The 70,401-nt window shown below is 46.2% G+C and overlaps 2 protein-coding genes across 12 annotated transcripts; both read left to right on the top strand.

The window, feature by feature from the left end:
* The first annotated feature begins 24,774 nt into the window (after positions 1–24,774).
* On the top strand, positions 24,775–53,803 carry RBSN (rabenosyn, RAB effector). Of its 11 annotated transcripts, none has more exons than XM_004033672.4 (14): positions 24,775–24,941; positions 25,685–25,840; positions 27,238–27,413; positions 27,660–27,975; positions 33,389–33,529; positions 37,945–38,045; positions 38,861–38,906; positions 39,010–39,171; positions 41,291–41,532; positions 43,096–43,166; positions 45,708–45,794; positions 46,706–46,808; positions 48,160–48,264; positions 48,940–53,803. In XM_004033672.4, exons 4-14 carry the CDS (start codon positions 27,828–27,830, stop codon positions 50,086–50,088), a joined length of 2,355 nt encoding a protein of 784 aa, XP_004033720.1. In that variant the 5' UTR covers positions 24,775–24,941; positions 25,685–25,840; positions 27,238–27,413; positions 27,660–27,827; the 3' UTR covers positions 50,089–53,803. The 11 variants fall into 11 exon arrangements, with proteins under 11 accessions (XP_004033720.1, XP_018878974.1, XP_018878975.1 ...); XM_019023429.3 differs by having other exon boundaries at positions 24,791–24,950; XM_019023431.3 differs by having other exon boundaries at positions 24,816–24,941; positions 27,238–27,396.
* Positions 53,804–58,534: 4,731 nt separating this feature from the next.
* On the top strand, positions 58,535–69,793 carry MRPS25 (mitochondrial ribosomal protein S25). Its single transcript, XM_004033671.5, has 4 exons — positions 58,535–58,813; positions 62,536–62,642; positions 68,536–68,623; positions 69,368–69,793. Exons 1-4 carry the CDS (start codon positions 58,680–58,682, stop codon positions 69,558–69,560), a joined length of 522 nt encoding a protein of 173 aa, XP_004033719.1. The 5' UTR covers positions 58,535–58,679; the 3' UTR covers positions 69,561–69,793.
* Positions 69,794–70,401: the final 608 nt, after the last annotated feature.

The raw sequence follows: 70,401 nt of genomic DNA, 5'->3' as shown, positions 1-70,401 counted from the left end.
AGGTACCCTGCTCCTCTCTGTCGTAGCTAACAGGAATGTGCTCCATGTCTTCTTCCTGCTCAAAGGACCGTCCACCAACCTGCGCAGGCAGCACTTTCGGCTGCGGGGGATGGGAGAACTTCCCACCATTTCCCACTTACGCACTGCATTCTTCAGAAGCCTGCCTCACAAATTACAAGAGTGCCACGGCAGACACACCACGTTCCAGCGGGTGGCCATGTCTTCATGTCAGCTTGAAAGATCATCGCCAGGGAAATACCTATATCTCAGCAGAGACAGCTTCAGCCTGTGTAGTCCAGCTGTGCTCAAATGGAAATCCAGAAACCTCAATGCTGGTCAAAACACCCTGTCTTGGAGAGCCGGCTCTGCAGGTCCCCAGCGTGGGAGTGAACTGGGTGGGCCACCTGCCCTGCCTGCCCACATCCCTGCCTCCTGGAATCCTGGACCCTGAGAACCAGGGGGATGTGGTGGGGAACAGGCAAGTCTTGTGCAGAAAGTCAAGATGCCACCCAAATCCACTCTGCAGTCTAGGTGGGTGATATTCTGGTCTGCACCATACCAGCACATGAGGGGATGGAGGACGGAGTCTAGACAAGCCAAATGTAAAAAGATATTGCCCAAGTATTTTGTGCTTTGTCTGTGTTACAATGCTATGCCCAGCCCAGCGTGGTGGCTCACACCTGTGATCTCAGCACCTTGGGAGGCCGAGGCAGGCGGATCACCTTAGGTCAGGAGTTTGAGACCAGCCTGGCCAATGTGGTGAAACCCCATCTTTACTAAAAATACAAAAATTAGCCGGGTGTGGTGGTGGGCACCTGTAATCCCAGCTACTCGGGAGGCTGAGGCAGGAGAATCACTTGAGCCCAGGAGGTGGAGGTTGCAGTGAGCAGAGATCATGCCACTGCACTCCAGCCTGGGCAACAGAGTAAGACTCCGTCTTAAAAATATATAAAATAAATAAATTCTATGGCCAGCATTTTCCATGTACTGTCTTATTATCTCAGTAAATCCCATATAACCTTCCTATGAAAGTATATCTCATTTATCTCCATTTTATAGATGAGAAAACTGAGGCCCCTGAAGTAGTATCAATTTTCCAAGACTGCATTGCTCATAAAGGGTACAGCAGGGACCCAAGCTCGACACTCTCACCCTCAAACATTTCCACAAGTGTAGACCAATGGCTCTCAACTGGGGTGGTTTTGCTCACGTACCACTCCCTTGCTCCATGATATTTGAAACCGTCTGGAGACATCTGGGGTAGTCATAGCTGGGAGGGTAGAATGGCACCTAGAGGATGGAGACCAGAGATGCTGCTAACCATCCTACAATACACAGGACGGCCCCTCCCCCACCACCACCACCATGAATGGTCTGAGGCCCACACTTAAAGGCTGTGTGACCTTGTCAAGTTTCTTAACCTCTCTGGGCACTGGTTTCTTGGTGGTAGAATGAGAATAATAGGGTTGCAGTATATGGCAGCCATAAAAATCCATCTTTCAAATTTCCAAGGATGGGAGTGTAATTGATTGGTTCAACTGCTTTGCTCTGAAGGAAGTACATTTGCATTGAGAACAGGTTCCCACGGGCTCCTCCCAGCCAGTGACTGAGTGTCAAGGATTCTAATGCAGGCCTCTCCCTGTAAGACAGGACTTGCCATGGGCCTTGCTGACACTTAGAACTGCGTTGCAATTTGAGATTTTTCCTATCTGTATGAGTTTCCTTTTGCTGTATAACAAACTAGCACAAAGTTAGTGGCTTAAAACAATGCACATTTATTATCTTGCAGTTCTGGACACCAGATGGTGGAAATCAGTTTCACTGGGCTAAAGCCATGGTGTTAGCAGGGTTGGTTCCTCTGGAGGCTTTTGGGGCAAATTCGTTTGCTGGCCTTTTTCAGCTTCTGGAGGCTGCCCGCATTCCTTGGTGGTCATTGTGGCCCCTGCTTGAGTCACTTTTGCTGTCATCGCTACATATTTCACCTCCTTCTTTGACCTTCTTGCTTCCCTCTTTTATAAGGATGCTTGTGATTACATTTAGGGCTACCTGGATAATCCAAGATAATCTCCTCAAGATTTTTAGCTTAATTATATCTTCGAAGTCCCTTTGGTCATGTAAGGTCACATTCCTTGGTTCAGGGGATTGGGACATGGGCATATTTGGGGGCCATTATCAGCCCACTACCCTCCCCACCTTCCTTCTTTTTCTCTCCTTCCCACAGAGGTCAGACCTGCTTCATGGTCTGATGACTCTCCCAGTTGCCTCCAGACAAAATATAGAATGCTCAGTCAAATTAGAATGCCAGATTATCGATGAATACTTTTAAATATGAGTATGCATGGGACATATGGCATGGGACGTAGTTATAGTAAAATGTATTCATTGTTTATCTGACATTCAAATTTAACTGGATGTCCTGTATTTTTGTTTGCTAAACCTGGCCACCTTCAAGTAGTTCCTTTCCCATTTTCCTTCACAAGTATTTTCCCCAATAAATCTCTTGCACGTCTGATCCCACATTGGTGTCTGTTTTGCAAAGGCCCCCAACTAGCACACGATGAGAATTGAATGAGAGGACACACAGCAAGATCACAGAGCAGTGCCTGTCCCCAGGAAGTAATCGTTTGCTCTTAGCCAGCAGGCACAGCCAAATATTACCAACTGGTGTGTGAACCTAGGCTGGCTGACTCCCTAGTCTGGGCTCCCTCACCCCTCACCCCTATACTTAGCAGGTGCTCAAAACACATTTCATGAGAGAGGTATGTATTTGTTTGCATGTTTACAGATGAATTCTGGGAGGATGCCAAGCATTGGTGGTTGCCCTGGAGAGGGCCTGGTGGCCTGGAGGAGAAGTATGAAAGTGAGACTCACTTTTGGCTAAATGACCTCACCTACCCACCTTTTGAATTGAAACCATACGATTGTTATTACCTATCACAAAACTTAAAATTTAAACTTATTTTGAATTGAACTAAATTCATTGCAGTTTTTATATCCTGGAGGCTCAAGGAGTGCAGGAGACCCAACTAAGAGCCATTGAACTGATGGAGGCTCCACATTTGCTCTGAGAGGCACTGGTTGGAGGTAGCAAGTGTTCCCACAAGTTCCTAAAGTTGCTTTTTTTTCCACCCAGCTGCTCCCGAAAGTACTTTTGAAAGACGAAGTTCTTGCACCAAACAACACTTTGATGTCAGACGACCCTGAGGATCTCCCTAATCATCACACGGCAGTGCCCCCAATCCATCTAGGGTCTTCTTTGGGAGGCAAGGAGCTGGCGTGGAGGCAAAGGGCATCTTTCACCTTCCCTCACATTTTGCCCACCAGCAAACGAGGAGGAGGAAGGGCTTGTGTCAGGGAATTGGATCACAAAAGCTCAGCACTCAGAGAGGCCTAAAGGTCAGTGCAGGTAGGAAAATTCTCCCTAACCTCCCTCACCCAACATTTCCTCAGTCCATGCTTGCCTGCCTCCAGGGATGGGGACCTCATTCCCTCAGACACAGCACAGCTGTTTTAACCAGCACAGCTCTGCCGGGAAGAAAGTGTTTTTCTCTCTGAGCTGAGACCTGGCACCCTCTGACTGCCCCCTGACATCCCTGTGGATCCTTGCTCTGCCTTCTGGGCTCCCAGGCCCTGTGAGCTCACTGCAGAGGAGCCTGCAGGCTGCCTTCTCCAACTCTACAGAGACTGGGCCCTTCCTCGCCTCCTGCTTGCCCTGGGCAGGCTCAGCCTGGTTCTCTTGCAGGACGAGGCACCTAGGAATGGGATGACAGCCAACGAGTCTTCAGAAAGCCCCTGGCAGGGCTGGAACTCCGAGAAAGGGGCATGATAGTTCGCAGGAACTCCCCTGGATGAGCCCTGTGAAAGCCTAAGTATCCCATGCAGAGGTCAGATGGTCTTAGGTAACCAGAACCCCAGGTGCCCCACCCCCAATTCTGCACCTCTCCAGTCTGCACAGGGCTGGGTACTCTTAGCCAAAGTCAGAGCTGTGGCACTGGTGTCTCCACTTGAATACCTCCTTCTGTTAACTTATTCTTGTTTCTTTTCTTTTTTTTTAAAGACTTACTTATTTTTATATTTTAATTTAATTTAATTTTCTCTAATCCCATGACAAATTTTAGAAATGACTTATTTTGGCTTGGTGTAGTGGCTCAGCCTGTAATCCTAGTGCTTTAGGAAGCTGAGGTTGGGAGGATCACTTGAAGGCAGGAGTTGGAGACCAACCTGAGCAACATAGTGAGTGAGACCCTACCTCGACAAAAAATTAAAAAATTACCCGAGTGTGGTGGCAAATGCCCATAGTCCCAGCTACTCGAGGGGCAGGGGTGGGCAGATTGCTTGAACCCAGAAAGTTTGAGGCTGCAGTGAGCTATAATCACACCACTGCACTACAGCCTAGGCAACAGAGTGAGGTCCTGTCTGTTAAAAAAGAGACAGATAAAGAGAGACATTTTTTAAAGTAAAAAAATCCAGAAGATCCAGAGGTAGCTACTTTGACGAGTTTCTCGAGTTTTCTGCTAGAGCTTCTCTAAGCATTTATAGCAGATCCGGGCCGTTCTTGACCTGGGAGAGATCCCCCACCTCCCTTTATGCGCAACCCTGGATGGCAGCTTTTATTCCCCGACTGCACGGTCCTTTGCTGGGTGGCCCCCTCTGCCACAGCTGTGGTAGGTTGGCCCCTGGTTCTGCACAGAGTGATTCTGAGCGGTCCATAGGTTTAAGCTTTAACGATGCAGTGTTTATTTAAAAGCCTATTAAAGAAAACAGACTAGTGCCTCCAACCCATCATTTCACACCTGCCTCGAATGGGGTTAATTTTTTTTTTTTTTTTTGAGACGGAGTCTCGCTCTGTTGCCCAGGCTGGAGTGCAGCGGCGCGATCTCGGCTCACTGCAAGCTCCGCTTCCCGGGTTCACGCCATTCTCTCGCCTCAGCCTTCCGAGTAGCTGGGACTACAGGCGCCCGTCACCGCGCCCGGCTAATTTTTTGTATTTTCAGTAGAGACGGGGTTTCACCGTGTTAGCCGGGATGGTCTCGATTTCCCGACCTCGTGATCCGCCCGCCTCGGCCTCCCAAAGTGCTGGGACTACAGGCGTGAACCACCGCGCCCGGCCCAGAATTCTTTCAAGTTCCACCCGGAGCGCCCCGGGCCTCTCGTGGGGGAAGGCAAGTGTCGGGCGCCCCCTGCTGGCGGGAGGAGCCGCGCGCTCGCGCTCAGGTGGGATTTGCTCCCGGACTCAGGGTCTCAACGTGCCGGAAAGGTTGGTTGCTCCAGGCTGAGTAAGAACAGTTAACAGGAAGAGGCTATTTAAAGCAGGCGGCTGGGAGCATAGACTCAGGACGCAGGCAGAAGACGATGCCCCAAATTCTGATCCTCAAAGTGCCACCCAGGCCCAAACAAAAATAGGAGCGGAAGACAGCGGCCAGACACCACGGGGGCGCGGAGAAGGCTCTTATTAAAATGTCTAATGCACTTGGTGATATTCCTGTTTTATCCCTGATTGAAGTCTTACGGTCCCCACACATGGTCTTCTGCTCATGAAGGTGAAGGTCATTCATAGCACAGTAATTAATTCATTCAGCAAATAATTCCTGGGCCCAACCCTGTGCAGGGCACTGAGGGACACTAATAACAAAAAGCATAATAGCTCACATTTATAAGGTCCTATGCAGCGCACTAGAAAGTAATGAAGAAAATAATAGGCTGGGTGCGGTAGCTCATGCCTATAATCCCAGCACTTTGGTAGGCTGATGGGTGGATTGCCTAGGCCCAGGAGTTGGTGATCAGCCTGGGCAACATAAGGATACACCGTCTCTACAAAAAATAAAATTAGAAAAAAATTTAGCTGGGCATGATGGTGCACCCCTGTGGTCCCAACTACTCTAAGGCTGAGGTGGGATCGCTTGAGCCCAGGAGGTCGAGGCTGCAGTGAGCCATGATTGCACCACTGCTACAGCCTGGGTGACAGAGACTTTGTCTCAAAAAATAAACCAAAAAAAAAAAAAAAAAAGAACAGAAAATACTAATAGCTCACACATTTATTGAGTGCCAAGTGCTGTTCTATGTGCTTTGCACCTATTAACTCTTTTAATCCTCATGCAATAAGAGGAAGGTTCTTATTATTACCATTTTGTAGGTGAGGAAACTGATACACAGAGAAGGCAAATAACTTACTCAAGTTCTCACAGCTGGGATGTGGTTGATGCATGGATGACTAAAACAGGGCTCTGTCCTTGGAGAAGCCCACAGTCTAATTGGGGTGACAGACCTGGGACATATATATATGTAATTGAGGACTCACAAGGAATGAAGTGTCATCTCTGTCTGGGAGGGTTAGAGCAGAGCAGACCCTTTGAAATGGGAATTTGTCAGGCTCAGAGGAGATAGGAGAAGAGGGAAGGGCACACTAGGCAGAGGAATGGCAGGTGCATAGGTAGGGTGGCAGAAAAGTGGCACAGCTTCTGCCGTAAATAGAACACAGTCTGATTAGAATGTGGGAAAGACACCATCAGTGCTAGAAACCTGTGTCTGGAACTGACCATGAATGGCACTCTGCCCAAGGCTCTGTGAAGTGCGCCTAGGGTCTCGAACTCAAGGGTCACACTTCTGAGAAGTGACAGGATGCTTTCAGGGAAAGGGAAGGAGAACTGGGTGTTCTCTGTGTCTGCTTTGCCATGAGGCAGGGTCCAGTGGGGAAGAGGACCCTGGAGGCACCACGTGGCTGGCTCCTGCCCTGTTCCTCCTATCAGCTTGTGCCAGAGGAACAACTGGCTTTCCAGATGACCCACGTCCAGCCTAGGGCCTGCCCCTGCTACACACCAGAGTGGGGAAAAGAGAATGTGAAAGCCTGTCAGGCAGGAGGACCAAGGCTTCCATCCTGGCCCCACAAGTCCGTTACACTCTCCAAACATCAGCTTCCTGATGTGTAAATTGGTGACTAGCAGCCACCTTGCAGGGTTATCATTTTAGTTAGAATAGAGCTAGGTATTGGTGGTATACTGAGCACAAAAATGGCCCAGTCTCTATCATGGGCTGAGTCGTGCCCCACCTCCCATTCCTATGGTGAAGCCATAACCCTCAGTACCTCAGAATGTGATTGTATTTGGAGACAGGGTCTTTAAACAGGTGATTAAGTTAAAACAAAGTCATTAGGGAGGGCCCTAATCCTTATAGGAAGAGGGAATTAGGACACACACACACAGAGGGAAAAACATGTAAAGACACAAGGCAAAGACTGCCAAGGAGAGAGGCCTTGGAAGAAACCTACCCTGCTAACAAGTTGATCTTGGACTTCCAGCCTCCAGAAGTGTGAGGAAATAAATGTCTGCTGTTTAAGCCACCCAGTCTGTGGTACATTGTCATGGCAGCCTAGCAAACCCTCTGCCTCTTTTAGTTCCTTCCAGAAAGAGGTGGGTCTATTTCTCCTTGAATCTAGGCTGGACTTGGGAGTTGCCAGTAAAAGGCTGGAATGCAGCAGAAGTGATAATGTGACAGTATGAGCTTAGGCCTCAAGTGACCTCTTGTGCTTCTGCTTGTTATCTTTTTGTGAATAAGCCTGGGCCAGCCTGCTGGCAGTTGACAGAGCACATGGAGGAGAACTCATTTATCCTGGTTCAGACCATTCTAGACCAGTCAGCCCCAGAATAGGTGAGAGAGCTTTGCTAAGACCCGCAGGGCTGCCCCTGCCCTCAGTCCACAGCCAATCTCAGATGCACGAGAAAGCCCAGCCAAGGCCAGAAGAACTGCCCAGCTGATCTGTGAACTAAGAAAAGTAAATGCTTATTGTTGAAAGTCAGTAAGTTTAGGGATGTTTGTTATACAGCAATAGCCAACTCTGCAGCTCTGTAACAAGTGACTCCCCTCCTGAAACCAGCCTCCTAACTCTCAGCCCATGTGGGCCAGTGCCTAGCACAGGAGGCCTCTCTCTCTTCCCAGAAGATACCCTGTGCACAGTGATTTTGAGGAGCTTATCAGAGATGGGCACAGGAGCTTTAGAGAAGAAAGAAGGCTCTGCAGAGATGAGAGGCCAGTGGGGGTGTAGGAGGCTGCACAAAGACAGGGCCTAGCTGGGTTTTAAATCTGGATTTGATGGCAAATGTTGTAGCATTTGGATTAAGAAAATTATCTGAGGCTGGGCACAGTGGCTCACACCTGTAATCCCAGCACTATGGGAGGCTGAGGCGGGTGGATCACCTGAGGTCGGGAGTTCGAGACCAGCCTGATCAACATGGAGAATCTCCATTTCTACTAAAAAAATACAAAATTAGCCAGGCATAGTGGTGCATGCCTGTAATCCCAGCTACTTGGGAGGCTGAGCAGGAGAATCGCTTGAACCCGGGAGGCGGAGGTTGCAGTGAGCCGAGATCGTGCCACTGCACTCTAGCCTGGGCAACAAGAGCGAAACTCCATCTCGGAAAAAAAAGAAAACAAAAGAAAAGAAAAAAAGAAAATTACCTGAAATAGACTGAGACCAGGGAGGGTGGGTCCCCTAGGACATGGAGATGTTATGTAGAAAGAGAATTGTATGCCACTGAGAAAAAAGCAATAGCTGTCCACTACAACACCAAGAATGTTGGGGATGTGAGAAGGAGCACCCAGTGAGGAGTAGGTGGGATTTGGCTACCCGCAAAGGCAGTGGGAAAGGAGCCCTAATGTGTAGGGAAAACCCTGGCCTCTCCCAGATGCTTTTCCACGTCTTTCATCATTTTTAGCGTCTTATGATCCTTGCAAGTTCGCTGTGTTTAGCCACACTGGGTTGATCTATTGGGCAGGAAAGTACTAGGCAGAAACCTAACCCTAAAGATAGGCTAGGACAGCTTGTGTTCTCATGACTGAGAGAAAGAGAAAGGTGTGGAGGGAGCAGAGAAAGAGAGCGAGCGCGCGAGAGAGAGAGAGAGAGAGAGAGGAAGAGAGAGAGAGGAAGGGAGGAGCTGAGGCCATGAGATTTTCTTTTTTAATCCAGGGGGATCTTCTCCCTGGGCTGGTGACACTAGGTATCAACTGGGTTACACACTGTGGGTATTTGGATGGAGCCTCTCACACCAGCTTGCTAAACTTGGTAACCTGACAGCCTGACAAAGGCTCAGCCAGAGGTTTTCACAGAGTTTGGAACTCACTTTGTAATAGGATCATTTGCCTGACATGCAGCAAGTCAGTATACCAAGACCAGGGATTGCAGCAGAGAAAGAGCTTAATAATTGTGGGTAACCAAAGAAGGAGACAGGAGGAAACCTCAAATCTGCCTCCCCAAAGAATTTAGGACTAGGGATTTTAAGGGGTTTGGAGTGGGCCAAAGTGGGGAGGTCGTTGATTGGTCGAAGAGTGCAGGGTGCAGTCTTGGGACAGGGAGATGAAGAAACTGCATTCTCATGCTGATCCCGTTCCTCTGTGGGGGTCTTCATGCTGGCTGTCCTCCGCCACTCTGCTGGAATTTGGGCACTGAAGAACATCTTAAGCAATCCTTAAATAAAAGCCTTATGATTCTAACCTCAGTGGTCCTACTTATAGGAACAATGGGTTTGCAAATGGTCAGTGTCTAGTGTTAACATGACTTTTGGTTCCAAAGAAGTGGGCCAAAGCGCAGCCTGATTAACACTTAATTATAAACTATATTTCTGCCCAGAACCCAGCATGTGATGCTTGTTATCCCTGTAAGGATGGTTTCAACCTGAGAAAGAATTTCAGGCAGGGATGGCCAGCTGTCCACCAGATATGTATGCTTCTCTTCCTGGTGTAGGCTGTTAAAGGGATGTGGCTGCCAAGCCAGGGGCTGCACTTCCCAGCCCTCCCTGCATCTGGGAGGGACTGTGTGACTGGTTCTTACCAATGAAGGTGAGAGAGAGTGATGAGTTGCTTCCGCTCAAATGGATGAGAAGTGGAGGTACTTTCTCCATTCTCTCTTCTTCCATCTATTGGCTGGACACCAACTCCCACGTGACCTTGGAAGCTCCATATTGAAAATGACAGTGGCTTTACTGTGAATGAATGACTTCATGGAGAGAGGTCTCCTCTGCCTTCCCCCTGGAACCCCCCTCCCTGCCAGGGACACCAGCATTGGCCATTACTCTGTGAGGTGTGGGCTGTTATCATCCCCATTTTACAGAACTGGAAATGGATGCTGAGAGATTAATCAACTTGCCTGAGATTGCACATTCACTCATTGAGCCTTCAATAAATGTTTGTTGGGGCCCATTATGTGCCAGCACAGATTTAGGCAATGGGTGGCCGGGTGCTATTGCTGTGCTAGTCCTTGTGTATATAGCCCCCATTGTTACTGCGTATATTTGCAGGTAGGAGTGGCTTAATGGTCTGATAAAATCCATCTGTGAGCAGATGTTAAAGGTGTCAGGTTTCACATTCCTCAGTTAGCTATAGCCTTTTACATTCGATGTCGTGCCATCCTTTGATTTCCATCTGATGGCCACCTATACAGTGAGTGTGTGCCTAAATGTCCTTTTTCTTTATGTAATTATAGGACTGTTGGTGGAGTGTAAGCTGCTTCCAGTATCCGTTTAATTTTAAAGCCATCTCCCGGTTTTAGTAGCTATTGAGGGTCCCTTGGTATCTCCCACTCCTGTCTGATTTCCTCCTGAGTTGTAGAGGTGGTAATGAATGTCTCCACGAGCTTTCTGGATTTCTGTGTTGCTTTAACTTGGGTATGTTTTGTGTGTCACTGGTTATGTTTCCTGTTAATGCCTCTACTTGATCCCTAAATTTTGTGGCCACTGAATTATCTTTTTGGTGTACTGATACATTAATACCTTAATTTTGTTTTATGATTTATATAGTTCTTCCCAGTAAGGTTTGGACCGCATGTTCTTACCATTAATTTAAAAGTTATTTTGTGTTGGGCACGGTGGCTCACGCCTGTAATCCCAGCACTTTGAGAGGCCGAGGTGGGTGGATTACCGGAGGTCAGGAGTTTGAGACCAGCCTGGCCAACATGGTGAAACCCGGTCTCTACTAAAAATATAAAAATTAGCCGGGCGTGGTGGTGGGCGCCTGCAATCCCAGCTACTTTGGAAGCTGAGGCAGGAGAATCGCTTGAACCCAGGAGGTGGAGGTTGCAGTGAGCTGAGATCGCACCATTGCTCTTCAGCCTGAGCAACAAGAGGGAGACTCCAACTCAAAAAAAAAAAATTTATTTTGTTTCCATTTGTGTGACCATAGGGCTATGCCATATGGAACTGTCCATGAGTTTGTAAAAATGTATATTTTTTTTATTTTCTGACACTGTCTTACTACTAGGACAAAAGCGATCAAGTCTCCATGCTGTACAGAGGGTGATATACCTGCCTCCTTTGGGATCCTTTGGTCCTGGGATCTGAGTGCTCTGCTGGCCTTGAATCACAAAGGCTGATCCTTCTGTAAACCAGGTGCTGGGCAAGACATTAGACCAGACTGGGCCCCATTTACCTATATTGGCAGGGATTGTCCCTGTCCTCAAAATAAACTCCAGCAAGTCTGTTTCAGTCTTGTGAATGTCCTCAGTGAGGAGGTCTGGTTTACCCTTAAAGCCGGTGTCTTGACCCTAGATGTACCATTTCCATGTGAGCAGCTTTGGATCAATTTGGATACCTGTCAGTTCCTCAGGGCTCAGTTTTATCCTGTAAAGGAGAAGCATATGGCATGCAATTGTAACGTTGTTGTTGCCAATCAGAGGCTCAGTGTTTTGAGGGTTTCATATGTAAGCCATATGTATTTTTCAAATGGGCTGTATTTGTTGTTAGAGTATGGGAATTTTGTTGTCCAAATCTGACCAGTAGGAAGGATGTAGAATCTGGTTTCCTTGTCTATAATGACTGTGTTCCATATTCATCACTCATCAGAATTCCTGACTTAAGTAGTGAATCTGGAGTTGGGTGATGCCGTGTTTGGAATGTGGCGATGTAGTCTTTGAGTGTTTCAAGTGCTTGTGTCTGTTCACTTCCCCATGTGAAGTCTCAGGATGTCCTGGTTATCTTATAATTGGTTTCAGGATGATGTTTAAGTAAGGTGTACGCTGCCTCCAGGACCCAAATAAACCTGTTCATCTTGGTGCTTCCTGTGTGTTGTTTGGCACCTTAAGGGATTTTATTTTATTCTTGAGACAGGGCCTGGCTCTGTCGCCCAGGCTAGAGTGCAATGACGTGATCTTGGTTCACCTCAACCTCCGCCTCCTGGTTCAAGCGATTCTCCCACCTCAGCATCCCAAGTAGCTGAGATTACAGACGTGCACCACCACAACCGGCTAATTTTTTTGTATTTTTTGTGGAGATGGGATTTGGCCATGTTGCACAGGCTGGTCTCAAACTCCCAGGCCCAAGCGACCTGCCCACTTTGACCTCCTAAAGTGTTAGGAATACAGGTGTGAGCCATTGCACCCAGCCAAGGACTGTTATTTTATCTATCACTGTGATCAGGATTTTTCTTCTTTCCGGTGACCATTGTACTACTAAAAATTTGCAATCGGTGTCTGGGCCTATGGTTTTATCTGTATGAATGGTCTATCCCAGTGATCTTAAGTGTGTTATTAATTGGGAATTTTTTTGCTTAAGTTTTTCCTGGTCATCGTTTACCATTATAATGTCATCTATGTATGATATTTTTAGTGATACATATTTTAATTGATCTATGTGTGATGATGAAATGAAGTGAGCTATTACTGAATTATTTAATTATCTTTGCAGTCATCTTTTAAATTGGGTATTTTTTGCCTTCCCAAGTAAAGGAGCTATTTTCCTGACTTTTTTTGTTTATTGGTATGGCAAAGAACATGTCTGACCGTCTATGGTTACATAGTATTGCCCACTGGAGTTAGTGATCTTATTAATGACATCTTCTACATCTGGAAATGCCTCAGACATTTTGGGTGAGAATATATTTAAATTTCCATAATAAAGTCTATAGTTCCTGTTTTGTTTTAGGACAGGCCATACTGGCCTATTAAAGTTATTTGAAATGCCAATTGTAATCACATCTTTCTTGCTTCCTTGAGGAATTCTAGAATCTTTGTTTTTTGTTTGTTTGTTTGTTTTTGAGACTGAGTCTCGCTCTGTCACCCAGGCTGGAGAGCAGTGGTGTGATCTCAACTCATTGCAACCTCCACTTCCTCGGTTCAAGTGATTCTCCTGTCTCAGCCTCCTGAGTAGCTGGGAGCACTATGGTGTTTGCTCCATTATCCCACAGATAAAGAGGAGCCAGCTTGCATCTGTGGTCCGTCTTTAGCAAAAGTTTGTTCTTAGTTGTCGTAATTCTGCTTTGATGTATTCTGTGATCTCAGTGATGTCCTGAGGGCTGTCATGTCCATGGTCATAATCTATAACTCTTTTTCTAGTTATTATAGGTCTTGCCACATGCACCCACCTCCCAGGGTCATCATAATCTCCCGGGTCCTCTGGATGGGGGGTTTGGTCCCAGACATTCCTTTTCAAAAGTTACATCTGAAAAGGATTTACTTTTCCTTAAAATTCTATGAACGACCTCTTTGCCTTTCTGGTGATCCCTGTCTGTCTGTAAGATGCTTTGCATTAAAAGTGCAGAGATTTCTTCTTTTGCGGCTCTGCTAATCAAAGGTTTAACATTTGGAGGGGTGAGCCTCGAGTCTGGCTGTACATCCTTAGGGGATAGTACAGGGAGTCATTTCCTGACTTCCAACTCTGTCTGGTATTCAACACTAAGTACTGTATTTGGGTGACAAGCCTTCTGGCATGCCTGCTTAATTTTCTTTCCTAGGGCCCACATTATGCAATATTAATAGCTACTTTATATGGTTTCTTAATAATAAATATTTCCATTTCCCACCTTAACCAATAGTATGAGTGGAGGTTATTGACGTTCCTTTCTTTCTGCCAGATTAAAGTTGTTTTGCCAAGCACTGTCTCGTAAGTTGAAACCCTGTTTGGTACGAGCCCTTCCGGCTCCACCAGCTTCCTTGCTTGGTGTCAGCCCAGACTTCATCGGCCTTTGGATGTGCACGACATGGGTTAGTTCCACCCCATTACCCAAGGTTTTCCTTAGGGAGCCAGACTGTCAACATGAAGTGAGATTATCTCTTTTTAGAGACGGTGGTCATTTGTTTCGCCAAGTGGCTTGATTTTTAATTTAAGTTTTAGTGGAGGATTTGGCTTTAGGAATTTTCCCAATTTGGTTATCACAGTTATATGATTATAAATGGCTGCTTTTAGTTTTGGACATTTGTCTGACTGAAGGACAGCTGCTAACTACGCCAATTGTTGTGAGCAGTGCAAGGTCAGACATAACCAGGTCCACACACATTTGTGCCTTTCCCAAGGTCAGACTTTTATTGATGCTTATTCAATCATAAAAGCCATGAGCTACAAGAAGTTCCCAAGGAGGCAATTCTTAGTATTACCCGCTCACTCAGTAGTCAGAGCCACGGGCACATAGGTCCAAGCCGATCCACAGGTCAGTCAATATTGCAAACCGTCATAGCAGTATTCGTAATTAACATGTAAATATTATAGATTAAAAATTTCACATCAAACAGAGTAACATTTAACACGAAGGGAAAGGGGATAGGAAAAGGGGTTAATGAATCACTCCAAGGAGAGCTGGACTGGTTCATTGATGTGAACATGGAGAGTGTTCTGGGCTGATTCTGACAGTCATCAGTGTCTTGCAAGGAAGAGTCCTTGATTTGGGTGGAGCTTTCAGTGGCAGATGCCGGATGCTGACCATGAGTGACATCAAGACAGTGTCTAGTGAGATGTCTGAGTTGAACTGCTGAAGTCCTGCTTTTTTTTTTTTTTTTAATGGTCCTTGAGTCTTCTGGTGAAAGCTGACAGTAAAGTGTGTGTGGCCATACCATTGCCCGATTGGGTGCAGTTTCTGTTGACGAGGCAGACATCTGGTCCCTGTTGGCATGATGCCTTTTGAAATGTAAGATGGAATCTTTCTAACATGGAGTTACTTATGTCAAGGGCACTGTATATAGGCAGTGAGGTGGTGAGAAGTGTATTCTAGATTCCACATATTCTAGATCCATTCCAAAGTAAAAGCTGACAGAACTTGCTGATGGGTTGGAAGTGGGATGTGAGGCCGGGCACAGTGGCTCACACGTGTAATCCCAGCCCTTTGGGAGGCCGAAGTGGGTGGATTGCTTAAGCTCAGGAGTTTGATACCAGCCTGAGCCAACAAAGTGAGACCCTGTCTCTCTCCAAAAAAATACGAAAATTAGCCGGGCGTGGTGGTGAGTGCCTGTGGTCCCAGCTACTCGGGGGGCTGAGGTGGGAGGATGACTTGAGCCTGGGAGGCAGAGGTTGCGGTGAGCCGAGATCGCGCCACTGCACTCCAGCCTGGGTGACAGAGTCAGACCCTGTCTCAAAAAAAAAAAAAAAAAAAGTGGGATGTGAGAGAAAGAAGTCAAGGATGACTCCACGGTTCTTGGCCAGAGCACATGGATGGAAGAGCTGTGGGAAGAGCAGGTTTAGGGGTGGGGCCCCAGAGATAAAAGAACCCAGGGCTCTGTGGAAGGTTCAAGGCTGGTCCAGAACATGACAGCGTGTTGTGCATCCTGGCTCCCTGTTATCAGCTACTTGGCGAGCCCCTAAAAGAGGAAAGGGGCAGCAGTGCAGAGGCGTGGTAGAGGGACTGAGTCTCCCACCCCAGGCTGCTGGGATGCTCAGCCTCCTCCGGTGGTCAGCAGGAGGGAGTCTTGGAAGGCATTGGAGATAAACCAGCAGAACCACGTTGGCTTCGGACACCCGGGTTCGCTGCAAGGTTCTAAAGTGGCCAGATGCCGCCCCCTGGTGGCTGGCAAGGCTACTTACAACCCTCACTGACCTGCTAGACAGCCCACAAGCTAGAACTGGAGGGGGCCCACCCCCAACTGTGAGCAAAGTGGGGGTTCATTTGAGGCTACGAGTTGGGGCAAACGACTCCCCTGGGCATGAGGCTTTTGAGCCTGTCAAGTGCCTCCCTTATCGCAGAAGAGCAAACAGGTGCATGAAGGGGAAACAACTTTGGAGAAAGGGGTGGCTTGGGGACCCCATCCGCAGTTTTGCTTTCTGCTGATTTTTCAGTCTTCTCCTATTTTCCTTTTCCTTAATTTTTTTGATTTAGATATTTTTAAGAAAAATACATATAGAGGAAAAAAGCCATTCAAATCGTAGGAAAAAAGCCTACGTTGTGGAAAGTCAGTCTCCCCACCATTCCAGTTTCCCTCCCCAGAGGTGCCCGCTGTTACAGTTGGTGTTTCCTTCCAGGGACTCTACGTGCATCCTGTCACCTGAATTTCTGAAGGGTTTACTATGTGCCATGCACACTTGGCATTTCCGACCTCGGTGTCTCTTCCCAACCCAGCAGTCAGAGGTCACATCCTGTCCCTCCCCTACTCAGCCCTTCCCCCAGCTCCCACCTCACTCATAGTAAAGGCCAAAGTCCCTTCAATGGCTATGACCTCCCCTCACCCTTGAGCTCTCACACCTGATTTCCCAAAACTCTCTCCCTCACTTCCTCTGCTCCAGCCACACTGGCCTCATCACTGAGGAGAGCAAAGATACCTGGTGGCCACAAAGCAGACCATCTAGAGGCGACACTCCTCATCTGAGGAATTCAGAAGTAATTCGATTTCCCTATGATCTAAAGCTGGCATCTAGTACCCTGCTTCCTTCCCCAAAATGTATAAGAAACCAGAATTTCTATACATCTCCGAATGCATGCATGTCAAAACTCATTGTGCAACCCTTGCTGACATCAAAGCACCAAAATGTCTACAAGTGTAACTTTTTTTTTTTTTTTTTTTGAGACGGAGTTTTGCTCCTGTCGCCCAGGCTGGAGTGCAATGGCACGATCTCGGCTCACTGCAAACTCCGTCTCCCAGGTTCAAGTGATTCTCCTGCCTTGGCCTCCATTTATTATGACCGATGTGGCTAACATGGTCCAAATTACCCTTAAGCTCCCGCTTTAAGGTCCATAAATGCCCCTAAGGAAAATCCACTGTGGTTCACACAGTCCTCTCTTGCTGAGGCGCCGGCCACACTCTGATGCAGGGTTCTTTCTATCTTATAAAACTTTCCCTTTCAATCCTATACTGTTGTGGGCAAACTCTTCTTAACTACCTGCGAGCCAATCACTAACCATTGCCAGGGCTTTGACATCTCGCCCAGCAATTACTTTGCTTATTGTGGTAAAACATACACAACACAGTATTTATCATTTTAATCATTTGTAAGTGCACAATTCAGTGGCATTAAATACAGTCACAATGTTGTGTAACCAGCTCCACTATCTATACTCAAAATTTGTTCATCATCCCTTATAAAAACTCTGTACCCTTTAAACAATAACTCTCCCTCCCCTCACCCCGGTAGCCTTTATTTTATTGTCTGTCTCTATGAATTTGACTATTCTGGATATCTCACCATAAGTGGACTCATATAGTATTTGTCCTCCTGTGTCTGACTTATTTCACTAAATGTAATGAAAAAGATCCATCCATGTTGTATCAGATATCAAAATTCATTTCCTTTTTATGGTTGAATGATATTTTATTGTAAGCATAGACCATGCTTTGTTTATTCATTCATCTGTTTGAGAAAGAAAACCTTTTTCTGAGAAATGCTAACCACTTTAAATTACCAGGCCCAGAAAGGCATTTAAACTGTAACAGCAGGCCGGGCACGGTGGCACACACCTGTAATCCCAGCACTTTGGGAGGCCGAGGCGGGCGGATCACTTGAGGTCAGGAGCTCAAGACCAGCCTGGCCGGTATGGTGAAACCCCATCTCTACTAAAAATACAAAAATTAGCCGGGCATGGTGATGCACGCCTGTGATCCCAGCTACTCAGGAGGCTGAGGCATGAGAATCACTTGAACCTGGGAGGTGGAGGTTGCAGTGAGTTGAGATCGTGCCACTGCACTCCAGCCTGGGTGACAGAGTGAGATTCCGTCTCAAAAAAAAAAAAATTAAATTAAATTAAATTAAATGGAACAGCAGACTGGGTTCGGTGGCTCACGCCTGTAATCCTAGCACTTTGGGAGGCTGAGGTGGGCAGATTGCTTGAGCTCAGGAGTTCGAGACCAACCGGGCAACATGGTGAAACCCCATCTCTACAAAAAATGGACAAATTAGCCAGGCATGGTGGTAGGCGCCTGTAGTCCCAGCTACTCGGGAGGCTGAGGTGGGAAGATCACCTGAGCCCAGGATGTCGAGGCTTCAGTGAACCATGATCACGCCACTGCACTCCAGCATGGGCAACAGAGTGAGACCCTGTCTCAAATAAATAAATAAAAATTAAAAAATAAAATGTAACAGCAGTCGCATCTCACTCCTCCTTGAGCTAAATAATTACCTCTTGAACCCACTTGGCTGTGCCAGCTCTGACACCAAGTAGCCATCAAATGCCATACACCCTATAGTTCAACAATATATAGCCAATCATTAGCCAATGTTATTTCTGTAAACCAATGAGAATTCCTGATGAACAACTTCTGTAATTGTAAGCTCTCCGGATTTGTCCTTTTTCTCTCTCTCTCTTTTTTGAGACAGGGTTTCAGTCTGTTGCCCAGGTTGGACTGTGATAGCATGATCATAGTTCACTGTAACCTCAAACACCTGGGCTTGGCCGGGCACGGTGGTTCACACCTGTAATCCCAACAGTTTGGGAGGCCAAGACGGGAGGATCACCTGAGGTTGGGAGTTCAAGACCAACCTGACCAACATGGTGAAACCCCGTCTCTACTAAAAGTACTAAAAAATTAGCTGGGTGTGGTGGCACATGCATGTAATCCCAGCTACTTGGGAGGCTGAGGCAGGAGAATTGCTTGAACCTGGGAGGTGGAGGTTGCAGTGAGCCGAGATCATGCCATTGCATTCCAGCCTGGGCAACAAGAGCAAAAACTCTGTCTCAAATAATAATAATAATAATAATAATAATAATAATAAACTCCTGGGCTCAAGTGATCCTCCTGCCTCAGCCTCCCAAGTAGCTGGGACTACAGGTGCACACCTCCATGCCCAGCTAACTTTTTTTTTTTTTTTTTGAGACAGAGTCTCAGCTGTGTTGCCCAGGCTGGAGTGCAGTGGCATGATCTCGACTCACTGCAGCCTCTGCCTCCCAGGTTCAAATGAGTCTCCTGCCTCAGCCTCCCCAGTAGCTGGGATTACAGGCATGAGCCACCACGCCTGGCTAATTTTTGTATCTTAGTAGAGATGGGGTTTTGCCATGTTGGCCAGGCTGGTCTCGAACTCCTGACCTCAGGTGATCCACCCATCTCAGCCTCCCAAAGTCCTGGGATTACAGCTGTGAGCCACCATGCCCAGCCCCAGCTAATTTTCTAACTCAATTTTTTTTTTTTTTTTTTTTTAGAAACGGGGTTTCATTATATTGCCAAGGCTGGTCTCAAACTCCTGGCCTCAAGCAATCCTTCTGCCTCAGCCTCCCAAGTAGTTGGCATTACAGGCATGAGCCACTGTGCCCAACCTCATCCTTTTTCTCATTAAAAACTTGAGCCTCTTGTTTGTTCTCCAGAGCATTTGCCAAGGCACCTTGGAAGTGTGCAGTCCCAGGGTGCAGTCCTCAACCTTTGCATTTGACTAAACTCTCTTTAAGCTACATTCTGAGCTAGTGACATAGCAAGACCTCACCTCTAAAATTTTTTCTTCATTAGCTAGGTGTGGGGGTGCATATCTGTAGTCCCAGCTACTCAGGAGGCTAAGGTGGGATGATTGCACCACTGCACTCCAGCCTGAGTGACAGAGTGAGACCCTGTCTCTAAAAACAAACAAACAAAAACAACAACAACAAAAAGACCACATGCTGACTCTTTTGATTATTCTATGTTGACATGTTGATGGACATTTGAGGTGTCTCTATCGTTTGGCTATTATGAATAATACTGCTATGGACATGGGTGTTGGCCTCATTACTTTTTCTGCAACCTGCCCTGCACACTTCCACCTGAGGACTTTGCAGTGGCTGTTCCCTCTGCCTGGAATGCTCTTCCCCAAGGGATCCACATGGCTCACTTTCTTCAAGTCTTTGCTCAAATGTTGCCTTCTCAGTGAGGCCTACCCTGACCACACTATAAGTTCTGCAACCTGGCACTCCTTGTTCTCTTTACTCTGTTTTTTTTTTTTCTATAGTACTTACCATTTTCTAATGTGCTATATAAGATACTTATTTAGTATATTAATTGTTTAGGATCTGTGTCTCTCCATGCGAATGTCATCTCCCTGAGGGCAAGGATCAATGTCTGTTTTGTTTATCTCAGGCACTCATGTAGGTAGGTGCTTAATACATAGTTTGTTGAATGAACTTAAAATTACAAGCCTAAGTCATTTGCTGAGTTACAGATTTTAAACTGGAGTCACGAGATGAATGTGTTAGATACTCTAACATGCCAAACACTCTTAAATCCCTCAAATACTTAAAATACCATATACACATAGATTGTTTCAAATCTGGGTTAAAATTGAGGTTAACTTCTCAACTGGCTGAAGGTGTGTATCTCTGAAGATGTAAGTCAGGGAATGAGATCTGAAGCTGCAGACAACCAGCGTGACTTTTTCTCGTGACCTGAGGACCATGCTGTGCTCTTGATTCTCCTCCCTGCACTTAGGGCCACCGTGCAGGTTGTGTGCAGCATAGTTGGGAGTAGGGTGGGGGTGGGGGTAAGTGGATGCTGAAATCCAGTATGTGCCCCATTTGCCAAATGCAGGGCTCGAGTGCCAGCACAAGGTTGTGTCCATTGGAGAGAAGGGAGTGGTGCCTCTTTCCCATTTGCCACAGGCCCCAATGGGCTGGGAGTGGTCCTGCTTTGTCAAAGAGAATGCCAGTCCGATACCTGCAAACTGATTGGCTTTGCAGCTCACATCTCCCAAGTCAATTCCATGTTTCCTGCTTTTCAGATTTGCTGAGGCTGTTCCCCCACCCACTATTGGATTTAATGAATCTAGTTGCTATGTGATTCTATTCTGAGTTCTTTTTGTAGACATCCCATCTGGCAAGGCCATGACTCTCAAAGCTATTTCTATGACACCAGATTGGATCCTCACACCCTCATGCTATTGTCTGACTCAGCGCAACACAACAGCCAAGGCATCTGAATTACACTGCTCTTCCTTTTTCTTTATTTAACAAACATTTACATAGTCCTTCCCCTGTGCCAGGTGCTGTTCTAACACTTTCCAAATATTAAGCTATTTAACCCTCCAACCTAAGAGGTGAGTACTATAATTATCTCATTTTACAGATGAGGAAACCGAAGCTCAGAGAATTTAAGTGACCCGCCCAGGGTTCACGTGGCCACAGGTGGCAGGGCTGGGATTCAAACCCAGGTCGACTTTTGCTCCATCTTCGCTTTTTTCTTGTCATTCTTTCCCTCCCTCTTCCTCTTCCTTTCTCCCCTCATTTTCTCTTCCTTCTTTCTTCATTCCCTGCTTCCTTCCTGACAGGGCCACAGCAACTGCCACCTGCTTCCCTCAGACACTGCCCAGCCCAGCACACCCTCCCTCCATCCTCCAGGCAAGGCTCTGCCAGGCTGTCCATCATCACCCTCATTTCCCTGTGCCAGCAGACAGGGTGTGCCAACCTCAACGCCCTCAACCCACTGGCTCAGACCACAGCAGCTGGCAGAGGCCTGGGAGCTGGGGCCAGGCCAGCCTGGAGGGCAGTTGGCCCTTCGGGAAGTTACACGATGTGCCCAGACCTTCCCCAATGACGTTTATGTTACCCATATCATAATTTATTTTCTTGCCCAGGGATTTTAATGTGGTGCCAAGATGTCTTGTGCTGCTTGGGATAAACTTAGACAAATAAGGGCCAAGAGAAAGTGAGAGAGTGAGACAGAGAGAGGGATAGAGAAACAGAAAGATAGAGAACCCTAAGGCAGGGGGCAAGGGTGAAGAGACCCAGCTGTCCAAGATTCTCTCACTAGAAGTGGCTGCCTACAGTTTTGGGAACAAGGAGGAGTGGCTTGATGTCATCCCTCTATGTGTGAATGAACTTTTCTCTGAGTTTCTCAAAGGACTCATGTTCTTCTCCATAACTATGCCTTTGCATATGCTGTTCCCCTGGCCTGGAAGGCCCTTCCCAATCGTTTCTACCCAAGGACCATGCTCACGTGCTGCTCGCTTCTGGGAACCCTTTCGTGAATTCCTGCAGGGGACTCTGCTGGTCTCTCCTCTCACACCAGAGCATCTGTGTGCACGTGCACACTTCCGTTTTGAACTAATTGGCTTACATCCCCTCTCTATGCCCAGTACAGGAGTGGTGCTTGGAGGAAGCAGAGGAGGTACAGGAAGTCTATCAGCACTTCACAGAGGAGGGAAAAGTGGGGATTGTGAAAGCCTCAAGGCAAGGTGACTCTGGGTTCAAGGCTCACCAGCTGGTGACCCTGGGCAAGTCACCTAACCTCTCTGTGCCTCAGCTTCCCTTCTATAAAATGGGAATATTATTACATTTTGTATAGTTTGTACATCATTGGGTTGTGTGAGAATGAAATGAGTTAAGATATGGAAAGCACATAGAAGAGTGTCTGGCATGTGCAAATCCCTCAGTAAATATTAGTCATTTTTATTATTATCAAACTGGAAATAGTCACAGAGTTGCCTAAAGGATTAAAGAAAGTACTTTTGATGAAGTGTGAAGCATATACGAAGGTCTTTGTCATTATCATTAACAGTATCAGCCAGGTGCGGTGGCTCACGCCTGTAATCCCAGCACTTTGGGAGGCCGAGGCAGATGGATCACGAGGTCAAGAGATTGAGACCATCCTGGCTAACACAGTGAAACCCGGTCCCTACTAAAAATACAAAAAATTAGCCGGGCGTGGTGGCGGGTGCCTGTAGTCCCAGCTACTCGGGAGGCTGAGGCAGGAGAATGGCATAAACCTGGGAGGCGGAGCTTGCAGTGAGCTGAGATCACGCCACTGCACTCCAGCCTGGGGGACAGAGTGAGACTCTGCCTCAAAAAAGAAAAAAGAAAAAAAAGAAACAATATCAAGAGCAGTGCTCAATCCATTGTGATTTCCAGAATTAACTTACAAGTTGAGGCCACATTGATATTGCTTTTTTGAGCAAATGAAATGATGAATATGATATTTTTTTGTTTTCTTTTCTTTTTTTTTTTTTTGAGGCGGAGTTTCGCTTTGTTGCCCAGGCTGGAGTGCAGTGGGACAATCTCGGCTCCCTGCAAACTCTGCCTCCTGGGTTCAAGCAATTCTCCTGCCTCAACCTCCTGAGTAGCTGGGATTACAGGCGAGCGACACCACACCCGACTAATGTTTTATATTTTTGGTAGAGACAGAGTTTCACCATGTTGGCCAGGCTGGTCTTGAACTCCTGACCTCAAGTTATCTGCCCGTCTCGGCCTCCCAAAATGCTGGGATTACAGGCGTGAGCCACCACGTCCGACCAAATATGTTTTTTGTAAATGATAAAATGACAAGCAAAAATCATGATGGTTTAATAAACGTTCATTGCCCTACCCAAAACATAGTCCTGCCTGTAAGTGTGGCTCGTTCTGGGACCTCGGTGGCTTCAGACTTTCAAAAGGGTGGTTTTACTCCCAAAGTCCTGGCTTTTGGGACCTAAGGCAGAAGCTAGTGATGGAGACGGGGAGCTTGGCATGTTGCTTTGCTTCTGACAGGTTAGGAAGCCTCTTCCTTGTCTCTATCAGTAAACAAAGGGAAGTTATTATTCGCTCCTGCAGACGTTGTAACGTTAAAAAAAAAATTGGCCATCAGATTGAGAGAAAAGGCTAAGTCACTGGAGCCAATTTCTTTTGTACAGATGAGAGAACTCAGGCGAAGAAAGGGGAAAGGACCTGTTCAAAGCCACAAAGTAAGGTACAGCCAGGGCTAGAACCCAGATCTCTAGACCCCTAGTTCACTGCCCTTTCACTGGTGATTGCTTTCCAAAAACTCAATGCTCTCCAAGTCCGGAGCCCCATGTCCTTAAATGGAAGGTGATGGAGGCTCAGTGCTCCTGTCCAGAGACCAGGTGGGGAAGACTTTTTGGAGGCAGGGAAAGTGAGATGGGCAAAGCCAGTATGCAGGACACCCTCCTACCTACCGTGCAATTACCTCAGTCTTCACAACACTGTGAAGCGGAGAGTATCATTATCATCCCCATTTTACTTCTGTAGAAGGGGGCCAGTAACACTGCAGGGATGTAAACGGAGGCCCAGGATCGTCCCATCGTCCCATCGTTCTCTGCAGCTCTTGCTTCTGGAGCCTGGCCATTGCTAAGGTCCAGAACGTGTGCAGGGCACAAAGCAAATAGGTCTCCGGGACTGGGATGAGGTTTTGCCTCTCTTATACCCTGTGGTACCCAGCACAGCGTAGGCACGGGGTAGGTCCTGGCTGATCAATCGTCCTGCCTTTTGAAAATGCCATCTTTTCCACAGGTTTGGCCATGCTGTACACCCCCGGGATACACCTTCTCATACCAAGTCTCCACTCTCATGTGGTTCTATTCTTGGACTTTCCATCGCCTCCACGTCCCCTGAATATTTTTTCTGTCTCTAGCTCTCAGGAACTTTGACTCCTTGGCTGCCTTATTCTTTGTGCACGTTGGTCAAGAGCCAAAGATCTACTGGTCTCAGCTTTCCCACCTGTACAATGCGGTGCAGAGCCATTGGCTGGCTTTGACGCGCTATTAGCTCGAATTCGGGACGTAAGAACCGCACAAAATTACCGAGCCCCACCTTCTCTCCCCTCCCCTCCATCCCCTCCCTCGTTCGGAAAGCGCCTGCGCAGAAGCCGCCGGCCCGCCCTCCGCTATTCGAATCCGTATCCGCCCTTTTCGCGCCCTCGAAGACTCGGCGCTCGACAGGCGTCTACCAGCTTGTCTTCCGGTTTCGTCGCCGCCGCAGGCGCATCTGCCGAGTTCCGAGCGACCGATGGAGATGGCGGCTGCGGCTGAGTGACGGACGGTGGAGGCCCAGAGCCCGGGCCTGAAGAGGGGGACAAACCTGGGTGCCCGCAGGAGCCCGGCAGGGTACACAGGGTCAGGCCCAGTCTGGGGGGCGGGGACACGACTCCTCCAGAACGGAGACGGGCGGGCCGTGTGTGGTTGTGGTGGGTGTGACGTGAGAGGTGGGAGATGGGGCTTTCAGGCCGTGCGTTTCGCTTGTGTATGCCTGTGATGATTGGGCTCTGTGTGGTTGTGCGGTTACGCGGGGCGTATACACTTGGGTTTGGTTGTGCAGCTGTGGGTGGAGTGGGTGGGTGCTTGTCTCCCGAGCGGTTGTGTTTGATTCTCTGGTTGTGTAAAGCTGAAGCGTTTGTATTCTGAGTTCGTGTGGAGATGTTCGGAGTGTTTTGTGTGGTGTCTGTGCGATGTGTGACGTTGTCATGTCTGCTTCACGGGATTGAGTCCTTCGTGTTGTGTGTGGTCATGCGATGTGTGTATAATCATGTTAGTTATGTGGGTTGTGGTTGCGATCGTGAGGCCGGGTTGAGTGCGGCTGTGGGATGTGTCGTCGATGCGGCATGTGGCGGGGTGACATTCATGCTGGATGTACGGTTGCAGAACATGTAGCTTTTTTTTTTTTTTTTTACTTTTTACGTGATTTAGAGTGCGTGGGGCTTGCTTATGTGTTCAGTTATGGTTGTGGGGTCCAATTCGGTGGTTTGTGTTAGATTTCTTTATGGTGTATGCTTAGTTACATGATTTTGGAGTTCATTCATTTCTTCGTTCATTCATGGAGCTTTATTGTGCTGCTTCATTGTGTGTGCCAGGTACTGTGCTAAACCCTGGGGAGACGGCGAAGTGGAAAACATATAGAGTCTGTGCCCTCCCAGATTTTACAGTCTTACTTGGTCACTTCACGTATGTACCTGCGGTTATAAATTGAGATGAGTGCTGTGAAGGAGAAGTCCATTCTGATGCTCTGAGTAAGAGGCATTTCTTTTGAGGAAGTGAGGTTTGGGTTTGGGCTGAGGCGTGAAGGGTGGTTGTGTGGCATGGATGTGGTGGGCTTTGTGTTATTTGTGGTCGTTAGGGGTGAGTGCATGGGAAGAAAGGGAGCTGTCAGAGTCAGCATCAGATGAACCACTGGCTGGGGAGGGAACAGGCCAGACCTAGAGCTGCTGTATTCCAGTGGAAAATTTATGAAGTCACTGGGTTTCTTAACTAGAGGGAAAAAATAGGGACCTGGTGTCTCATTTGTTTATTTTCTGAGTTGCTGCCACCCTTCAGCTTTGAGGACCAGGCAGTCCCTCCTCGGTGGTCTTCTACAGTCCATCCAAAGCTGAGGGTCACACATCTCCCTCCACTATATACTGTGGCTTGTATCCCCAGGTTCTTGGGGAGAAATTTCTCTGCTTTTGTGGAATGGTTTTGTCTCAATTTCTCTTGTGACTGGGAGTCTTGATGAGGTGACATTGGAAGTGACTTTGCCATGAGCCAGTAAGACAGAGAATGTAACTTATTAAGCCCTGAAATGTTTAGGCACCAAATCAATTTATTTATTTATTTATTTACTTTTTTGAGATGGAGTTTCGCTCTTGTTGCCCAGGCTGGAGTGCAATGGCATGATCTTGGCTCACTGCAACTTCTGCCTCCTGGGTTCAAGCACTTCTCCTGCCTCAGTACCCCCACTAGCTGGGATTACAGGCACCTACCACCACACCCGGCAAATTTTTGTATTTTTAGTAGAGATAGGGTTTCACCATATTGGCCAGGCTGGTCTCGAACTCCTGACCTCAGGTGATCCGCCTGCCTTGGCCTCCCAAAGTGCTGGGATTACAGGCTTGAGCCACCATGCCTGGCCAGCTTTTATTTTTGAAGCAGTGAGAACATCAGGTTTGCTACTTAACTGTCACTTAATGGCTTATAAGATCTATCAGGGTGCAGTGGCTCACATCTGTAATCTCAGCAGTTTGGGAGGCTCAGGCAGGAGGATTGCCTGAGGCCAGGAGTTAGAGACCTGCCTGGGAAACATAGCAAGAACCTGTCTCTATAAATAATTAGAAACTAGCTGGGTGTGATGGCATACTCCTGTAGTCCCAGCTTCTTGGGAGGCTGAGGCAGGAGGATCACTTGAACCGAGAAGGTCGAGGCTGTTGTGAGCAATTATAGCTCACTGGGTGACAGAGCAAGATGCTGTCTCTTAAAAAGGAAAATCTAGTACGCCCATTAGAGATAAGTGCTCTACAAATATAAAATAGATTTTTTCTTTTTGACTAGTAGGTTTCTATTGTTTCTCTTTAACTGATGTTAGGATTTTTGATTTTTTGTATGTTTTTATGGCAGATACTATATCTTTTTCATCTTTGCATTTCTAACACAGGTGTCTTACAAGTATCAAGAACTTACTATATGTGGTTGAATAAACAATCAAGGTAAAGAGCATCAAGTAAAAACTTCTGCTTGTTGATAAGTACTTCAGACATTCCCCCAGTGGCTGAAGTGGCATATGAATTATGAAGTTGGATCATTTGGAATGAATGTAAGAGAATTGCCAAGGTATTGTTTGCTTATTTCAAGAATCTGTGCTTCCCACTTCATTGAGTTTTTGTTCTCCAGTGATGTTTTCACATTTTAGGTTTTGCAGCTTGCTTGGTCTAAGGATTTGAGAAAGAGTTTGTTTTCTCAAACTTGCACTGAACAAACATTAAGTACCCCATTGAACTGTGAAAAGAATGAAGAAAATCCTCAGTTGCTACCAGTTTGCCTGAATTGGCTTTTTTCCCTTCTTCTTTTCTTTCTTAGGGCTCCTCCTACTCCAGAGAGGAAACCTCATCCAGGGCCATGAAACCACTTCCTCACCATCTGTGTGCTGCTTAAGCTAATGCTGCGGGAACCATGGTTTCTTGGGAGGAATCAAGCTGACTCTTGGCATGAGATTCCTGCCTTCCTAGGGTTGAGAGTGGCACTGCCATGGCTTCTCTGGACGACCCAGGGGAAGTGAGGGAGGGCTTCCTCTGCCCTCTGTGCCTGAAGGATCTGCAGTCTTTCTATCAGCTTCACTCACATTACGAGGAAGAACACTCGGGGGAAGACCGTGATGTCAAAGGGCAAATTAAAAGTAAGAGGCGAGGACCTTGCCTATCCCCTGCTGTCGTTGAGAGCTTTAACTCACGGGATAGTTCTCTTCAGCTTTGGTGTTGCCACAGGAATATGATAATAGTAGTAGCAAACAGATGACTAGTGTTTGTCATGTGCCAGGCATTTTCAGAGTCTCCCTGTTTATTAATTTCATTTAATCCTCACAATAACTGTGTGGCTGTAAGCCACATTTTGAACCAGACACAGAGAGATTGGATAACTTGTCTGAAGCCACTCAGAGAAACAGTCTGACTTTGAATCTAGTAAATGTAATTGCTGTGATCTGGCTTGACTGTTCTTTAACCACCAGCCTAACAGGGTTTGGAGAGGAATTTCTTTCCTTTGCTATGATGATGGAGGCACATTATGCACCCATTTTACCTGTCACAAATTTAAGACTTCCCACCATCCTTCCTTCCCCAATTGGTATCTTGCCCTCTATAGCCCAGAAAAAGGAAGGTCATAGTTGAAGAACAAAACAACCTAAAAACCTTGGTTTTTGAGCTTCCAAGAGCTCAGGTTTGAGAGAGTTGTGGAAAGAATTTTTCAAAGGTACTTTTGACTATACCTATGTTTATTGTATTTCCTGGACATCAAATTCTAACCTCCAGATAAGATGCTGCTCCTCTGGGCGGGCACAGTGGCTCATGCCTCTATTCCCAGCACTTTGGGAGGCCAGGGTGGGCAGATCACTTGAGCTCAGGAGTTCAAGACCAGCCTGGGCAACATGGCGAAACCCTGTCTCACAAAAAAAAAAAACTAGCCGGGTGTGATGGTGCACGCCTGTAGTCCCAGCTACTCAGGAGACTGAGGTAGGAGGATCGCTTGAGCCCAGGGAGGTCAAGGCTGTAGTGAGCGATGATCATGCCACTGCACTCGCGCCTGGGCAACAGAGAGAGAGACACACACACACACACAAATACACACACACCAAAGATGCTGCTCCTCTGGAACTTATTTTGTAGTTATTCAGCTAACTTGCTTCTCACAGCTGGCAGCATTTCTGAAGGCCATGAAATTATAAAGAGTTCTGGATGTTGTATTCACAGTCTTTATTGGGAGAGAGAGAAAGGAATGATCATGTATTTCTAAGTGGACTTCAGCTTTCAGACAGGTGAATCATATGCACTTTGTAATCAGATATTTGTCCCTAGAGTCTCACTCTATCTCACTTTTCTGTTCAGTAAAAAAGAGTTTCTAAAAGCATAAACAGTTATAACTTCTATCCAAAAACAACAAAGGCAAACATTTCTGAAATCCTGAGGGCTTTGGTGGATGAGGTGGCTTCTGGCTGTAGAGGCTGTAGAACAGAGCCAAAACTATTAGGAGGGAAAAAAATGCTGTGCTTTATAGTTTTTAGAGTTTCTTTCACAGACATTATTATTTCATCTGACTCTCCTAACAACTCTACAAGAAGGTGATTGGTCTCATTTTACAGATAGTAAGTGAAGTGAGGCTCAAGAGATGTTGAGTTACTTATCCACAGTCACACAGGAATTGGCAGAGCTAGGCCTGGAACGTAGGTCTTCTGTCATCTGTAAATCCGGTGCTGCCCTTTGCACGTGACATCACTGAGGGTGAGAGGCCCCGTGTTCCAATCACAACACGCATTGCAGCTTCCTGGGGGAAATGAAGCAAAAACCAAACTAAAAAACCTGATTATGTAAGTTTCCTTTGGACAACCGAAGAGCTTCCATCATTTTCAACTAGCTTCCAGTCTTGGTGTCAGCTGAACTAAGTCCTATACAATGCCATTGCTCAAACTGGTGATACCAGTGGGTAGAGAGGTTAGAGAATGTTCCCGGATTCCTACAGTGACCCTTTCTTAAGAGGAAAAATGTTTAAGGTTATTTAGAGAATACAGATATGGGAATCTATTTAAGGAATACTAAATAGAATAGAAATTTTGTGCCTTGTGAAAGAAACTTGAAAGGATCCTTGGCTGGGCACAGTGGCTCACATCTGTAATCCCAGCACTTTGGGAGGCCATGGCGGGAGGATCACTTCAGCTTAGGAGTTTGATACCAGCCTGGGCAACATAGATCCTGTCCAAAAATAAAATAAAATTTTTTTTAATTAGCTGGGCATGATGACATGCACTTGTAGTCCTAGCCACTTGGAAGGCTGAGGCAGAAGGATCCCTTGAGCCCGGAAGGTTGAAGCTGCAGTGAGCCATGATTATGCCACTGCACTCCAGCCTGGGCAGCAGAGTGAAACTCTGACTCAAAAACAAAAAAACAAAATAAAGTTACTTTAGCCAGGTGCGGTGGCTCACGCCTGTAATTCTAGTACTTTGGGAGGCCAAGGCAGGAGGATTGCTTGAGCCCAGGAGAACAGACTGGGCAACATAGCGAGACCATTTCTACAAAAAAATCATTTAAAAAAATTAGCCAGTCATAGTGGCACGCACTGGTAGTCCCAATTACCCAGGAGGCTGAGGTGGGAGGATCGCTTCAGCTCAGGAGATCAAGGCTGTTACATTCTAGCCTGAGCAACAGAGTGAAACTGTCTCAAAAAAAAGAAAGAAAAGATCCTCTTGGTTTTTCCCTTTATTTCCCACCCTGCCTTACCCCCGACATCTCTACCTCTAGTACTATTAATGATCATGTCTTTAGTTAGAAAGGAATTCTTGATAATGTTGCAGTTTTCTGCATTTCAGAATCAGGAAAGTAAAGTTTTAAGGATTGACATGAAAGGTTTTTTGAAAAGCCCTTTAGAAAGCAGATTACGTCTCCATTTGGTCTTTTGATTCTTAGAAATGTTATGACATGGTTAGTTTTAGGCAAGTGAAAAGTTAAAGCCAAAAGAGTGAACCTTAGTATTAGATTTTGGGGGCAGTTCAAAAAAGAAAAGATTAGTCATTAGTAAAAAGTTAGTGGGTTTGGGGTCCAGTCCTGGTTCAGCTCCAGTTTAGCCCATTTTCAGTAAGTAGAAGAAAAGATAGCTGAAAATTGACTGTGGCTTCTTGCTTTGTTAGTGTTTTTAAAAGTATATGGGATTATTCTTAATTGGCCTTCTCTGGAAGGGCTATGTCCTTTCTGGGAAGGTTGCCAGGCAGTTTTTCTATCTCCTAAAAGTGGTTAAATGGTATAGATTGCCTGTTTAACCTGATACTTTAGTCTTGTTTGCAAAAATGAATTGTTACTTGCTAACTCACATTCCTGTTTGCTAGACCCTTTGTTCACATCAGGCAGTTTTCTCTCCCCTGTTACTAGAAAAGACTGCTTTAGGCCAGGGACAGTGGCTCATGCCTGCAATCCCAGCACTTTGGGAGGCCGAGGTGGGCGGATCACCTGAGGGCAGGAGTTTGAGACCAGCCTGGCCAATGTGGTGAAACCCCATCTCTACTAAAAAAAATACAAAAATTAGCTGGGTGTGTTGGCACATGCCTGTAATTTCAGCTACTCGGGAGGCTGAGGCAGGAGCATCCCTTGAACCCCTGGAAGGCAGAGGTTGCAGTGAGCTGAGATTGCTGCCATCGCATTCCAGCTTGGGGAACAAGAGTGAAACTCTGTCTCAAAAAAAAACGACTTTAGTGCATTTTAAAGGATGTCCTTTTGTTTTAGTATTTTTCCAGTTTGGACAAAGCTGTCCCACAGTGACCAATAATCAGGAAGTTTGCTTATTGGCTTGACCGTCTTAAAAAAAAAAGAAAAAGACAAGTGTATTCTTATCAATCTCACCCTCAGCCTGTGACCCTGGGCAACATCTCTACAAAAAAATGTTTTATAAAAAAATTTACCTAGTCATGGTGGCGCACATCTATAGTCCCAGCTACTTGAGAGACTGAGGCGAGAGGATCGCTTGAGCCCAAGAGATCAAGGCTGCAGTGAGCTATGATCGGCCACTGCACTCCAGCCTGGGTGACAGAGCAAGACCCTGTCTCTAAAAAATAAATAAATAAAAAGTAAAAGTAATGATACCATTTTATATTCAGTCTGATATTTTCTACTAGATTCTGGTGGAAGAAAGGGATAGCAGTCATCCAAGATTAAAGAACATTCATGAGAGAGCGACTTAGAACGGAGAATTCTTCCCGCCCCGCACCAGCTGATTGTTCAGTTTAACAGGTGGTTCTCTGCACCAGCACAGGTGGCAGAACCCATGTTCTGCAGAGGCATAGTTTGTGAATCAGCACTAGCGGGGGAGAGCTGGAGCTCTCATTTCAGGCACATGAGGTGTCTACTTCTAGCCCTGCTGTTACCTGTAAGCTCTGTGATCTTGGGTGAAGCAAGTTCTTCCCCGTCTTTGATGTCGTTTCCTCATTTGTAAGTAGGGCTATCACCTGCCTTATAACATTGTAAGCATGAACTGGCATAATGTATTTGCAAGCACTTTGCATTGTACCTGGTACATACGAGGGCTAAATACAGGAAATGTTCATTTTCTCTTCTTACCCAATCTGGTTCTGTTTGTGTTATGTTGTAGATGTTATATCTGTTTCTTGAAGCTTTTTGCAAATATTCTCACATGCATTCAATAAGTGCGTGGGCAGTAGTGGGGAAGCAAGAACTCTGTGTCCAGTTAAGCCTATGGGGAACACCAGTCCACAGATGGAGGTTTAGCTGAATCCCATCCTGGAGGTAAATTAGAAGAATTTACTCATGAGTTTCTGGGGTAAATGAATTAGTACTATAGAACTTGCTTTTAAAAAAACATTATTTTAACTGAGGTATAGTTTTTAAGTGTACACTTTAATTTTTTTTTTTTTTTTTTTTTTTTGAGACAGGGTCTCATTCTGGTTGCCCAGGCTGGAGTACAGTGGCACAATCTCAGCTCACTGCAGCCTCAACCTTCTGGGCTCAGGTGATTCTCCCACCTCAGCCTCCCAAGTAGCTGGGACTACAGGTGCATGCCACAACACCCAGCTAGTTTTTTGTATTTTTAGTAGAGATGGGGTTTTGTCATGTTGCCCAGGCTGGCTTGAATTCCTGGACTCAAGCAATTTGCCTCCCTTGTGGGATTACAGGTGTGAGCCACTGCGCCTGGCCCAATTCAAAAAGTTTTGAAAAATGTATATACCCACTTCACCACCACTCCAATTAAGGTAAAGAAGAAAACACTTCCATCACCCTGTTTTCCTCATCAAATTTGATTTTAGCACTTTTATTTAATTGTGCTCTTAAATTTGGCAATGAGCAGTAATTTAGCCCATATGTTGGCCGCCTAAACCAATTTAATGCTAATATTGACTAACTAGCGTATTGCTCTGTGGTATTTGTAATATAGTGTTTGTGTGCTTGCTCCTGCATTTTACTTGGGATCTAAATATTTCTGGTGCATTTTTAAACAAATGATAATTATTTCGTCAACTCTTGTTTTTTGAGATTTCTTTTGACTGTTTACTGGGTGTTCTTCATGGCTCATTTGTATTATTTGTTCCATTTTTCAAGGTCTTGTCCAGAAGGCTAAGAAAGCAAAGGACAGGTTGTTGAAACGAGAAGGGGATGATCGAGCAGAGTCAGGGACCCAAGGATATGAGTCTTTCAGCTATGGAGGGGTTGATCCTTACATGTGGGAACCCCAGGAGCTTGGTAAGAAAATTCATTTATTCATTCAGCAAGTGATTATTGAGCATCTGCTATGTTCTAGGTAAAGTTTTAAGAGTTGGCTGAGGAGGCATCAGTAAACCATAATGGTCTAAGCTTCTCATGGACCTTATGCCCTTGCTGGGGGAAGAAAATGGAAGAGAACCAGCTGAGCATCCACTTTGTGTTAGGCACTACATTAAGTGCCTTATACCCATGGTCTTGTTAGATCTTCACTGCACCTCATGAGAACCTGCCCAGGGACAAACAGTGAGTAAACTGCAGAAGTAGGGTATGAATCCATATCTCTCTGACGTCAGCCCAGGCATAAAGTCCATTAATGAATCTTTCCTCTCACATAGGACATTACCTGCCCAGTGACAGGCACTGGTTTATGCAGCTTACTTTTTTGAATAATTATAGTAACATCTACCTACTTTCATGTTTTTGGGATGATAAAAATTCTCTAACATTTATTATGATGATTGTACAACTCTGAAAATCCTAAGCTGGGTGCGGTGGCTCACACCTGTAATCCCAGCACTTTGGGAGGCCGAGGTGGGCAGATCACGAGGTCAGGAGATCCAGACCATGGTGAAACCCCGTCTCTACTAAAAATACAAAAAATTAGCCAGGCGTGGTGGCGGGCGCCTGTAGTCCCAGCTGCTCAGGAGGCTGAGGCAGGAGAATGGCGTGAACCCAGGAAGCAGAGCTTGCAGTGAGCTGAGATCGTGCCACTGCACTCCAGCGTGGGTGACAGAGTGAGACTCCGTCTCAAGAAAAAAAAAAAAGAAAAGAAAATCCTAAAAACCACTGAATTTGCTTTAAATGGTGTATGTATGTGAATTATATCTCAATAAAGCTATTTATCATGCCAGTCACACTTAGTTGAACTATCTAATCTTACATATCTGTTTTTTTTTTTTTGGAGACGGAGTCTCACTGTGTCACCCAGGCTGGAGTCCAGGGCTCCATCATGGCTCACTGCATTCCAGGCTCAAGTGATCCTCTCACTTCAGCCTCCTCAGTAGCTGAGACTACTGGTGCACACCATCACACCTGGCTAATTTTTGTATTTTTTGTAGAAACAGGGTCCTATGTTGGCCAGGCTGGTCTTGAACTCCTGGGCTCAAGTGATCCTCCCATCTCAGCCTCCCAGAGTGCCGGGATTACAGGTGTGAGCCACTACGCCTGCCTACATATCCTTTAACCGTCTAATGATAACAGTCATTAATATAATAAAATATTTTCTGTCCATGAAATGGGTAATTATTCCTTTATTTATCATTCCCTTGTGATTTATTCAATTTTCATGTTTATGATCTTGTTCACCTTTCACAAAAGCCTTGTGGAGTAGTGGTCCTTTTTCCCATTTATGGATGAGGAAACTGGAGCTCCAAGAAGGAAAGCGAAATTTACCCAGGCTCATCTACTGTATCTTTTTAGTGCTGGTATAGAAGGTGTCTCTTTGAATAAGGAAAGTCCTACAACTGTGCTGTCCATTCAGTAGCCACCAGTCATGGGCTGTTTAAGTTTAAATAAATTTAAATGAAATAAAATTAAAAGTCACTTCCTGTAGCACACACTAACCACATTTTAAGTGTTCTGTGTCCACTTGTGGCTATTTGCTACTGTATTGGAGAATGGAAACATTTTTGTTATTGCAGGAGAAAATTGCTTTAAAAATAATACTATACAGCCGGGCGCAGTGGCTCACGCCTATAATCCCAGCACTTTGGGAGTTCGAGGCAGGTGGATCACAAAGTCAGGAGTTCGAGACCACCCTGGCCAATATGGTGAAACCCCGTCTCTACTAAAAATACAAAAAAATTAGCCAGGCGTGGTGGCACATGCCTGTAATTCCAGCTACTCGGGAGGCTGAGGCAGGAGAATTGCTTGAATCCAGGAGGCAGAGGTTGCAGTGAGCCGAGATTGCACCACTGCACTCCAGCCTGGGTGACAGAGTGAGACTCTGTCTCAAAAAAAAAAAAAAAAATAATAATAATACTATACATATGTAATTATGAGATACATATGAAAGCCAATCCAAAACATGAAGGAGAAATTTTGGACACATGAATTCTTATTAGCTTTGTTTCATGATTGCCCATGTGAGATTACTGGGGTGATTTTCTGATTAAGTTGCCAGTTGCAGTAACTGAAGACAGTCACAAATTGTAGAAGGTCAAGTGAATGGCAAATTTTAGAAGTTAATATTTATTTATGATAGCTTATTTGTGATACCTTGTTTCATGATTGCCAATGTGAGATTACTAGGGTGATTTTCTGATTAAGTTGCCAGTTGCAGTAACTGAAATCACAAATTGTAGGTCAAATGAATGGCAAATTTTACCAGTTAATATTTATGGTCACCCCTAAGAATTCTAAATTAAAGTTTAATTAGATGTTAGAGTATGATTAGGGAAGAAAAGACATGTGGATGGTTAAGAGTATAGCATGTGTGGCCAGGTGCGGTGGCTCACCTGTAAACCCAGCACTTTGGGAGGCCAAAGCAGGTAGATCACATGAGGCCAGGAATTTGAGACCAGTTTGGCCAATGTGGTGAGACTCTGTCTCTACTAAAAATACAAAAATTAGCCTGGCATGGTGGCACATGTGTGTAATCCAAGTTACTTGGGAGGCTGAGGCATGAGAATTGCTTGAACCTGGGAGGTGGAGATTGCAGTGAGCCTGGAGATTTCGCCACTGCATTCCAGTCTGGGCGACAGAGCGAGACTCTGTCTCAAAAATAAATAAATAAAAAGAGTATAGCATGTGGAGATGCTGATCGAAGGATACAAAATTTCAGTCGGGAGGAATAAGTCAAGAGATCTGTTGTATAAGGTGGTGATTTATAGTTTTTTGTTTGTTTGTTTTTCTGAGACAGTCTTCCTCTGTCACCCAGGCTCGAGTGTGCTGCTGTGATCTTGGCTCACTGCAACCTTTGCCTCTGGGTTCAATTCTTGTGCCTCAGCCACCTGAGTAGCTGGGACCACAGGCGTGTACCACCATGCCCAGCTAATTTTTGTATTTTTAGTAGAGACAGGGTTTCACCATGTTGGTCAGACTGGTCTTGAACTCCTGGCCTCAAGTGATCCATGCTCCTTAGCCTCCCAAAGTGCTGGGATTACAGGCATGAGCCACTGCACCTGGCCTGATTATAGTTAATAAAAATATCTCGTATTCTTGAAAATCAGTGAGAGTAGACTTTGTATTGTCACCACAAAAAGTGGTAAGTATATGAAGTAATGCATATGGTAATTAGCTTGTTTAGCCATTTCCCAATGTATAAATATTTCAAAACATCATGTTGTACACGGTGAATATATGCAATTTTTATTTGGCAATTAAAAAATTTTTTTAAAGCATGGCATGTGACAAATTCTGTTACATTATAGTCTATAAATGAATAGGTGATCATTGGGAAGAGGACACGCACTGAGTGCCGGGAGGGTTGAGGACAATATGTTTCTGGAACAGGTGAGACTGAGCAGGGGATATTTCAGGTTACTCAGACAGTAAGCTATTTGTGTTGCAGACGTTTGTCCTGGGTTTTGGCTGCTGGACTGAGGAAGGTATCAGCTTAACTATCTCCCACAAGGGAATCTATCAGCATTTACATTTTTTTGGCCATTTTGAGAATTGTCCTTATCCTGAGGAAAAACCATATTGTATCAAATTTATAAAGTATAAAACAATAAGATAATTCAAAAATTTTTAAATCACCCATAATGTTACCACCCTGTTTAACATTGGCATGAGAGTCAGTTTAGACTTTACAAATTTTAACTTATTTAATCATCGTTAACAACTCTGTGAAGTAGATACCATTATTATTCCTTTTGATAGTTGAGTACTCTTAGAGTTACAGAGATGTTAAGTAATTTGTCCAAGGTTACACAGTGTGTGGCAGAATTGAAACTTGAGCACAGGCTGACTCCAGAGTCCATGCTCTTATCTGCTGTACTCTCAGGTCTCTCATATGGTACTTGGTGGCCTCCAAAGGCGGTTAACAATTTAGCAGATTTCCTTCCATTTGCTTTCCTGGTTTTTGAATTTTTGGTAAGGCTCTAAAATCCTAGAGTTTTTACTTGCTTTTGAAATATATTTTTTTTTCTTTCTGAAGTTGGTCTCACTCTGTCACTCAGGCTGGAGTACAGTGGTGGGATCATAGCTCACTGAAGCCTCCAGCTCCTGAGCTCAAGCCATCTTCCTGCCTTGGCCTCCCAAGGAGCTGGGATTATAGGCGTACATACCCATGCCTGGCTATTTTTTTTTTTTTTTTTTTTTTTTTGGAGAGAGACGGGGTCTCGCTATGTTGACCAGCCTGCTTTTGAAATTCATTGGGATAAGAGGCAAGGTAGAGAGGCTCCCTCAGAGAAACTATAAGTCATTTGTCTCCCTACCTTCCTTCCCTCTAGGTGCTGTGAGAAGCCATCTTTCCGACTTTAAAAAACACCGAGCTGCTAGAATTGACCACTATGTTGTGGAAGTCAATAAACTAATAATCAGGTTAGAGAAGGTAAATTTTGTTGTCTTAAAACATTTTTTTCTACAAATACACATTTTCTGGGGAAAAATAATCACATTTCTATAGCCTGTGTTGTATATATCATATACATCTGATGGTGGCAGAGAAACACCTTCTCTAGAGAGGTGCAAAGGACATGGTGGACAGTTCTAGCCTAGGCCAGCATTCCTTAAGAGAATGGCCCAGGTTGACAAACTTGCCACATGCTTAGCTTCCCTTTTCCCACCTATGAATCCCACTCAGGTGCTGGAAACCCTTTCTTCCTTCAGATTCTTCTTTTGGGTGTCCCAGGCACAATCATCCAGTGAGGTGTAGTGTGTGATGGCAAACAAAGAAGTGGTGACCAGGTCTCATGGGTGTATTTTCATCCTAGTTGTGCTTGTTGTGTGTAACCTGGATTGTGTGCTGGGCATAGTAGCAAGCACAAGTACAGTTCTTTATGTGTACTTTGTAAGGCAGAAATATGTGGCCAGTTTTAGGGTCCAGGAGCACCGTGGAGAATGGAGAGTTTTCTGTTGCTTTCAATCGTTGCCCTTACCCATCCTTGCCTACCCCTGGTTATTGCTAAAATGGGCAACTGACAATAAAGAGATTAGAAGTGGGTTATAGGAAGCGAGGTGGGTTCTAGATGCAAAACTAATACCCTGTCCCATGTGAAATTGTTTTTGTGATTTTGTGGAGTTGGGGATGACAGATGAGACTTGAGGAATGCAAATGTGCTAATTTCCTGCTTGATGTATTGGAAAGTGTGGAGCATGTATACATCACCTGGTTAATTTCATTTGGCACTATTTTCTTCCGGTCAGCTCACTGCATTTGACAGAACAAATACTGAGTCTGCAAAGATTCGAGGTAACTTTAAAACTTTGCTCACATTCATCTTATTATCTTTTTTTCCCTGACCAAAGCTCTCTTTAAAATGGCCTGCTTTCTTGTTGGTTTGCTCTTCCCAAAGCAATAGAAAAGTCTGTGGTGCCTTGGGTCAACGACCAGGATGTCCCTTTCTGTCCAGACTGTGGGAATAAGTTCAGCATCCGGAACCGCCGCCACCACTGCCGCCTCTGCGGGTCTATTATGTGCAAGAAGTGTATGGAGCTCATCAGCCTTCCCTTGGCAAGTAGGTGACTTGGAGGTGGGGCCCTGGACCCTCATCTTCTTTTGGGCGTAGCTTATTTGCTAATTACCACTGGGACCGTGGAACCTTTTTGTTAAATTAATAGCTCATGGGAATCTTCATTCATTGAGTTGCTGTTTCTGTGAAACCCACTACAGGCTAGGTACTATGCTAGGGGCCAGGGATACAGTGGTCTATAACAGGGATTGGCAAACTTTGTAAAGGATCAGATAGTAAATACATTTAGGCTTTGTGGGCCACTTATCGTTGCTGTGACATTTCTTCTTTCTTTAAACAACCTTTTAAAAATGTGAACACTAGACTGGGCACAGTGGCTCATGCCTGTAATCCCAGCACTTTGGGAGGCCAAGGCAGGCAGATCACTTGAGGTCAGGAGTTTGAGACTAGCCTGGCCAACATGTTGAAACCCTGTCTCTATAAAAATTTAGCCTGGCATGGTGGCATGTGCCTGTAGTCCTAGCTACTCAGGAGGCTGAGGCAGGAGAATTGCTTGAACCTGGGAGGTGAAGGCTGCAGTGAGCTGAGATTGAGCCACTGCACTTCAGCCTGGGTGACCGAGCAAGACTCCCGTCTCAAAAAAATAAATAAATAAAATAAAATAGCAATGTGAAAATTATACTTAGTTTGAGAGCCATATAGAAACAGCCTGGAGGCTGGACTTGGCTCACAGGTCATTTTTTGCCCATTTCTGGACTATAAGCCTATAAGGCATTGTCCATTCTTCCAAGGAGTCTAGCATCTATCAGGGGATATAAACTCACAAATAAATAATTGCTTTCTAAAGAGAGATGTACAATGAAAGAGACTGTCAGGAACTCAGGAGAGGCTGACCAACTCTTTGTCTGCTCTGCTTGGAAGTGGCAAGTGTGACTTTGAGAAGAGGGTCTTGAATATAAGCAGTGGGCTAGTCCCTTCCTGTGGGATAAGTCACAGACAACTCACTGCCATATAGAAAAGACTAATATCATAATATGAGAGATGCTGAGTGCTGTGGGCTCAGGGACAGTGAGAGCATGCATGCTTCGGGCTGGGAGGTGATCTTCGAGAAGAGCCTTAAAAGATGAGTAGGATTGCAAAAGAGATGGAGAAAGAGGACATTTTAGGTAGAGTGAAGAGTAGGAGCAAAGGCATGGAATTCTGGAAAGCCGAGGGTAGGTTAATGGATGAGCAAATAGAATAGTTGGGGGTGTGTGGAGGACAAACTTTAGGTGGAACCCGATCCTCCAGGACTTTGCAACCAAGCTGAGTAGAAGTTGCTGAAGATGATCTCATTGGCTTCTGGGAAGTTTGGGGTAAATTTGCAACACTAGAGAGTTCTGCTGACTGTGCACACTGTTGGCCATGGGGTGTCTGGATAATGTGGGGACAAAAACAGATGCTTCTTCTGTCCAACTCTCACATACACCAGGTCACTTTACCTTGATACTTTCTCCCTGAGACCAACTCCCTGTCTCACATGAGATTTTATAAGCTGCCTTTTTGGGACACTATTCATCCTTCTTCTCTTGAGCTCTTTAGCCAGCATTTACTGGGCAGCTGCTGTGGGGTGGCCCTGCTGGATGTGTTAAGGGTACAAGTGTGAGTAAGACACAGTTCATACCCACAAAGAGTCATAGGTTCCTAGGGCAGCTCTGGGGTGTACATGCAACTGTACACAGGGAGAAGAGTGGAAAGTGCTCCAAAATGGGCAATATGGTGGGAACTGATGGGAAGGATGGATAGTTTTTGCCTCAGGGAATTGGAAAAGGCTTTCCTGGAGGACCTGCCATTCAGAGAGGGTAGGAGCCAGATGTTTGGGAATAGGGAGAAGGCTGTGGAAGAGAGTCTCCTGGGAGAATGTTTGTTGTGTTGGAGGCACAGGGCAAATGCAGGAGAGTGGCAGGTGGAAAGGGAAGGCTGTTTGGATTTGGAGGGGCAGCAGTGGAGTCCTTTCCCACCAGAGTCTGACACCAGGAAGGCAGAGGGGCAGTACTTGCCCACAGCTGGAGCCTGATCTTATTACTCTCCAAATCAAACACCTGTGGACTGACACCTTGAGGTCGTGGGTATGGTAATTGGATGCTGTGGGGGTCATTGCTGCCTGTTGGTGTTGTGGTTACAGACAAGCTCACCAGTGCCAGCAAGGAGTCCCTGAGCACCCACACCAGCCCCAGCCAGTCACCCAACAGTGTCCATGGCTCCCGCCGAGGCAGCATCAGCAGCATGAGCAGTGTCAGCTCGGTCCTGGATGAGAAGGACGATGACCGGATCCGCTGCTGTACACACTGCAAGGACACGCTGCTCAAGAGAGAGCAGCAGATTGATGAGAAGGAGCACACACCCGACATCGTGAAGCTCTACGAGGTGATTCGCGCTGTCTGGTCTTGGGTCTAATTTCTTAGGCAGATTTGGCTGTTTGTTACGTACACTCCTGCAGATTCTGGAGAATGCTTTGGAAAGTTGTTCGTTTGAATTATTTGTAGTTCCTGTTAAAGGCCCATGTTATGATTTCCCAGCTAGGGCCCTGTGTGAGTCAGAGTCATCCTGGGTGTGTTGCAAGAAACTCGTTTCAAGTGGCCTTCCTTGGCCACTTGAAAGCAGGTGGGTGGAAGCTTTGGTGGCCCAGAGGCAATAGGAGGAAGGGCAGTTGCCATGTGGTGTAGACAGGTTCTGTGGGGAGGGCAGAAGCTAGAGATGTTCATAAACAGTGGGCCAGAAGAATCCTGGGAAACTCACTTGGGAGTGTTAGACTTTACAAGTTTTAGAAAGTTCTACAAGTTTTCAGGCTTCACCAGTTTACTGAGTGTCCCCTTCTAAGTTTGTCCAAATGCCTCAGCTGTCGTTACTTGAGTGATCCCACAGCCCCCCTACTAGATGCATACTCTGAGAGGAAATAGTGTGCAAAGAATATCTGGGAGTGAGACTGGCTTGGTCCCTTAATGGCCAGGTGAGACCTGTGAGCTGAGGAGGACTAGCCAGGTGGACTGGGTGGGGAGGCAGTAAGAGATGCAGGGAAGAGATCAGCCCAGGCAGAGGAAGCAGCTTGTGCAACATTCTGAACAGAGGAAGAGTGTAATTTTGCCTAATGACCACTGAATAGTCATTGTTAGTAGTTCTGCAGGTCATAATGGCAGTGTTTCTGGAATCCCCATGTAAATACTCAGGCTACGAGAAATGGTGTCAATTAAGCCCCATGTTGGGTTGCAGATGTAGCATTCTCCATCCTTTGTGTGGAGTTCACGACCTGGTATCTCATTTCCGTGAATACCCACGGTGCTTGTGCCACCTCCTCTTTTGAAGTAAGCCCTGGCAATGCCTTGTGCTGGTTTCCCATTGTTGCCTGGCATCACTTGGCAGAGAAAGAAAGTAGCAGCTAATTCCTTTTTGTCTTGGTAGACACCTTGGCTTGTGCCCTGGAAGCCTTGCTCCTCTCAAAAACATCTCGCCGGGCACTTTGGGAGGCCGGGGCAGGCAGATCATTTGAGGCCAGGAGTTCGAGACCAGCCTGGCCAACATGGCAAAACCTCGTCTCTACTAAAAATATAAAAATTAGCTGGGCGTGGTGGCAGCGCGCCTGTAATTCCAGCTACTCAGGAGGCCAAGGCATGAGAATCACTTGAGCCCAGGAGGCAGAAGTTGCAGTGAGTGGAGATTGCGCCATTGTACTCCACCTTGGGTGACAGAACAAAATTCCTTCTCAAAAAAAACAAAACGAAACATCTGATCAGAAGCTCCATTCTCACTTTCTTTCCTTCCTACAAAATTTTCTGCTTGGAAAGTAGGCCTATAAATCAGGAAATTGATAACAACAATTAATGTGTTAGAAAAGTGAACATTTTAAATATAGCTCCATTGATGGAGCCTAGCTTCTGGGTAGGTGTTTCTATATCTTGAGCATACCACTTACCTCTTTGTTTTTGTTCTTAGAAATTACGACTTTGCATGGAGAAAGTTGACCAGAAAGCTCCAGAATACATCAGGATGGCAGCATCATTAAAGTAAGCTATTCATCTATGTTTTTCTAATCCAGTGGTGACTGTTTTCTGGCATTTTAGGTCAATTCTCCAGTAGCCAAAAATGAAAATCTTAACTTCAACCGTGCTTTTTTTCTGAGACCAGCTGAAGTTGGTTTTTTTCCACTTTTGGCTATTATGAGGAGAATCATCTTCATGTCTGTCTTTTAGTGGGGTACAGGCTACCATCACATGAGCTTGTAGAAAGACAGCCACATTCAGTTGACCTTGGCTATTCTGACTGAGCAGGTTTGGGAAGGGCCTCAGACAATAGGTACTGCTGCTGAGTGCAGCATCTGGACAGAGCAGAGGAAGGGCAGTGGGTCTCATGCTCATGTCTGGGTAGATGCCACTTGAGTGTCACATTGAGGTGTCAGGGCTTAAAGCAGGCATGACCATTAGAGCAGGGGCTGGCAGACTGCAGCCCGTGGGCCAAATGTATCCTGACATCTGCTTTTTTTTTTTTTTTTTTCGAGACAGAGTCTCACTCTGTTGCCAGGCTGGAGTGCAGTGGCGTGATCTCGGCTCACTGTGACCTCCACCTCCCGGGTTCAAGCAATTCTCCTGCCTCAGCCTCCCAAGTAGATGGGACTACAGGCACGCACCACCACGCTCAGCTAATTTTTTTATATTTTTAGTAGAGACAGGGTTTCACCATGTTGGCCAGGATGGTCTTGATCTCTTGACCTCGTGATCCACCCGCCTTGGCTTCCCAAAGTGCTGGGATTACAGGCGTGAGCCACCGTGTCTGGCCAACATCTGCTTCTTTTTTAAAATTGAGATGTAGTTCACACACCCTAACCTTTACCCTTTTAAAGTGTACAGTTTGGTGGTTTTTAGCGTATTTACAAAATTAGCGAACATTACCACTGTCTTCATTGTAAACATTTTCATCACCCCAATAGGAAACCCCATACCCATTAGCAGCCACTGCCCTTTCCCCATCTCCCTGGACACCACTAATCTATTTCCTGTCTCTATGGATTTGTCTGCTTTTGACATGTCATATAAATAGAATCATAAATATAAAATCTCTCTTGTCCAGCTTCTTTCACACAGTGTAATGTTTTTCAGATTCATCCATGTTGTTGCATGTATCAGTACTTCATTCCATCTGTATGAATGCATTGCATGGATACTTGTCACATTTTGTTTATCCATCAGTTGATGAACATTTGGGTTTTTTCCACTTTTGGCTGTTATAAATAATGCTTCTGTAATATTTGAGTACAAGTTTTTATGTTTTTTGTGTAGACATGTTTTCATTTCTCTCGGGTAGGTACCTAGGAGTGGAATTGCTGGGTTTTATGGTAACTATATATTACCATAGAGTAACATTCCATAGAGGAATTGCTAAATCGTTTTGTGGAATGACTGCACAATTTTGCATTCCCACCAGCAGTGTATGAGGGTTTCACTTTCTTTATAGCCTTACCAACACTAGTTATTGCCACCTGTTTGCATAAAGTTTTATTGGAACACAGCCATGCCCATGTTTGATTACTGTTTGTGGCTGCTTTTGCACCACTATGACAGAGTTGAATAGCAGCAACAGAGACTGTGTGGGCTGCAAAGCTGAAAACATTTATGATTCGGCTCCTTATGGAAAAAATCTGCTGATCCCTGCTTAAGATCGTTGCTTTTTCTGAAGCTTAGTGTTTGTAACCTAGAAGTTAAAGTGCTCACTACTAGAGTCAGATCCCAGCAGTGTTTTCCCAACCTGTAGGAAAAGAATTAATTATGGTATCTAGTGTTATTAATTTCAGAGTTTTCTGTCTTTGTCTTAAACCTGTGTTGCCTATCTGCCACATTTAAAGCGATGCATGTAGTAGTAGATGTGCCTTTTTTAAAAACAAAACCATGTGTATATATATATTTAAAACAAAACCATGTATATATATATAGATATATTTTTTTTTTTTTTTTTTGAGACCGAGTTTTGCTCTGTCGCCTAGGCTGGAATGCAGTGGTGCGACCTCAGCTCACTGCAACCTCTGCCTCCCAGTTCAAGCAATTCTCCTGCCTCAGCCTCCTGAGTAGCTGGGATTACAGGCACGCATCACGATGCCTGGCTAATTTTTGTATTTTCAGTAGAGATGGGGTTTCATCATGTTGGCCAGGCTGGTCTCGAACCTCCTTGGGTACTTCTGAGCGAGAAAAGCCAAGTAGCTTTCTGCTCTTAATGTAGTGTAACCACTTCTTACATCTTGTTAGATCCAGTGGAATTGTTTAGGGAAAGTAGGCCAGAGTAAATTCAGCCGCATTTGTTTTGGTGATGAGCATAAGGGCTAGTCCTTGGAGGCCTTGGCATGAATCTGTCCCTATTGCGTCTGCAAATCGAAACATCACTTCCACTTGATTCATTCATTCCAAGAGATGGACACTGCATTATATCTGAAAGTCTGAAATGCCACCTTTAGAGAATTAACTGCCTTTGTGAGGCCTTACACCTTTAGCGTCCTTCTACACTATGCTGTCCAATCTGCACCATGAAACTTAGGTCACGTGTCTCTGGTTTCTCCTTAGTGCTGGGGAGACAACCTACAGTCTGGAACATGCCAGTGACCTTCGAGTGGAAGTGCAGAAAGTGTATGAGCTGATAGACGCTTTAAGGTAAGGTCCATTAAGTGGTATCCTGCCTGCTGGTGGAATGGAGAAGATGCTGTTCTAATGAAATGGCAAAAGCAGACCTGCACTCACTCAGACTTCTGGTGATGGGGCAGTGGGTGAGGAGGAGGGCAAGGAAGGGGCCAGCTCTGGCACTTAATGCATCTCAGTGACTTTTGTTTCGTTAAGGATTTCTAATGTTTGCTATTATTAAAGAAAGAGGAGCTGGTTATTGACACCTATCACCTGCCAGTCACTGGCTGTTTTCTCTAGAATAGCTCATTTATTCTACTGAAGTTACCCTGTGAGGTAGGGATTAACATCCTGTGTCAAAGGTGAGGAATCATGTCACAGATAGCAAAAGTTGTGGAGTGAAGATAGAAACTCAGGTTCTTTCTTTGTGTCTGTGCTCAAGTCCACAGCTGCTTTTTAACTGTGGACTGGCCGTTGGGGTTAAATTAGCCAGTGACTCAGAGGGAGAATAAGATGAGGTGCCTTTGTCCATCCAGACATACAGCATGGGCTACGTAGTTGCAGGGCCTGGTACAAAATGAAAATGCATGTCCCCTGTTCAAAAGTTATTAAGAATAAAGACACTAACAGCAGAGCATTAAACCAAGCACAGGGCTCTTTTAAGTGCCAGTCCTTTCCAGTTGCATAGGTTGCTCACCTGTGAAGCTGGCTCTGCATGTGTAGTCAGTCACTCCATAACAGTGTTGTGCACCCTTTGCTAAGGCCTGTGTACAGCCAAAGGGTAAGAAATGGGCTTTGCCTTCAAAGAAACTTCGATGGAGTCACTTGTCCATCTTTACACACCTTCCTGGCATGAAAGCCTGGCAACTCCAGATGTTATACTTTCCACCCTTGTTTCTGAAGCTGGCAGTGCTCATTATATTCATGTGTTTGTTCCAATTCAGTAAGAAGATCTTAACCTTGGGCTTGAACCAGGACCCTCCACCACATCCAAGCAATTTGCGGCTGCAGAGAATGATCAGATACTCAGCTACACTTTTTGTGCAGGTAAAGCCATCCTGGGTTGGCATAAATGTTGCACTTGGCCTGTCGTGTTCTTTTGCTTCCCAGGAGGCAGATCCATGCCAATGACTTGTTTACTTCCTATTTATACGTTTATTATTTTTTGAAATTATGAATGCATGATGCCACACTTAGAGAAAAATCTGGATTTCAGAGAAAACTAAAACTACTTTTAATCCTATGTCCCCATTACAATCACTCATTATTCTGGTATGTTTTCTTTTTTCCCATTTGTATTTTTTATATACAGTAGTTACGATACTGCATATTGACTGTATATGCCATTCTTTAACCGTTTTCCTTTAGTTGGACATTTGATAGACTAATTTTTTGCTGCTGTTAAGTGTTGCCATGATAGTAATAATGGTACTTAGTATTTCTTCCTTAGGATAATCTCCTAAGAGACTCTTCTTGAGCCATCAGCTGGGAGGAAACAGCCGATTAAGGGCAGACTAACCTAAGTGGTTAGATCTGAATTGTGTCTTTCTATCCCTGAAGGCCCCTTCTGAGAGAGTCACAGTTAACCACTCTTGGGGCTCCCTGATAAAGAGATCTGTTTTTTTCTTTTTTTTTAAATTAAAACAAAGTTTTTTTTTTTTCTTTTATTAAATAGAGACAGGGTCTTACCATGTTGCACAGGCTGGTCTCAAACTTTTGAGCTCAAGCAGTCTGCCCACCTTGGCCTCCCAAAGTGCTGGGATTATAGGCGTGAGCCACTGCACCCAGCCAACAAAGAGATCTAATAGATAGAGTCCTGTCAGGTTAGTTTTCTAACTCTGTAGTATAGAGAAGTAGGCCCTTCCTCACTTTGATTAGTGACTCTATTCAGCAATCATTTGTTGAGTGCCTCCTATGTACCAGGTAGTGTTTTAGGTGCTGGATGTCCTATAGTGAACAAAAAAGACCAACGTTCCTGTTCTCATTAAGCTTATGTTCTAGAGAAGGAGAGAGATCATAAACAACTAAAATATCTAGTATGTAAGATAGCAAAAGTGCTCTGGAGAAACTTACAGCAGGGAAGTGTGGGAGAGAGGGCTGGGATTGAGGTTTGCTAAGTTAATAGGATGGGCAGGGACAAGACCTCATAGAGAAGCTAACATCTGAGCCAGGTGAATAACTGGGATAGCTGATGTTGATCATTTCATAAGGAAAATGCAGGCCCATTTGGAGTTGACTGTCTCACCCAATATGAGTTCTCTCCTTTCTAGCTGCTGTCAAATGATGTCACTCTCTGAGAACAGAGTGGCTCAGCTTAAGCAGACTCTCATCATGGGGTTTAAGGTTCATTTTTTCTCTAAAAGGGTTTAAGTGTAAAATTGTCTGTCACTCCCTGCAGGAAAAGTTGCTTGGTTTGATGTCACTGCCAACCAAAGAACAGTTTGAGGAACTGAAAAAGAAAAGGAAGGAGGAAATGGAGAGGAAGAGGGCCGTGGAGAGACAAGTGAGTGAAGCCAGGGATATGGGGCCCGCTTCCTCCTGTGGCTCTCAAGCACAGAGGCTGCCATGGGCTCCCAGGTTGTGTGGGGTTGTAGTGAATCAGAACCTCTCTCTCAAATGTGCATATTTCTTCTGTTGTGTTTCAGCCTCACTTTCATCTATGGGAACTAGAATAATTGTTTTTCTCCCCAGGTCCTATTTTTCTTTCAGAGCTTCTGCTGATTCTCTCATGGCTAGAATACCACAGAGATTGACAGTTCTCCCTATGGCAGGAGTTGCAGAGGACCAAGACATTAGGAAGTTCCTTGTAGAACATATCGGCATATGCAATATTAAACAGAAAATTATATGTGTATTTAACGCTGCGTGAGATTCCAGTGTAGATGAGGGGAACAGACCTTAGAGGTTTAAGAAAAGTATACGGCCTGTGAATCTAAGATTGAGAAAATCTGATGCCCTAACTTATTCATTATATTTTATTTTTGAAAATCAGGGTCTCCCTTCCGCCCACATATACACAAAAACATGACTTGATTTTAGCAGTTGGATATCTTTGTCCTGAGGTGAGAAATTGGAGTGTCACTGGCACAGGGATAGAGGGACAACAGAGGGTGGGTGACAGTGTGGGCTGCTGCCAGCATGGTGACTGTTTCTTCTCTCTGCTTTGCTCTCTCCCCAGGCTGCCCTGGAGTCCCAGCGAAGGCTTGAGGAAAGGCAGAGTGGCCTGGCTTCTCGAGCGGCCAACGGGGAGGTGGCATCTCTCCGCAGGGGCCCTGCCCCCTTGAGAAAGGCTGAGGGCTGGCTCCCACTATCAGGAGGTCAGGGGCAGAGTGAGGACTCAGACCCGCTGCTCCAGCAGATCCACAACATCACATCATTCATCAGGCAGGCCAAGGCCGCGGGCCGCATGGATGAAGTGCGCACTCTGCAGGAGAACCTGCGGCAGCTGCAGGACGAGTATGACCAGCAGCAGACAGAGAAGGCCATCGAGCTGTCCCGGAGGCAGGCTGAGGAGGAGGACCTGCAGCGGGAACAGCTGCAGATGTTGCGTGAACGGGAGTTGGAACGAGAAAGGGAGCAGTTTCGGGTGGCATCCCTGCACACACGGACTCGGTCCCTGGACTTCAGAGAAATCGGCCCTTTTCAGCTGGAGCCCAGCAGAGAGCTTCGCACCCACCTTGCTTATGCTTTGGATCTAGGCTCTTCCCCAGTTCCAAGCAGCACAGCTCCCAAGACCCCTTCACCTCGCTCAACTCAACCCACCAGAGTGAGGTCTGGGCCCCCAGCCGTTGGCCAGGAGCGCTTAACCCAGAGCAGCATGCCACAGCAACATGAGGGGCCCTCCTTAAACCCCTTTGATGAGGAAGACCTCTCCAGCCCCATGGAAGAGGGCACTACTGGTCCTCCTGCTGCAGGGGTTTCCTTAGACCCTTCAGCCCGCATCCTGAAAGAGTACAATCCTTTCGAGGAAGAGGACGAGGAGGAGGAAGCAGTGGCAGGGAATCCATTCATTCAGCCAGACAGCCCAGCTCCTAACCCCTTCAGTGAGGAAGATGAACATCCCCAGCAGAGGCCCTCAAGCCCTCTGGTTCCTGGTAACCCCTTTGAGGAACCCACCTGTACCAACCCCTTTGAGATGGACAGTGACAGTGGGCCAGAGGCTGAGGAGCCCATAGAGGAAGAGCTCCTCCTGCAGCAGATCGATAACATCAAGGCATACATCTTTGATGCCAAGCAGTGCGGCCGCCTGGATGAGGTAGAGGTGCTGACAGAGAATCTGCGGGAGCTGAAGCACACCCTGGCCAAGCAGAAGGGGGGCACTGATTGATCAGCAGTGGAGAGGGCACCTTTGGGCCCAGGGGTCTGGCAGGAGCCAGTGGAGCAGGACAGAGGGCAGGCGGGATGGATGGGGAAGGTGGCAGGGTGAGAACTCAGATGCACACAGGTGAGGGGCAGGAATCTGCTGTTTTGTGTTGCGCACTTTGAGGTATTTCCACTACAGTTGAATAATAAAATAGAAACTAGAACAGGGAGAATCAGCATTCAGTTGCTGCTTTTCCTGTTTATTATTACTATCTTTTGTAATCGGAGGTTTACCCCTTTTAAAGGGACTTTACATTTTTACTACCGAGATATAACTAAATGCAGCTCTGTTGGGCCCAGGGCAGAAATGGCTGCTGTGTACCTCTTGGGTCCATTTGCTACTGCCTAGTCTTGGTTCCTTATGCAGTATTATAGGGCAGCCTTTTTAGAGCCCTTCCTTTAGCCAAGACAGAGAAGATAGATTCCATTGAGCTCTATTCTGCTCTGACAGAAGTCCATCCCTAGTAGGCTGTGAGTTCCATTTCACCTGGGGCCGCCTCTCCCCGGCTCTGCACTTCCTGTCTGTACAATAGAAGGGGAAGGTGCTGCTATGAAGGGGAGAGTTTAGACCCAGGAGAGCCCAGCACCTCTTTTTAAGGTGGGGTGATGGGAATATTTCACCAGGGTCTATTTTCTCAGTTTAAGTTCTTTTTTGTCTCTTTCAGGAAGTTAAGCTCCCAGTGCAGGGTATCAATGTGAATCTGGTCCTGAGCTTTTTAGAAAATAAGAGTGGTGGCCGGGCGCGCTGGCTCACGCCTGTAATCCCAGCACTTTGGGAGGCCGAGGCAGGCAGAGCACAAGGTCAGGAGATCGAGACCACCCTGGCTAACACAGTGAAATCCCGTCTCTACTAAAAATACAAAAAATTAGCCAGGCGTGGTGGTGGGTGCCTGTAGTCCCAGCTACTTTGGAGTCTGAGGCAGGAGAATGCTGTGAACCCGGGAGGCAGAGCTTGCAGTGAGCCAAGATCGCACCACTGCACTCCAGCCTGGGCAGTGAGAGTGAGACTCCGTCTCAAAAAAAAAATAAGAGTGGTTAACTTTTTGGTTGATATTAGTATTATTTGTGAGAAGAGTTTCCCCACCCTTCTTCTGATAGAACAATTGTCTGTCACTGGAGAAATCTCCCTCCAGAGCTTTGGCAAAGTTACTCTCATCTGGGTCTGTTTAAAAGGCCGGGTCTCTAATTTAGGAATCGGTGATTTGGAAGCTTTTGCAGAACATCACCAGAAGAAGGGAAGCTTCCCAGAGTCAGAAGCTAAATTAAAATAATTTCCAAGGCTATTTGATCAGCCTTCTTCCCTTTTGGTTCATTGTGTCCTGACTTGGGGCACTGATGAGATTTTTTATTTTTTTTGAGACAGAGTTTCACTTTGTTGCCCAGGCTGGAGTGTAGTGGCATGATCTCAGCTCACTGCAACCTCCACCTCCCCGGTTCAAGTGATACTTGTGCCTCAGCCACCTGAATAGCTGGGATTACAGGCGTGGGCCACCACGCCTGGTTAATCTCTGTATTTTTTAGTAGAGGTGGAGTTTCACCATTTTGGCCAGGCTGGTTTCGAACTCCTGGCCTCAAGTGATCTGCCACCTTGGCCTCCCAAAGTGCTGGGAATACAGGCGTGAGCCACTGCGCCCGCCCTGATGAGATATTTTATTACCAATGTTAGTATTAAGAAACTGAAATGTTTGAAGAAGCACAACCCAGGATCGTGCTGGTAGCACTACAGTACTTAAACTATTGGTCAATTAAGGCCAGAAAGGGAAATTGTTAATTTAGCTCTGGTGCTTTGGTTTACAGGAACATAACTCTTAACTGACATCTGACATCATGATAGCCATATGTGCTCAGCTCTGGGTAGAGTTTCTGCAGTTACTCATCTGAACTAATGAACAATAACTGACCACTAGTCACTTTATGCCGTGTAACTAGCTCTAGGCCATACTTTCACTGGTTACTGGTGTGAAAGCTGCAATTCATTTTGTTACATTCTGGTGAAGACCCCTCTTGATAATGGGAATGTTTTAACTCTCTTGATGAAAAAATAATCTGTATTTGTGTTGATGTTCACATTTCTGTAGCACATTTCTTATCCTTTTGGTTGAATGAAAAGATCTTGTATAGGGGTGTGGAGACGGGGAGTGGGTAGAAGTGTGTGAAGAACCCTTTGCATTTGGGATCTGTTCACAGACAGCCATATGAGTGTGTTAATGAATGTCAGCCAGTTACCAACCCTGCTGGTTGTTATGGGTTGTTTTGAGAAGTTGGCAACCAGGCATCTAAGATGTTGCCTGGTACAGGCCTCTTTTCTTCCCTGAGGCCCATGACATTTCTCTGTTACTCTAGAGGGTTTCTCAGATGGCCAGTAGGCTCCTCCCTGCTTAGGGTCTCATTTCTCTGAAAAGAGGATGAACTGAAAAGCAGGTAGTTCCCAAAGCTAATTGCTGCTTTCCATCATAATTATTTTTCTTGTGAGAACATTTCTCTTTTAATTAGCTAGTGATTTTGATTAAGACTAATTCACTAAACATACCCTTCCCTCAAATCACCTCAGGTAGCAATCTGTAAGTAACTAAAAGCATTGAAAAACACACAAGAAACATTTTTTAAAACTATTTTTAAAGGCCCAGCCGGATGCAGTGGCTCACTCCTGTAATCCCAGCACTTTGGGAGGCCGAGACGGGTGGATCACCTGAGGTCAGGAATTTGAGACTAGCATGGCCAACATGGTGAAACCCCGTCTCTACTAAAAATACAAAAATTAGCTGGGCGTGGTGGCAGACGCCTGTAATCCCAGCTACTCAGGGAGGCTGAGGCACAAGAATTGCTTGAACCTGGGAGGCGGAGGTTGCAGTGAGCCAAGATTGCGCCACTGCACTCCAACCTGGGTGACAAGAGCAAGACTCCGTCTCACAAAAAACAAACAAAACTGACTGATTGAATATACTAAACCAAACTAAAATCATATTCTTTTGATTAAGTTTATCCATGGCTGTATTCTTCTATGAATTCTTCCATTTAATTCTTCCATGATTATCTTCTCCTGTAAATACATCACAGGAGTTAGAATTCTCTACCCATCAGCTGTACCATGTTGCAGAATTCATGCAGGCACAAAGTTGGAGTTACAGAGATGGGTTGACAGCAGGGCAAACTTGGCCTATGTATTATAACCACAACTTCAAGTTCTTACCTCATGTGAATATTCACCCTTTCTTTAGTCTTCCAAGGCAAACAGCCCCGTCTCATCACCAGATGAGCAAGGTCTTGATATGGCATAGCAGATCTCCCTAGACACAGATCATGAGAAAAGATGGAAGAGACTTAGGGATTCAGGCATCAGATGAAGTTGGCTTTTCCCTTTTATGCCTTGTTTGTATTTACCCTGTCTAATACACTAAGGATACTTACTCATTGTACTTGCAGCTCAATATGTCTTTGCTGTTCAGATACTAAAATGTACCTCTGAGTCATTGTGAGCTGTGTGGTAGGTTGGACATTGGCATAGTTGGTGATGGGACTCAAAATGAAAAGGTGGTCTCTTTACCAGGTCACAGACTGTAGCAGATTGTGCTTGTTATCTGACAATGACTGTCACTTTGAGGGTCGTTGATTTGCATGCACTACTCTGGGGCCTTGTATTGGAGCCTTTTTAAAAAAAAATAAAATCTGAGATAGAGGTTGGGGGTGTGTGTGTCTGTGTGCACATGTGTTACAAGTGAGAATCATCAGATGACATCCCTTCTCCTTTCTTGATGAGAACTATCTGAGTATCAGAATAGTTCCAGCACCTGTGTTGTTTGTCTGGTTAAGGCCTCTGGAAAAAATGAAGGTCACTGGGTTCTGAACAGGGGATAGATACGGGTTCCAGTTCTGCCCTTATTCCCAGTTATTCCTGCAGTGCTGGTTAAATGAACAGTTTTACAGAAGTATAGTGCAGATCCCTTAATGATCCTATCATCCCTGTTTCACACTGGAAGAAACTGAGGCTCAGAGATTGAGGAACCTTGTGACTGCCATCTGTGCCAGTCACCACCTCTGCATGACCACATTTCCCTCCATTAGCACTACCAGCATGCCTGTGAGGTAGTTACTCAGCTGTTCATCTGACCCCAGACGTAGAAAAATTAAGAGACATTAGCCTGGCTTAGGCCACACAGCCAGTCAGTGGTGGAATGAGGGTTTAAATCCAGATCTGCCTGACTTAATTTGCCCTCAGTAATAAGTAGCTGGGTCAGGTAGTGGTGTGGTGGTGGTAGGTGCTCAACCATTGTGTCAAGCTCAAAGAGGGCAGAAAAGGGCAATGGGGAATGAGGTTGGGTGCTGCTGAGCTGGTTTCTGATAGTGACTCCCTGAGTCTGTGAAACTGAGACCTCCTTAGGGCCTTAAGAATATATAGATTCTTAAACCAGGAGAGTATAATATCTAGTGCTCACTGTAGGCTAGACTGAGTGCTAAGTATTATGCATGGCTTACCTCAGTCTTCCCAACAACCCATTTACACATGCAGAAATGAGTGAGTGGTGAAGTTAAGCTCGCTTAGGGTTGCACTGCTGGGTTTCCAGCCTAGGTCTGTCTGACTGCAAAACCCACGCTGCCCTCGATTGTGTTGTATGTGGACACACATGTTTCTAATGTGGAATGGGGTGTTTCATCCCTAGCAAGTGCCTCCTGTGGACTTTTAAGATGAAAAACTTCTGCCTAACTCTTCAGGAAGCCTAGCGTAGTTGTAAAAATACTTCAGAAAGCACTTCTGGTTTTAGCTCAGACACGTAGAGTTTGAAAGTTATCCTATCCTTACCACAAGAAAAAGCTGGGCAAACGCAAAAGCATTGGCTTTTCTTGGTCCCATTAGAGAGCTGAGTGTGCAGGTCAAACTGCCATCCCAAAATCTGGAGAGAGGTGAGTCCAGAGAGTGAGCAAGATCTAATCGCCTGGAGCAGAAGCCACGGGAGCCGTAGCTAGTAGGAAAACTTAAATGGTAATTTTGATGAACTTCTGGAGGTTGAGTGTGGACTAGCATGGGAGGGAGCAACTCCCCCTCACCCCCAACGCTTTCCTGGGTTTTACCCTACTTGGTTCTATTGGTGAAGAGCTGAGAAAGACCCTCTGGTGACTCTGGCAGGGGAAAGGGAGAATCATCTTTGTAATCAGAGCCTTCTCCATAATAAAGCTTATTCCCCAGAGGAAAGCACTTTTTCACAGAGCCTTATCCCATCTGGAGGAGGGCTGGGTCATGTAAGGGGGTACAAAGGGGAATTAAGAAACACTTGTGGGCCAGTGCGGTGGCTCACGCCTGTAATTCCAGCATTTTGGGAGGCCAAGGTGGGCAGATTGCTTGAGCCCAGGAGTTCGAGACCAGTCTGGGCAATATAGCAAAACCTCATCTTTACAAAAAATACAAAAATTAACCAGGCATTGTGGCACATGCCATAGTCCAAGCTACTCGGGGCTGAGGTGGGAGAATTGCTTGAGCCTGGGAAGTAGAGGCTGCAGTGAGCTGTGATTGCGCCACTGTATTGCGCTCTAGCCTGGGTGATAGAGCAAGACACTGCCTCAAAAAAAAAAAAAGAAAAAGAAAAAAACGAACACTTGTGTAGGTCACAGCCCAAGGACACAAGCCCACTAAAATGCTGAGATTTAATTGTAAGATTATAGAATGCTTCACCTCCCCCATGTTTTTCCACCACATCAACAGGACTCCAGGATGGTAACAGTGAATTATAGCTGGAAGAGCTGCAAGACACGGACTCTCTCAGGAGGAATATCGAGGGAAGCCCAAAGGCAAGAGGAGATAAACACAAAGACACTAGAGGAACTGGAAGTCTCTGACACCTACAGCTATGGCAAACATTAAACACAGCTCTCAACTCTGAGCCAAATTAACATAAGTTCTCATTCTAGAGGCTTATTTACCCCAGTTCCTATGGCCCGATAGAGTGGATATTCTACCTTCAACAAAAAAAATTATAAGCATGCTAAAAGGCAAGGAAAAAAAATAAACCCAACAATCAGATGAAACAAGTAAACGTCAGAATCACACTCAGATATTGGAATTATCAGACAAGAAATTTAAAATGTGGTCTGTTAAGGGGTCTAATGGTAAAAGTAAACAACATACAAGAACAGATGGGTAATGTAAACAGACATAAGAAAACTAAGAATCATGCAAGGTGTGGTGGTTCACACCTGTAATCCCAGCAGTTTGGGAGGCTGAGGCAGGCAGATCACTTGAGGTCAGGAGTTTGAGACCAGCCAGGCCAACAAGGTGAAACCCCATCTCTACTAAAAATACAAAAATTAGACTGGGCACAGTGGCTCATGACTGTAATCACAGCACTTTGGGAGGCCAATGCGGGTGGATCACGAGGTCAGGAGTTCAAGACCAGCCTGGCCAACATGGTGAAACCCTGTCTCTACTAAAAATACAAAAACTAGCTGGGTGTGGTGGTGGGCACCTGTAATCTCAGCTACTCGGGAGGCTGAGGCAGGAGAATCATTTGAACCTGGGAGGCAGAGGTTGCAGTGAGCCAAGATAGTGCCATTGCACTCCAGCCTGGGTGACAGAGCAAGACTTCATCTCAAAAAAAAAAAAAAAAAAAAAATTAGCCAGGCATAGTGGTGTGCACCTGTAGTCCCAGCTAAGTGGCAGAGGTGGGAGAATTGCTTGAGCCCAGGAGGTAGAGGTTGCAGTGAGCAGAGATTGCACCAGTGCACTCCAGGCTGGGCGACAAGAGACTTTGTCTCAAAACAAACAAACAAACACCCTAAGAATCAAAAGGAAGTGCTAGAAGTTAAAACCTTAAATGAAAAATGTCTTAATGGGCTTATCAGTAGACTGTCCACAACCAAAGATTAAATGAATTTGAAGATAGGTCAATAGAAACTTCCCCACTAAAATGCAAAGAGAACCTCCATCACCCCGCCAGAACATTCGAGAACTATGAGGCAATTTCAGAAGACATAAAATGCATTTAACTTGAATACTAGAAAGAGAAAAGAGTGAAGAATAAATACCTGAACTAATAAATGGCTAAGAACTTTACAAAATTAATGACAGACATGAAATCACAGATCCAGGAGGCTCAAGAGAACTCCAAGCAGGACAAATACAAAACATCTACGGATCTGCATTACCTTATTCTAACCCCGTAAACCAAACACCAAGAGAAAATTGTGAAAGAAGCTAAAGGAAAAAGCCATCATACCTATAAATGTAATTGCATTTAATTACTTGTTAGAAACCATGCAAGCAAAAAAAGAGTGGAGTGAAGTATTTAAATTGTTGAAAGAAAAACACCAGGGCCGGGCGCAGTGGCTTACGCCTGTAATCCCAGCACTTTGGGAAGCTGAGACGGGCGGATCATCTGAGGTCAGGAGTTTGATACCAGCCTGACCAACATGGAGAATCCCCGTCTCTACTGACAATACAAAATTAGCTGGGTGTAGTGGCGCATGCCTGTAAGTCTGGCTACTCGGGAGGCTGAGGCAGGAGAATCACTTGAACCTGGGAGGCGGAGGTTGCGGTGAGCCAAGATAGCACCATTGCACTCCAGAAGGGAGGGAGGGAAAGGAAAAACACTAACCTAGAATTCTAAATCTGGCAAAATCACTCTTCAAAAGAGAAGGAGAAATAACTTTCAGATCAAGAGTACTTCAGAAATGTATCTTTTTTTTTTTTTTTTTGAGACGGAGTCTTGCTCTGTCGCCTAGGCTGGAGTGCAGTGGCGCGATCTCGGCTCACTGCAACTTCCCGGGTTCAAGCGATCCTCCCACCTCAGTCTTCTAAGTAGCTGGGACCACAGGTGCTGCCACCACACCAGGCTAATTTTTGTATTTTCAGTAGAGACGGGGTTTCGCCATGTTGGGCAGGCTGGTCTCGAATTCCTGACCTCAAGCGATCCTCCCGCCTCGGCCTCCCCAAAGGCTGGGTTTACAGGCGGGAGCCACCACGCCTGGCCCTAGAAATACATCTCACCCATAGTTTGTTTACGAAAAAATTGAGGTCCTGAGTTAAGTGGCTGAATTTAGGAAGGAATTGATCCCAAACCATCTTTTTTTCTTTTGCTAAGAAGTTTAAGTCAATGTCAGAAAGTGCAGTTTGAACTCTTCATGATAAAACTGGAGATGTTCAGGGAGAAAAATGGACAATAGGTTCAATAGGACGTTATCAGCTGACTTGGTATCCAAACTGAGCTTTCCTGATTATTTCTTATTGCAATGTCTGACTTTTAGCCTATGTAAAAATATTTTCCCGTGGGTGGATGGGGAAATGACTAATTTACAGGACGCGACAACCTAAACCTTCCAAGGGGAAGGCGTCCTAAAGCGAAGATGCACACACCGGTTCTCGCCGCGCCGGGTCGAAGGCCGCCTACAAGTCCCAGGGTGCTCCGCGGCGTGCGCTGCCCGCCGGGAAGCGTCTCCTGTGCGTCTGCGCGGGAAGTGGAACCTGGCTCTGGGGAGAAGCCGCGTGAGATTCGCGCGGGTGCTAGCTAGTCCTTTCTTGTCGCTGCTCGGCTCGCGGCCCGTGGGGTCGGCCCCGCCACCGTTGCCGCCATGCCCATGAAGGGCCGCTTCCCCATCCGCCGCACCCTGCAATATCTGAGCCAGGGGAACGTGGTGTTCAAGGACTCCGTGAAGGTCATGACAGTGAATTACAACACGCACGGGGAGCTGGGCGAGGGCGCCAGGTCAGTCGCAGCCCCGGCGGCCTGGCGAGCCGTAACCTGCTAGTCGTGCCAGCCTGCTGGTAACGTGAGGTCCCGAGTCGCTCTGGGCGGCCGTTCAGCCCCGGGGCGGGCCCTCCAGGTCGGCGCTGTTACCCCCATTTTACAGAGGTCCAGACTGAGGCGGACGGCGGGGCCCCCGCCGGGCCGGCTGCAGTCGTGACGAGGTTTGGGGGGCGGAGGACAAGAACCCCACTCCTGGATCTCCTTCCTCCGGCGCGGTGGGCGAGGCTGACCCGAGGGAGGCCACCAGTTCCCTTGGCCCCTCTGGCCAGCAAGGCAAGCGCTGGGGAGGGGCAGCCGCAGATCCTTTCGGGGTGACGGGGGTGACACCCCAGGACGAATCTGAGGATAAAATGAGAGAAATAACAGCGGCGAACACTGATCATGTCTCGCACAGTTCTGAATGCTTCTCGCGCTTTCTCTCTTCTGATGCCTAGAGAAACCCCAGCTTATCCCCACTCTAAGGCTGGGGAAGCGCACAGAGAGGTTAAGTAACTTGCGGCTCCACGAGACGCCATGCCAGCCAGTGAGCGGTGAGCCGGGCAGTGTGGCCGGGAGTAAGTGAAAACGCTTCCTTCGGGACTCAAGGTTTGGAAGGAAGTGATTATGTCAGCTGTGCAGCGGCAGACCCTACCCCGACTAGAAGGAACTGTAGGGAACGCCTAGGATGTCTTTCAGCTTGGAGCAGAGTAGGGACTCATTGAATGGCAGTTGGCAAGTGAAAGGTTTGGATTGACCCTGAGGCAGCCCTAAGCAGTGCCTTAGGCTCTGCAGGTATGAAGTCTACGTTTATTGAGTACACTCTGAGTGCTAGGCTGTGTGCTGTGTGCTGGGAGTTCAGCAGTGATGGAGGAGGCAGCCTTAGCCCGCAGAAACTTTGGGACTTGGGTGTATGTTGGATCAAAATGAGGCGTGGGGGCGGGGAGCAACTTCTTGTGGGGCATGGTCCCCTTGGTGACGGACCTTCACTGCATGGCCCTTCAAGAGATCCGGAAGCCACTTCCTAGCCATTTGCTCTGCGCAGGTGAATCTGATAACTTGGACCTGCTTGCCTGGAATCAGCTGGCTTGATGGCTTTCTGGAAGACTTGGTCTTGGTCTTAGAGTGTATGGGCACCCAGATACTCCTTCATAACCTACTGCACAACTTTGCACACCTTTGTCCCCGGGCAACCGCCAGGCAGATAATGGGAAGGGGTGGGGATCTCGGTGCGGCCCGCAGCGAGCTGGAGAGCACGTGCCCTATCCAGAGGGCCCTTTGCTGTTTGGCATTGTGGGCTCCGTGGAGAATTTCTGATTTGTCAAGAAGCTGAAATCTAGGTTTTTATGTAAATCTCTGGCTTTTAAATGGCCAGCCAATCAAAATAAGCCTGTGAGCCTCTTACTCACATTCTCAGATATTTTAATGTCCTCTAGGTAAATGGGATACAAACAGCCATTCACTGTTTCTTTGTTCCTGATGGTAGGGGCTGGCCTGTGCCACCTGTGCCCTCTGTGATCTTGTACTCGTGGGTTGGAGTCTGTCTGCCTTGCTCTGGCTAGCCGCACTCCTCCCCCAATCCCCAGCCCTTGTTTGTTCATGTGCCCTCAGCCCTTCAGCTGCCCGACTGGGACCTACCTCCATCCCAAGTGCCTGCGACCGGTCCAGCCAGTCTTTGGGTACCTGCTGGGGGCAATGGGAAGGTGCCTTATTTAGTATTTGAGGGCCAAGTCCTTATTCACCTCTGCCAGGTGTTCTACCCTTAACAAGTGGCCCCCAAGCCTCAGGGTGAATTGAATTTGATGGTGACAGAACAGTGTGATCGAAGGCCAGACTAATCAGCCCAGTTAGACCTGGGGCAGTTTACTTAACTTCTGACCTTAGTTTCCTTAAGTTGTTAAACCCCACCTTCTGGGGTTGGAGAGTCAGGTGCCTAGCAAAGTGTCTGGCTTATACAGCAGGTGGTCAACTCAAGGTTCCTGCCATTATTAACTTTCCTCTTGTGTTTCAGCAAGACCCATTTTAAGATCTCTGTTGCATTTCTGTCCTAGTAGTTTAAAGTATGGGAACGTCTCACCTGGCTATGTCCTAGTTTATTTGTAAAAAGTTCTGTGACACTGGGATACTCTGCAGTGGGGTGGGAACTGATCAGAGGCCTCCTACGCCCTGGAAGGTAAATTCAGCCTTTGAGCTCCCAGGTCTGTGTGCTGTGAGGGTCTCCAAGGCCTCCATTCCTCCCCTAGAGGCAGCAGTTTTCAAGGCTTAACTATTTATTTATTTATTCATTTTTTGAGATGGAGTCTTGCTCTGTCACCCAGGCTAGAGTGCAGTGGCGTGATCTCGGCTCACTGCAAGCTCCGCCTCCTGGATTCACGCCATTCTCCTGCCTCAGCCTCCTGAGTAGCTGGGACTACAAGTGCCCGCCACCATGCCGGCTAATTTTTTGTATTTTTAGTAGAGACGGCATTTCACCGTGTTAGCCAGGATGGTCTTGATCTCCTGACCTCGTGATCCACCCGCCTCGGCCTCCCAAAGTGCTGGGATTACAGGCATGAGCCACCGCGCCCGGCGGCTTAACTATTTAATTTGAGTCTTATACCCATATAGTTAAATAACATCCTCAGAGAGCCACTTTTCTTTCTTTCTTTCTTTTTTTTTTTTTTTGAGATAGGACCTTGCTCTGTCGCCTAGACTGGAATGTGGTGCAATCACAGCTCTGGCTTACTGCAACCTCAAACTCCCGGGCTTAAGCGATCCTCTTGCCTCAGCCTCCCAAGTAGCTGGGACCACCAGCATGTACCACTATGCCCAGCTAATTTTTAATATTTTTATAGAGACAGGGTCTCCCTATATTGCCCAGGCTGGTCTCAAACTCCTGAGCTCAAGCAGTCTTCCTGCCTGGGCTTCCCAAAGTGCTGGGATTACAGGTGTGAGCCACCGCACCCAGCTGAGAGCTACTTGTTGATTTTTAGCTTTAGGTGTTATCTGTGGACTTGTCACTATGGAATATCTCTCACCACCATTGCTACTTCTCACCCCCAAAACCTCCATACTCTTCCACCCACTCCTCCCAGTATCATTATTCCAAATTTTGTACAGGACGATATTCAGCGTTCAGATTAATATTACTTTGTAAATGCTGTACACAATTGAGCCAAATAGAATACTATGATTATGCATTTTTTTTTTTTTTGCAAGGCCTTTTTTTTTCCTCTGGAGTATAAATCTGTTTAAATCTTCTAAGTTTAAAGGTGTTCCTCCACTCCTAAATCGTAAAACTGTTCCCCCATGTGTAAATACATTGGTCTCATTATTTTAAAATTGTGGTATAACCTAGATACGGTGCACACCTGTAAGTATACAGCTCCATGAACTACCACTCATGTTTACACCTTGTCTTCACGACACAAATCACGACGTAGTACCTTTCATAGTTTCATTTTCGGTGGTGCTTTGGCATTGGTGTTAGGTTAGCTTGCAGTACAGGTTGGGATACAGATTTCTTTCCCCTCAAATGCCTGCCTAGGGGTCCCCACGCCATTCAGGGAATCTTCTAAGAGGATCCCTGCGAGTTTTTTCTCAGCCTTTTTGGGTCCTCTGAGAATCTGATGAAAATGCTGGACTTTCTCCCTAGAAAAATACCCGTGCATAAAATTTTAGGCTAAAAACTCTGTTTCATAGGCTTCATTTCTTCCCTTTTGCAGGAAATTTGTATTTTTCAACATACCTCAGATTCAATACAAAAACCCTTGGGTGCAGATCATGATGTTTAAGAACATGACGCCGTCACCCTTCCTGCGATTCTACTTAGGTGAGTGGGGCCCTCGCCATGGTCCAGGGGTTGTCCCAGACATGCCTGGAGAGACTACATCCTTCCTATGGGAGCGTCAGGATGAGCTGCAGTGTGCGCTGTCATGGTGTGTCTGTGACTCCTGGCACCTTTGGCTTCCGCATACCGAGGCACTCAGCAGCCACTGAGGTCTGGACTCTTTCCCTCTCCAGCCTCACCTCTTCTTATCCTCTGCCTCACACCATGGGGGTAATTTTTCCAAAGTCCCTTGTCACAGCAGGCTGTGATGCCTTTGCTCAAGATTGTTCCTGGCCTGGAATCCCATTTCTACCTGCGTTTGCTTATTTAACTGAAAAAAAAAAAAAAAATTCTTCAGGGCTCAGTATGGGCACCACTTCTAGGAAGCCTTCCCTGCATCCTAGAGTGACCTCCCACATGCCCCCAGAACCCCTCTGTCTCAGTGCTGTGTGTGTCCTCTGAGGACTGCGTGCACTTACACGATGCTGTTCATGTTTGGACCAGGTGCTAAGTGATGTTTATTCCATTAAGTATGGCTCCACGCTGGAAAACGAGGAGGGCAGCTGTTCTGGCCTAGCTCTCAGACACTTTGATCCTGAGCAAGTAACAGACCCATTTTAAAATTTGTCACCTGAAGGCAAAATGTCTGCCTTACATGGCTATGAGAATCAAATGAAGTGTAGGTTGGGAAATGCTTCAGGAAACAAAATGACCATGTTTTTTCATTCATTCCACCAATATGTAACACATGTTCCCTAGGACCAGGTGCTGGTCCGGAGGCTGGGATGTCAGGAAGCTACACAAAGATTTCTGCTGCCCTCGTGGAGATTATATCCAGCAGAGGGAGACAGAATGAACAAGAAATTTTAACAAAAGATTAGGGCCAAGCGCAGTGGCTTGCGCCTGTAATCCCAGAACTTTGGGAGGCCGAGGAGGGTGGATCACGAGGTCAGGAGATCGAGACCATCCTGGCTAACATGGTGAAACCCTGTCTCTACTAAAAATATAAAAAATTAGCCGGGCGTGGTGGCGGGCGCCTGTAGTCCCAGCTACTCGGGAGGCTGAGGCAGGAGAATGGTGTGAACCCGGGAGGCGGAGCTTGCAGTGAGCTGAGATCGCGCCACTGCACTCCAGCCTGGGCGGCAGAGCAAGACTCCATCTCAAAAAAAGAAGAAAAAAGGTTAGTGCTGTGGGCCTGGTGGCGCAGTGGCTCACACCTGTAATCCCAGTACTTTGGGAGGCTGAAGCAGGTGGATCTCTTGAGCTCAGGAGTTCGAGACCAACATGGGCAACATGGTAAAACCCCATCTCTACAAAAACATATTTAGCCAGTGTGGTGGCATATGCCTGTGGTCCCAGCTACTTGGGGGGCTGAGGCAGGAGGATTGCTTGAGCCTGGGAGGCAGAGGTTGCAGTGAGCCAAGATCGCACCACTGCACGCCAGCCTGGGCAACAGAGTGAGACACTGTCTAATAAAAAAAGAAAAGATTAGTACTGTGAGAAACAGGACAACAGGCAAGGTTGGAAGGGTGGCCCTGTGGCAGTTTGTGCATGTGAGCTTTGTTTGTGTTTTTAAAACTAACTATTGAGGTGTAATTTACTTCAGTGTGCTGGTAATGGCACACCCAAGTAGCACGTGCAACTGGATGGGTACTGGCCGTTGTTATATACCTGTACACTTACGTACATGCCCCAAGATGCAGAATGCCCCAGCACTGCAGGAAGTTCCTTAGTGCCACTTTCTGGTTAATTTCCCTTCCACCAGAGGCAACCCGTTATCCCTTCTTTCACTATAGATGCATTTTGTTTTAGAATATCATGTAACTAGAATCTCACGGTATGTGTTCCCTTGAGCCTGGTGTCTTTTACTCATGTTTTGAGATTCACCCAGGTTACATGTTTCGTGGTTTTTGCTGTTTCTGGCTGGGTAGTATTCCATTCTGTGAATGTACCACAGTGTGTCCACTCGCCTGTTGGTGACCCTTTAGATTTTTGTAAGATGCCGAGAGAGTTAGAAGTATGAGATTTATGAGAGAGAAGACCTTGAAAGAAACCAGGAGAGTGAGGAGGCCGGGCAGGGAAGGTTGCCAGAACTACAGGTGAGGACGACGCAGCTCTGGGAGCGTTGGCCAGCGCAGCGGGACATTCTAGCCTTGTGTTGGGTTGTGAAGGCCAGACCCTAGGCCCCGGCCAGGGAGAGCACGGGCTGCCCAAGTGCTGCGCAGATCCCAGCAGTACTCCACAGGGCTGTCAGCTCAGCGGCAACTCCTGGGAGGTCCTTGCTTGAAGGGAGGTTTGAGCGGTGGGCCTCCTGGCTGCCAAGAAGAAAGCTACGGTAAACGTGTGTGTAGGCTGCGCAGGTCTCTATCTGTGGACAGAAGCATTCAGGCCTCCTGGGGGTATACCTGAGTGCAACTGCCAGGTCACAGAGCAGCTATGTATTTAAGGTTCTCAGGCACCGCCTTTCCAAAGCAATTGTGCCGTGTTGCACTCCAGTCACAGGGTGGAGTTCCAGCAGCTGCGCGTCCTTGCTCATGCTGGTATTGTTGTATTAATGTCCCAGGGCTGCTGTAACAATTCACCACAAACTTGGTGGCTTCACACAAATGTATTATCTTGCAGATCTGTGGGTTAGAAGTCCAGCATGGGCTGGAACCAGTGTCAGCAGAGCCTTCCTTTCTGGAGGCTTGAGGTGAACCCACGTCCTTGCGTTTCCTAGACTCTAGGGCCTGTCCACATTTTTTGGCTTGTGGCCTCATTCTACCATCTTCAAAGCCAGCAACCTTGCATATGTGGCTGTCCCTCCATCCTTCCACCTCCCTCTGACCACAGCCTGGTCGGGTGCTGCAGTTGTAAGGACCCATGGGGTTAACCTGGGCCCACTGGATGATCCAGGATCCTCTCCCTAACTCAAGGCCCTTAACTCGAATCACATCTGCAGAGTCCCTTTTGCTGTGTAAGGTTCTGGGGTTTAGGACGTGGACATCTCTGGGGACCATTATTCTGCCCACCAAATTGTCTTTTAAATTTTAGCCATTCCATTGGGTGTATATCTCATTGGAGTTTTAATATGCATTTCCCCCAAGTATCTTTTCCTGTGCTTATTGGCCACTCAGATATTTATTTTGTAAACAGTCTGTTTGAATCTTTTTTTTTTTTTTTTTTTTGAGATGGAGTCTCGCTCTGTCGCCCAGGCTGGAGTGCAGTGGCGCGATCTCGGCTCACTGCAAGCTCCGCCTCCTGGGTTCACGCCATTCTCCTGCCTCAGCCTCCCGAGTAGCTGGGACTACAGGCACCCGCCACACCACGCCTGGCTAATTTTTTGTATTTTTAGTAGAGACGGGGTTTCACGGTGTTAGCCAAGATGGTCTCGATCTCCTGACCTCGTGATCCGCCCGCCTCGGCCTCCCAAAGTGCTGGGATTACAGGCATGAGCTAATGCGTCCGGCCTGAATCTTTTCCATTAAAAAAAAAAAAAAATGGGCTGCTTTCTTGTCGAGTTCTTTATGTGTTCTGGGTGCATTTCCTTTGTTGGAGATAATGTCTTGTGACTGTTTTCTCTGTGGCCTGCTTTTCATTTTCTTAGTGGTGTCTTTTGAAGAGCAGAAATTTCAATTTTGATTAATTCAGTTTATCATTTAAAAAAATTTTTTTTAAAAGACGGAGTCTCACTGTTGCCGAGGTTGAGTGCAGGTGCGTTCTTTCCTAAATTCACTTATTTCCAGTAGTTTTTATTTTCTAGATTCCTTAGGACTTTCTACATGCACTGTAGTAATGTCATCTGCAAATAAAGACAGTTATACTTCTTTTCCTATCTTTTTTATTTTGTCTTAACTCACTGGCTAAAGTGGCAGTAATATTTTGCATTTCTACTAGCGACATATGAGAGTTCCTGTTACTCCGCATCCTCACTAGCACTTGGTTTTGTCTGTGCTTTTAAAATTTTAGCCATTTGCATATCTTGTTATGGTTTAAGTTGCATTTTCCTAGTGACTCATTGAGATCTCATCATTTCATATGCTTATTATTAGCTCTTTAAAAAAATTTAGTTAAATGCTTATTCAGTGATGTGGTTTGGATCTGTGTCCCCACCCAACTCTCATGTTCAGTTATAATTCCTAATATTGAGGTAGGGTGTGATGGGCCTGCTCCATGGGACTACAAGTCCTAGTCACCGTGGGGACGGTTTCTCATGAATGGTTTAGCACCATCCCCTTTGGTACTGTGGTTTGTGATAGTGAGTTCTCTTGAGATCTGGCTGTTTAAAAGTGTGTGGCACCTCCCCCTTCTCTTTCTTGCTCCTGCTTCCACCATGTGAGACTCCTTGCTCCCCCTTTGCCTTCTGCCATGATTGGAAGCTTCCTGAGGCCTCCCCAGAAGCAGAAGCTGCTGTGCTTCCTGTACATCCTGCAGAACCATGAGCCAATTAAGCCTCTTTTCTCTATAAATTACTCAGTCTCAGGTATTTCTTTATAGCAATGTGAGAGAATGAACTAATACATTCAGATATTTTGCCCATTTTATTAGTTGGATTGTCTTATTGAGTTGTGAGTTTTTTATATATTCTGGATATAAGTCCTTTATCAGATATATGCATTATAAATATTTTCTCCCAGACTGTGGGTTATGGTGACTCCTGAACTGTAAAAGTTTTTAATTTTGATTTTTCAATTAATAGAGTTTTTTTTCTTTTATGGATTATGTTTTTTAATGTCATCTCCAAAATATACTTGCCTAGGTAAGGTCATGACAATTTTCTCCTGTGTTCTCCTCTAGAAGTTTTAAGTTTGAGTGCTTACATTTAGGTCTCAAATCCATTTTGAGTTTTAATTTTTTTTTTTGAGGTTGAGTCTCGCTCTGTTGCCCAGGCTGGAGTGCAGTAGCACGATCTCAGCTCACTGCAACCTCTGCCTCCAGGGTTCAAGCTATTCTCCTGCCTCAGCCTCCTGGAGTTTTAATTTTTAAAATTTTAATGTTGTGGGTAAAAGTCTAAATTCACCTATTAGCATATAGATAGCCAGTTGTCCCAGTGCCATTTGTGGAAACGATTATCTTTCTTCATTGAATTATCTTGGTATCTTTGCTGAAAAGCATTTGACCTTACAAATAAGGGTTTATTTCTGGACTCAGTTTTGTTTTGTTCCATTACAGTGTGTGTCTATTCTTTTTTTTTTTTCGAGACAAAGTCTCGCACTGTTGCCCAGACTGGAGTGCAGTGGTGCTATCTCCACTCACTGCAACCTCTGCTTCCCAGCTAATTTTTTGTATTTTTAGTAGAGATGGGGTTTCACTATGTTGGCCAGGCTGGTCTTGAACTCCTGACCTCATGATCCACCTGCCTTAGCCTCCCAAAGTGCTGGAATTACAGGTTTGAGCCACCGCACCCGGCCATATTCTTATACTAGTACCACACTGTCTTGATGATAGTAATTTCAATTTATTGTAAATTTGAAATTGGAAGTAAACGTTCTCCCATTTTCTTGTTTTTTAGAATTGTTTTGGCTCTTTTGGGTCCTTTGCATTTCCATATGAATTTTAGGCTTAATTTCTAAGTTTCTACAGAAACACCATTTGGGATTTTGATAGGGATTGATTTAATCTGTATATCAGTCTGGGGAGAATTGCCATCTTAAGAATATTGGGTCTTTCTATCCATGAACATGGAACGTCTTTCTATTAAAATGGCATGTTTTTTTACATATCTAAAGTTTATGCTTGCTCAGGTCTAAAGAAAAATGGAAAAAGGAAGGGTAGTATTACGGATTATGTAAACAAATATATCTATTTTATTATTAAAATGTTTCTGCTACTAAAAGCAAGTCCCAAATTACAACTTTTTGAGGCTGAGTGCGCTGTGAGTTCTGTTTCTCTTCTGCCCCGTGCTTTCCGTTTCCAGATTCTGGGGAGCAGGTCCTGGTGGATGTGGAGACCAAGAGCAATAAGGAGATCATGGAGCACATCCGAAAAATCTTGGGGAAGAATGAGTGAGTTGTTTGGTTTGACCTGGAAGGAACAAACTTCTCAGCCCAGAGAATTTGAGGAAGAAAGGGGTGTGTGGGAAGGGTGTTGAGAGGTAAGATTCTCTGACAGTGAACGCCAGACACTAATAAAAGCTGGGGCTGTAGAATCAGTTCTTTCTGATGTTGCTCTTTACCAAATCATTAAACCTCTGTAAGCTTTATCTCCCTTGGCTGTACAGTGTGAGAAGTACCTCTCTCCCTCTTGTGGGGGACGGGAAGCTGAAATGCAGCTGACTTGTGGCCCTGTGCAGCTGCTAACCCATCTCTCCTGGGAATCTCAGCTTGGAGCTAGCAGACATCTAGCCCTAGGGCTCCTGGTGACAGGTCTTTCTTTCCATGAATGAGAGGAGACAGAAAGGGAGGGAAGCTGAAAAAGTCTGTCTTTGAGAAACCACACAGAGGCCTTTTCAGGCTCTTTTATCTTGTGATTGTTTGTCAGAGCTGTGGGCTCCACCTGCGGCAGCAGATAGGCTGACCGCACTGTAGGCTTGCTGCTGTGGTGTGAGGGGACAACAGCAGGCCTTCTTTCAGCCCTCTCCTCAGGGGCCAGCAGGGAGACAGCGATAGGCTTTGACAGTGAGGATCAGGTTAGAAGGCAGGAGATCCAGGTGTCCCTGGTGGATGGTGGGGTTGTCTCGGCTGAGAAACTGCCCTGTGCCTGCCACTCAGAGTTGCCAATGCTTGGTTGCCGTCTGTGCTCTTTGGCAGGGAAACCCTCAGGGAAGAGGAGGAGGAGAAAAAGCAGCTTTCTCACCCAGCCAACTTCGGCCCTCGAAAGTACTGCCTGCGGGAGTGCATCTGTGAAGTGGAAGGGCAGGTGCCCTGCCCCAGCCTGGTGCCATTACCCAAGGAGATGAGGGGGAAGTACAAAGCTGCTCTGAAAGCCGATGCCCAGGACTAAGGCCCACGGTCACTGTGGGCTGGGGTGATGGTGTCTGACCAGTGGGGAGATTGGAATGGGATTACTTTGGTCCAGGGAAGCCCCTGGTTCTGTCCCTGGAGACTCTGGAAATCCTTTTGCATTAAAAGGACTTTACACACCTGTGTAAAAGGATGTGGGAGAGGAGGGTCTGAAGCTGAGCTGCTAAATGAGTATCCCTGCTCTGCTGGTCAATAAAACGCTTCCTAATAGCAGCTTGGCGTGTATCTGGTCCTAGTGAAGAGGAAGGCCTGTGTAGCAGAAAGGCTTTGGGCCTGAGAGGTTAAGGCCACAGCCTGTTGACACCTGTTTTGGTCCTGTGACCCTTTACTGGTCTCCGCTGTCTTTGAATCTTCCCCTGGGCTCTACTCTGGAGAACATAAGGGCTGCTGTGGTTGAGTCTGGCTAGCACTGTCTGTGGTTGGCAGTGTGTACACCCCTCCGTTCAGTTCCTTGGGGGTATTTTTCAGAAATCCAAAGGCAACCCTTTGTGCAGTGCTCACTTTTTTAAGTACAGTTGATTACCCTTGCCTGCTGGGGGGCCTAGCTATGGGCCAGAGATGGAGGAGCCCCAGTGACTGACAGGCCAGCCTCACTCAGGCACGTACCTGCTGACCAGTCAGCCACTGCCAACCCATGGCCCGGCCACTGTGTGCATCAGCAGGGAGGTTTGTAGGCCATGGAGGAAATCAGACACCACCTAGTGGAGACGCTGGGGCCCTGCTGGGGGAATGGTGTCTATAGCTGGCTCTGCTGGCTCCCTCAGGCCCTGCTTACCAAGCTCTGGAGGAGGGAGTGCTGCATTACTGAGCACCTTCCTTGT

This window comes from Gorilla gorilla, chromosome 2 (assembly GCF_029281585.2).
Source record: "Gorilla gorilla gorilla isolate KB3781 chromosome 2, NHGRI_mGorGor1-v2.1_pri, whole genome shotgun sequence".
Classification (NCBI taxonomy): domain Eukaryota; kingdom Metazoa; phylum Chordata; class Mammalia; order Primates; family Hominidae; genus Gorilla; species Gorilla gorilla.
This window is presented reverse-complemented; position numbering and strand designations above follow the sequence as displayed.

Bases quoted from the DNA above. Each gene is read 5' to 3' on its own strand.
- RBSN (XM_004033672.4), top strand. From the start codon at position 27,828: ATGGCTTCTCTGGACGACCCAGGGGAAGTGAGGGAGGGCTTCCTCTGC. The intron at 38,907-39,009 runs GTAACTTTAAAA...CTCTTCCCAAAG, and splicing joins TGAGTCTGCAAAGATTCGAG to CAATAGAAAAGTCTGTGGTG. The intron at 43,167-45,707 runs GTAAGCTATTCA...GTTTCTCCTTAG, and splicing joins AGGATGGCAGCATCATTAAA to TGCTGGGGAGACAACCTACA.
- MRPS25 (XM_004033671.5), top strand. From the start codon at position 58,680: ATGCCCATGAAGGGCCGCTTCCCCATCCGCCGCACCCTGCAATATCTG. The intron at 58,814-62,535 runs GTCAGTCGCAGC...TCCCTTTTGCAG, and splicing joins GAGCTGGGCGAGGGCGCCAG to GAAATTTGTATTTTTCAACA. The intron at 68,624-69,367 runs GTGAGTTGTTTG...GCTCTTTGGCAG, and splicing joins AAAATCTTGGGGAAGAATGA to GGAAACCCTCAGGGAAGAGG.